Source organism: Tenebrio molitor, chromosome 7, assembly GCF_963966145.1.
Source record: "Tenebrio molitor chromosome 7, icTenMoli1.1, whole genome shotgun sequence".
Lineage (NCBI taxonomy): Eukaryota > Metazoa > Arthropoda > Insecta > Coleoptera > Tenebrionidae > Tenebrio > Tenebrio molitor.
Window position 1 is genome coordinate 18,567,437 of NC_091052.1, and position 72,089 is coordinate 18,639,525.

General features: G+C 34.8%; 3 protein-coding genes and 1 pseudogene across 4 annotated transcripts; 3 read left to right on the forward strand and 1 right to left on the reverse strand.

Moving 5' to 3' along the window:
• Positions 1-4,250: 4,250 nt before the first annotated feature.
• LOC138134771 (odorant receptor Or1-like) lies at positions 4,251-6,252 on the forward strand. The gene is made up of 6 exons (XM_069053257.1): positions 4,251-4,791; positions 4,841-5,066; positions 5,123-5,222; positions 5,270-5,374; positions 5,989-6,144; positions 6,202-6,252. Exons 1-6 carry the CDS (start codon positions 4,251-4,253, stop codon positions 6,250-6,252), a joined length of 1,179 nt encoding a protein of 392 aa, XP_068909358.1.
• Positions 6,253-30,240: 23,988 nt separating this feature from the next.
• On the forward strand, positions 30,241-41,308 carry LOC138134767 (serine protease snake-like). 2 transcript variants are annotated; one of them, XM_069053254.1, is made up of 7 exons: positions 30,241-30,419; positions 34,046-34,228; positions 34,285-34,439; positions 34,493-34,605; positions 36,812-37,122; positions 37,177-37,229; positions 41,034-41,308. In XM_069053254.1, exons 1-7 carry the CDS (start codon positions 30,338-30,340, stop codon positions 41,229-41,231), a joined length of 1,095 nt encoding a protein of 364 aa, XP_068909355.1. In that variant the 5' UTR covers positions 30,241-30,337; the 3' UTR covers positions 41,232-41,308. The 2 variants fall into 2 exon arrangements, with proteins under 2 accessions (XP_068909355.1, XP_068909354.1); XM_069053253.1 differs by having other exon boundaries at positions 30,246-30,419; positions 36,812-37,229.
• A 2,470-nt stretch (positions 41,309-43,778) lies between these two features.
• LOC138134768 (serine protease snake-like) lies at positions 43,779-57,961 on the forward strand. The gene is made up of 6 exons (XM_069053255.1): positions 43,779-43,979; positions 48,991-49,176; positions 49,234-49,388; positions 49,442-49,554; positions 56,189-56,615; positions 57,480-57,961. Exons 1-6 carry the CDS (start codon positions 43,907-43,909, stop codon positions 57,657-57,659), a joined length of 1,134 nt encoding a protein of 377 aa, XP_068909356.1. The 5' UTR covers positions 43,779-43,906; the 3' UTR covers positions 57,660-57,961.
• Positions 57,962-61,031: 3,070 nt separating this feature from the next.
• On the reverse strand, positions 61,032-62,636 carry LOC138135090 (odorant receptor 94b-like; annotated as a pseudogene).
• Positions 62,637-72,089: the final 9,453 nt, after the last annotated feature.

Below are 72,089 nucleotides of genomic sequence, written 5' to 3' on the forward strand. Positions count from 1 at the left end.
ACACATTGTTACGCCCATAAATTAAATTTAGTATTGCAAGATTCGTGTAAACAAATTAAGAATGTAGAATTTTTTTCTCAAACGTTTCGGGATTTTCTGCATTTTTTACAAAATCTACTAAACGTACCAACCTCTTGGATTCAATTTGTAAAAAAAGATTACCAAGTAACTCCGAGACAAGGTGGAACTTTAAATCTCGCGTTGTCAATACGTTATTCGATAAAAGAACAAATTTAATTGAAGTTTTTGATCACATAATTGAAAATTTAGACCAATGGGATGACATTTCGATACGGGAATCTATCGGTTTTAAAAAATTGTTGACCGACTTTGATTTCGTGTTTTTGTTACATACTTTTCATTTAATTTTCACTCATACAGAAACCGTTTTTTCCATAATCCAAAATAGGTTATCCGATATAACGTACTGTAATGAAAGAATAATTTCACTTGTAGCAACTCTAAAAAATTTTAGAAATGATAACTATTTTAATAATTTTAATTTGGAAATTAAAAAAATGCAGGATGTATTGCCTCCGTCCGCTAAGCGACACAAGACTGACTTAACAGATAACTTGTCTAAGAAACTATTATTTTTCGAAATTTTAGACTTACTTATAAATCAAATTGAAATACGGTTTAAAGACATTTCATCCCTTAATTTTTTGGAATTAATTGACAGCAATAAGTTTGATGTGTTCAGTCGTAATTTTCCCGAAAAACAACTTAATTCTTTAATTAATAATTATCGAGGTTTCTTTAATAATGAAAGATTAAAAAGGGAGTTGCAAGTTCTGTATTCGGATAAATTAATTTTTGGTAATTCACCTACCGTTAGAGAAATGATAGAATTCATTCATAAAAATGATATCATTACCGATGTTCCGGAAATATATAAATTGTTTTGTTTAATTGTATCTCTCCTGCCAACATCAGCATCGGTAGAAAGAAGTTTTTCGGCATTAAAACGTGTGAAATCCTACAGTAGAAATACAATGTCCCAATCCCGTTTAAATAATTTGTCGGTTTTAGCAATTGAACGAGGGTTGGTTAAAGAATTAATTAAAGACGAAAATTTTTATACAAAAATTCTTGATGATTTTGCAACGACAAAATCGCGTAAAATTGATTTAATATACAAATATGAATAGGTTTTTATTCAGAAAATTATTTAGTTGTTTTTGTAGTTTGTTTTATGTTTTCAGTTTATTTATTGTTTTTTTTTTAATTAGATTTAAGGGTTTTATTTTAATTTTGAGAAGTTTATTTTTGTTTTCAGAGTTTTATAATTTGTTATTCCAATTTTTAGAATTTATTTTGTTTTTTAATTTTTAGAATTTTTTTTTTGTGATCTACCCCCGAACCTGACCTTTTCCTACATCCTATTTTCCTATTTCCTTTCCTGGCAAGAATGCTCTAGACCTCCTCGTGGTTCTTGTCGTAAGATTTAATTTTTTGATTAATATGCAACTTGCACTTGTTAGTTTTACTATGTAACATTTTTTTAATTATGAACCTACATTTGTCACGCGGATGCCTATCAAAAAGTTAAATTGACTAATTAGAGCTTTACCGATCTACCCATGTTCGGCCGACCCATATTCGCGAAACACGAGCCGTCACTGAATCATACAGTGTCCTGTAGTATTTTTCTTGCGAAAATTACGATTTCTAACTGGAAAATTTCAGTTATTATAAATAATCAATAAATTAATTAAACAAACAATGAGCGGCAATTGTTATCCTATAAAGGTTTTAATATATTTTATTTATAATACATAAAAAAAATCTCGTTCAAATCCGAGCTCTTGCTACCGGTTTCGAAATAAAAATCTAACGTTACTCCACTAATTACTATTTTCACCACGATTTCAATTACTGTAGTATCATTTAATAATAAAAATTATATGTTTTTGTTGAAACATTTTGAATTATAACCTGCTAACTTGAAAGTTGTCAAGTAAATGTCAAAAATAATTAAAATAAATAATTTTATAGATAGCTTGTTAATTCCACGGCAACCCTGATCCAAAGACTTTTTGATCATACGATAGAAAAGTGTATGCAGGGTATTTTACAAGTGACAATGAGCCCGATTGAATTCCAAATGCAACCAACAATACACTCGCAAAGTTAACGTGGACATTTGTTTTTTGATTAAAAAAGCATGAAACATGGTTAGCTGTGCAGTTTCGTAAATTTTGATTTAAATGTCATTTGCTTGGTTAAATAAAATTGTGAAAAAACCAAGAGTTTTTGTGAAAATCTTTATTGTCTGCATAAACGTGCAACGACAAAAGCATTTATTGCTTTATGGCTTTATTCAAAAACGTTAAATTTAACCCATAATCCCATTTAAAAAAAAAAATGAAATGGCCTTGTATCTCAAAAACAAATGACGGTACAAAATTGAAAAAAATACGTTTAAATAGAATTTAAATCCTCCTAAGGGTATACCAAGTTTCACGGAGATCCTACAAAGGGCTTTTTAAAATAAACAGCTGTACCCATACTTAATAGCGACCCTGTACCTGTATGTACAGTGTGGAAAAAATGATTTACATCTAGTTACCTTTGCATTACCTTTGTAAAAATACGAAATGCCGCTCTACAAAAAAAAAAGAAAGCCTAATCTCAATATCGAAATTCCAAATGTGATTTATTGCGAAGCGATGATATGAATGCAAAGTTGAGATTGAAATTAAAAAGGAGCTAACAAAAGCAAGTCACAGCTAGTGTTGAAAGTGTCTACCAACGTTTGTTAATTCAATTTAGTAAATTGTACCAATTGTCCATTCGATTGATGACATTTATTGACAGAACTAATAGTTCGGCACTTCGCAAAAAAAAGTGGAGCGGTACGGGAAAATTTACATGTGCAAAAATTCCAAAGGTAACTACCTAGATGTAAATCATTTTATTCCACACTGTATTTGCATTTACGGGCGTAAAGGCTTGTCGAATTTAAATTTAAATTAATCGCGTACACCATTTAAATCAAGTATTATTGTAGGTTTTTGTGTCGTTTCAATACGGACTTTTTCTGTCATTTTGACAAAAGTTAGAAGACAGGTTATGTCTTGCTTTTTAATATTACATTAATATTTGGCCGCGGCGCCGTTTGCGTTTCTAACCACATTTAGTGATTTAGTCTACGTGGCACTGCACTAAATTCCCACTTTTCTTGTTCAGAAACTTTTGGTATTGGAATTTTTGAGTAACTTAAGTGTCACAGTATGACGTTAAAAGACGCCAGAACAACAACATTACGCAGGCAAATAATAGGTGTACGCATTTTTTTTTTAATACAACAGTATGTACATCTAATTTTGATGCAACATATTTTCCTTTGTTTCTCAAAAATTTTGTTATCAAGTTGTATTGTTTTTTTTAAGCCATTCCCATTACAATCAGAAAAAAAACTCTTGCAGAATATTTTAAAAAATTATAAGTTACTATTTGAAAAATAAAACTTGCCCATGATGGATGGTGTAAAAATTATACGCTTACTCAGGTTTGTAATGTTTTTAGTCATTTTGTTTTCTGTATAATTTTTTTCATTTGGGTCATCAATAGCAAAGTTATAGTGCTGGCCGTTTTTTAAAACAGCCTGTATATCCTTAATTCCTTAATTTACACTCGCACTGTATATTCATGGTTAGACGTTACTCACCACATTGTAAAAAAGTTCAAAACAACATTTTTATGGGCCGGTTGCACCAACGCCAGTTAAAGTTAACTGTAGGTTAAAATGCTTCGTTACGTTAGTTACTTATTGTTACTAACAATGTTTTCGTATATTTTAATTTGTAGTTAAATTTTACTCACGTTGATGCAACCGGCCCTATGTTATTAAATTATTATATTAATACATAATATCTAAGCACTCACTTCGAATAAGATAAGGTGCGGTTTAGGCAAAACTGAGACCCTTTGTGACTATAGAAATAAAAATACAAACAAACGAAATGAAATTAAAATTTTATATTCAGAAGTCCAGAAGTTTTAAAAAGAATTTTTATTTCATTGTATTCAATTAAAGTATCACGAAATTCGTGATTCTGGCCATCAAACTGTCTTACCTATAAATTCGATGCTCTTTGATGTAAAATTTATTTGATTTGATCTGTAATTAGAGAGAATTACATAAAGGTCTCGCAATAAAATAAGTTTTAAAAGCCGAAATTAAACAGTCAAAGTCAGTTGTCGTGATCTTGTTAGAGGCCAACAATTATACATATAAAAGAACCATGAATGATATAATTAAACAAAGTTTTAATATTAACATATTTGTTATGGAAACTCTCGGATTATACCCATGTGAGAAACACAGCAATTTCCGTCAAGTTCAAGCCTACGTTATGTACATTCTTTTCATAATCATTGTTCCATTTTTATCCATTTTAAATTTCATCGTGGAAGAAAATCTAGATATTTTGCAACTTAACAACACAGCTACATTTCTCTCGGAAACGATTTGCTGGATTATCAAGTTGTTGCCGTTTCTCGTAAACGGCCAAAGAATCAAGAACTGCATTAATTATTTTGGAGATACTTATTTTACGACACTCCTATGTGGAAACACCGACCGAAAAAATATTATCAACAATTGTATCCAAGTTTGCAGAAGAAACTCGCTAATATTTTTGACTGGTGTCATTGGAGGGCTTGCAAGTTTCATTATTAAACCACTCTTCTTGAACAGTCAAAGATTACCACTGAATATGTGGTTACCTTTCAGAACTTCAGAAAATTGGATTTACATCGCTGTTTATTTATTTCTTGCTATAGGTATTGTATAAATGTGTTAAATTTTTACAACAGAATTAACTTTTATTAGCAATTTCATATGCTGGACTTGCTGGAACTTTAATCGACCCGTTAATTGGAGGTTTAGCTTTCCACGCGACTGGTCAATTAAAAATTTTAAAAAACGATCTCCAACACCTCGGTGAACAGACAGAATTAGAAGTTACAAAAAACTACAATGCAGACGATTTAACAAAATGTAAAATTCTATATAAGAAAATTCAACAATGTATCGTCCATCATAACGCCATATTAGTGTAATAAGACCCATTCGCTTCATGTCGAATTTTCCGTAAACATTATATACTTTCAGTTTTGTAAAAGAGTTTGAAGAGTGCTTCTCTATAGTCGTTTTCAGTCAATTTGCTGGAAGTATGGTCGCAATTTGTTTCTGTTGTTTGCAACTGAGCATGGTAAACAATCTTATATCATATATAAATTTACTAATTCATGTTTTCAGGTGGAATTTGTTAGTTTCAGCGCTATGTCATATGTAGGTTACATCCTGATTATGTTGGGCCAATTATATTTTTACTGTTATTATGGAACAAAACTGTTTGAAGAAGTATGTATTATATTACATGACAAAAAGTTGATCCAGAAATCCAAATTTTCTTTAAAAGTGTACCTACTTATCATGGAAAATGCAACACCTAGAAATAGCATATTTTGATGAAACTTTGTACAATAATTGGGCCATAACTAAGATACTTAAAACGGTGAAAGTTTCAGTAACACTGGCCTTCAAATCAGGCACGACAACACCGTAACACAGTGGCCACATTTAGTTCCACATGATGAGCGATTGCCCTATAGGAAAGACCTGGTGCTCGTATTTCGATAATGCGGTCTCTTTCAAAATGAGTTACGTGCTGCTAGTGAGCTCGTCTTCGTACTGGAGGCATAGTATAGCATTAACACATTTTAAATGCTGCAATAAGTACTGATCGTCAAGAATAAAAAGAAATTCATATTCGGATAAGAATAACCTAAAAGATACGGGTATTTTCTTCAGGTATTTCTTTCAAATTATCATCATTTTATCTTTAGTTAACACCTAATTAATGTTTCATCGAAATATATTCACTATTTCTAGGTGTTGCATTTTCCATGATTGATAAGTAGTATGTTTTAATTTTACTCTATTTGAACAAGTCATTTAGACAATTTATTTTACAGAACAACAGCTTGACAAATGGTATATACATGGGACAATGGTACAATTATGATCTAAAATCACAAAAAGCGTTAATTACTTTAATGGAACGTTCCAAAACTCCAATGCTTATTACTGCTGGAAAGATACTACCTTTATCTTTAGAAACATTTACAATGGTGATTACTGTTGAAAGATTATCCTACAGTTTCTTTTACGAAAAAAAAAACTTTCAGGTCTTGAGGAGAACATATTCGTTAGTAGCAGTTTTGAAAAATTACCAATGAAATTTTAATAAATGAATCGTTAAATGCTACTACTCTACAACGTCAGCTACAAATATGCTTTGGAACTATGTAAGCCGATTTTGAGCACTTGATCACTAGTTGTTATTAATTAATTCTTATTGGTTACATCAATTTTGTCCATAGTATTATATCGAACATGAGAAGCGTATTTCATGTCCTTAATGCAAATATTTCTGTGTTAATAAATCTTTACAAATGTATTCCTAAATATAACCCAAAAAATGACTACTTATTTATAAGCCTAATGCATAACAAATTGCCAACTTACAACATTGTGATAATTGTCAATAAGAAAAAATAAACTATAATTTGACACAATAAAATTATAGAACCACACAATTCCACAGGACCCTTGATGTACGTTCTTTTAGAGACACTTTGTAAATACAATAATAGTATATTATGTTATGAGGAGCAAAAATGAAGTTTTATGTGCTGCGGCTGGTAGATTGGCTGCCGAACGCAGTGAGACAGACAAACCAGCCAAAGCACATAAAACCATTTTTGCTTCGAATAACATATACTATTTTTTCTTCAAACCTTTATAACAAATTATTTAAGACATGTTAAGAAACCAGGTAGGAATTTCAAATGATTTAGCTAGTTTACTTCACTGCCGCTCATCAGCGGAGATAATAACTTCACGCACGCCCTCAGCGGAGATAATAACTTTATCTGCCGCTCTCAGCGGAGATAATAACTTTATCTGCCGCTCGTCAGCTCGTTAGATGCCATGACAATGAAGCATTATCAATGCAGCAGGATAATGTCATAATTTACGGACGTTTGAAGAAAAAATTACTGTATTGTACCGAATTGTGGTAGCATATGCATATTGTATGCAGATTTTTGCAAACATCCCAGAACCACATGACATTTTCTTCAGATTACTTGAAATTCTTCCTCCATAATTACAAGATCCAGAAAAAAACATTCTCAAAACGAAAAGATTGTTTTTAGTCAATTGTACCATAAACTAGTATTTTTCGGTTTGAATATCTGGCCGAAGAAAACGTCATCTTTTCGTCAAAGCACTATTTTTTGTCCTAGGCCGAAATAGTATATTTCAAACCAAGGTAAGAAAGTGCTTTCTTGCACACCGCAGGCAAAGATTATAAACCGAGCCGTAGGCGAGGTTTGTAAGTGCCTAAGGTCTGTAAGGGCACTTTCTTAACAAGGTTTGAATACTATTTTTTCCCTACCGGCACAACTTCCTTGAAAAAAGTCAAAAAAAGATGGTTATATTCCTAATTAAAACGAAAATTTTGAGAATTGAATAGTAGGCTGGGTTATTTGTTTAATTTAAACTTGTCATCGCATTTGAAGATTTGGCGTTTGTTTTAAAATTTTATATAAACAGGGTAAAGTACCTACTTACCTAGCTTATCTGTTTATTTTCCAGATTATATGATTGATCTGTACCAAGTTGCTTTATTGAATTGGCTTTCATTTATCAATAACTTATTTCAATTTTGACACTTTTGACATTTGGTACAGTATTTTGGTACAGTTTTACCATAAACATTTCATGATTAACTTTCTTACCTTAGCGAGAAAATTGAATTTTCTCACCTCAAATGAGGTATCCACAGCCTACATTTCTAACCGGTAGGGAAAAAAATATTTTTCGTCCGCTATGTTGTTAAGCAATGAATAACGTTCAACAATCGACAACAGTTAAGGGTTGTTAATAAGGAAGTTTTTCACAGCCGGGAAAATTTGTTGATTTCTATGACATCGTAGCAAGCTTCTCCGTCCTTTAAATCTGCACTTGAGAAACGCCGATCTCATATTGAAGTAAAAACCAATACACTCTCGGATAGTTCTTTGGCCACCGATAGTACAGTTTATAATAATACTAATAATTCGAAAGCGGCTTGTGCGTCAGTCCTTTGTAAATATTTCTCAACCCAGTGGTACAGAAAAACTTCAAAATGCAAATTCACCCAATTTGGAGATTTGTCGTCCGAAAGAAGCGGGAAAAAACGCTGACATCACCAGGCAATTACAATCCATCTCTATCGACGCCTCTGTGATTACAACTAATTTGCCGAAATCGTACGCTCTTGCTGCCTCTTCCTCTGATTTTGTTGCTACAAACCAACAAAAAACATCTAATTCCTCCAACCAACATAAGACTACAGTTCCTTCTAGCATACCGGATGTCAGAAGCAACAAACGTTTTGTTTCAAAAAATTCTTCAACTCTAATAGGAGCTAAAGCTAAGCTTGTACCCCTACAGAAGTTTTGCTGGGACATACGTTTCCAACTTATCGGCTGATCAGAAAGTTGATGACATTTTAGCCGTGCTTAAAGAACTTGACCAAGATGCTTCGTTTGAAGTGGAGAAACCCGCTAACCTTAATAGAAAACCAACCTCCAGCGCTTTTATCGTTAAAGCTCCGGTTCACCTTCTACCTACAATCCGAGACCCCGACTTTTGACCTGCCAACACATACGTCAACAAGTACTACTTTCCAAAGAAAACTACTGAGAATTTTCTGCAGGTGGCAGTGGAACCAACTACAACATAAGGAAGGTTACTCTCCCCTCGGACTGTAAGACGTTTAACCCACTCTATCAAAATGTGCGAGGCCTACGTCCCAAGATCTGTGAATTCTACAACAACATCTATACCCTTGAGTATGACATTATTTCTGTAACTGAAACGTGGCTGTCCAACGATATTACTGATGATGAACTTTTTTGTAACTCATATACAGTATATAGAAATGACAGAAACTTCTCATCACTTGCTGTAAAAAACGGAGGTGGCGTTCTTATTGCTGTAAATAACAAATTTTCCAGTAATAGGCTAAACACTGCCGCGCTCTCCGACTCTATCCCATCCATCGATACAGTAGGAGTCAGTATCTCAATTAATGGTTCCTCCTCTATGATAATATTAGTTGTGTACATTCCACCTTACACCCGCTTTTTTGATTTTGAACATTATTTCGAGATACTTAGTAGCATGCATAAAATACACGAGAACAAAGTCATCGTTCTAGGTGATTTTAATACACCTACTTTTAGTACCAATGTTTACAACAGATCCGCTACAGTTCTGCGAAACTTCCAAAACTTTGTAAACTTTGGGCAATACAACAGTATACTGAACACCTCTCAGCGTATACTTGATCTCGTTTTTGCTAATTTCAATTGCGAAGTGCTCAAATCAAATTTTCAGCTGGTTGATGAGGATTCTTATCATCCGTTTCTGGATATATATTTTGTACATCAAACCCCAAAATTTATGAACTTCAGCGTAAATGAAGGAGCGTCATTTTTCAACTTCAAGAAAGCTGATTTTTCCAAACTATATGATACTCTATTGCAGACGGATTGGTCGTTTCTCAATAATTTGATTGATGTTGATGTTGCATGTTCTTCTTTTTATGCCAAGTTACATGAAATATTCAACCTGCATGTCCCTAAACGCCGTCTGATAAACCAAAGTCGAAAATATCCACCTTGGTTCGACAGGGAGATCATAAAGACAATTCAGATGAAGCACAGGCTTTTCCGTAAATACAAGAGATCCAAGGATCTTGGACATTACAATGAATTTAAAGGATATAGGTCTAAATGTAAACTTTTAATTTCTGCTTCCTACAAAAAATATATGTTGTCCATTGAATGTAAACTGTCGAAAGATCCGAAAAGATTTTGGGGTTACATTCACCAGAAAAAGGGCCGTTCTCGAATACCTGGCACGATGCATTTTGATCATCTAACGCTATCCTCACCTCAAGACATTGTTGATGCATTTTCCTCTTTTTTCAATCAAGTATATTTAGCATCCGATCCTGAATATACGAAGAGAGTTGTTGACACTAATCTATATATATATAAAAATGAATCGCCGTTCGTTAGTCTCGCTAAAACTCAAAAACGGCTCGACCGATTTGAATAATTATTTTTTTATTTTGTTCGCTTTACTTCAGGGGTGGTTTAAAAAGAAAAAAAAATCGGAAAAGTTGCTCGGAAAATTGGAAAATTCGGGAAAAACTGAAAGTGCTTTTTTCTGTGGGAACGGCTGGAACGATTTGGCAATTTTTTTTTTTTTTAATATTTGTAACAATCCGTATGAGGTTTTTATGTAAAGAAAAACTGGAAAAGTTGCCCGGAAAATTGGAAAATTCGGGAAAAACTGAAAGTGCTTTTTTGTGATGGATATGCATTATTTTTTTTTTGTTTTGTTCGTTATAGTCGTGAAAAAGTTTTCAGGAAAAAAAAATTGGGACAATTACATAGGAAAGTCGAAAAATTCGGGCAAACAGCAAAAAATATAATTTATGTAGGTATGCATTCTCGATCATAATAATGTAACTGACGATAAGAACGACATATTTCATTAATTCTTTTTTTTTGTTCTATATGCCCAGGGATGGAAATAACTCAATTGAATGTTTTCAATAGAAAAAAAATCTGGAAGATTTGTAGAAAAATTTGGAAAAACTAAATTAAAAAAATTCGGGGAAAACTGAAAGTGCTTTTTTGTATGAACTCAAGACCATAACTCAGGATTCGAACGATGACTATGCTTAAATCTTTTTTTGTTTGCTAGGGTTTTCGATAAGTTTTCGGAAAAAAAATTCGGGACAATTACAAAGGAAAATCGGAAAATTCGGACAAATTTCAAAAATTATAATTTTTGTATGCACTCTTGATCATAACTGACAATAGGAGCTACATATTTGCGTGATGCTTTTTTTTTTGTTTTCAATTTTAAAAAAATCTGGAAGATTTAAAGAAAAATCTGGAAAAACGCAATCCAGTAAAACAAAATAAAATTACATTTGTATTGTTTCGCGATCTGTCCAACAAATGTAGTATGTAGTTGTTTTATTTCTATTCCAATTTATTTGCCTAGATGCATAAATGTCATTTGACAGCTGATTGTGAAATTGAGAATCAAACCAATCGGATTGTTTACTTTAACATCAATCTTTGCAATCGAAATCGTAATGTGGGTGATTCAAAATAATTGTGGATAAATCTGGCAACTATGTACGAAAATGTATGTGGCAACTGTGTGGGTAGGATAGAGTTGACATTTCTTTGACAGTTCATAGTCGCGCAATTTTGAAAGTTGTCAAATCAATGTGTAATGGAATTAAAAAAATCAAATGCACGCTGATGAAATGTCATACAAATGTCAACTCTATCCCACTCACACAGTTGCCACATAAATTTTCGTACATAGTTGCAATACTTATTCACAATCATTTTGAATCACCCAATAAAACTGCTTGAGATTCATTGTGATTTCAAATTTAATGGAAGAAAATAAATCATTTGTTTGGACATGAAATTCTAACTTAATTAAATGGTGACTTAAATTCTGGAACAAAACCGCATGGTTCCAACTCACATCACAATCACATTCCAGGCACATCACACATTTCCTGCATTTCAGCAGTGTAGAATAGAATTCATCTCACATGTAAAATTCTTCATTTTTACATTGTTTACACATTTCCAATAGCTTTTCCCAAATTCACAAAACGATCACAAACAAATTTAGGTATGAAATTTAGACAAGACAACGTCTGTCGGGTCAGTTCTTCGCGATGTTAAAATATTGGGTTACCCTCCGGATCGACCACTCTTCTTCTAATTTGGAAAGAATGATACCACGTAAACGTCAAATTCGCCTGTCAATTCTGTCAAAGCTGACAACCGGAAATGCGTTTAGATTACAGTGGTACCAATTGTATTTATATTTCATCAAAACATTAAATTCATTGGAATTGTAAACAAGTTTCATTTAATAACCAAACGAAATTCAAACCGTATAAAATATAGCCAGTACGATTGATCTCGATGAATTGAAGTTGGAAGGTTGATTAGGATTGATTATGGCCAATCAAAATGTTACAAAAAAAATATATTCAAATCGGTGAAGCCGTTTTTGAGTTTTAACGAGACTAACGAACAGCGATTGTAGGTGATACGAAGTTCACCGGGTCAGCTAGTTTGCATAATATAATTTCAATTACACAAATTTCCGAAGACGAAATAATATCTTCACTAAAATCTTTTAAAACCTCCATGACTGCTGGGCTTGACGAGATTCCAAGTTTCCTTCTTCGGGATTGTGCTCAAATATTTGTAACACCACTGTTTTCGATATTCAACTTGATAATTAAATCTTCAACTTTTCCCACAGTTTGGAAGCAAGCACGGGTCTCACCGATTTTTAGAAAAGGAGATTTGTCAAACATCGAACACTTTAGACCCATTTCTATAATATGTAATTTTTCAAAGATCTTAGAATCTATATTATATAAACGCATTTATGCAGGCGTAAAGAACTATATTTCACCTCATCAACACGGATTTGTAGAAAGAAGATCAACACTTACCAACCTCGCTTATTTTTCGCAATACGTTTCAGAGGCAATTGACTCTAAATATCAAGTGGACGTTCTATATACAGATTTTCAGAAAGCGTTTGACCAAATCGATCATTTCATTCTACTCAGAAAACTTGAATTGTTTGGTTTTGATAATTCTTTACTTGCCTTATTTCGGTCATAGGTATCTGCTAGATAGGCGCCACTATGTCACCTACCAAAACTTTGTATCCAAGTCCTTTACACCGACCTCAGGCGTTCCGCAAGGCTCAAACCTTAGACCTCTTCTATTCCTACTTTTCATAAACGATATGGTCAATGTTATTACCTGTGAAAAGTTGCTTTTCGCTGATGATCTTAAATTGTTTATTAGAATCGAATCTGATAGTGATTTTAATTTACTACAAAATAACTTAGACGCTGTTGTTGAATGGTCCTCTCAAAATCGGCTCTCTTTGAATACTGCTAAATGTTTTGTATCCTCATATTCCCGGATTCGTTCTGTCAAGGAACATACGTATATAATTGACCAACATCGTTTAGAACGAGTCTACAAATTCAAAGATTTGGGTGTCACTTTCGATACGGAATTAAATTTTAATAATCATCTTAACAATATTGTTAGCAAAGCTTTAAAAACGTATGGATTTGTATTTAGAAATTGTAAAGACTTCAGCAATCCAAAAACTCTATTGCTACTGTACACATCATTGATTAGATCTCAACTGGAATATTGTTCACCTATATGGTATCCGATATACATAACAAATAAACTAGGCAAAAATGAATAGGGAATTTTTCCATTTTTGAATTTTTTATAAATACAGTTTAAAATTTGTAATGAAATGTGGTAAAAATATATTAATATACACATTAAATGTAATGTTTCAAGTACTTGTAACATTTTAAATTTATCTTGTGTTTAAGAATACGTGGGAGGATTGGGGCAATTATTTTGCTTTCCAAGAAAAATTGTGTAATTCCCTATTCATTTTTGCCTAGTTTATAAATGAACTCGAGAAATTCCAACGAAAATTTTTGAAGTTTTTAAGTTTTCAACTTGACGGTGTTTACCCTGTAAGAAATTATGATAACAACATGTTATTAGGTAGGTTTCAGCTTAAGTCTTTGTATACTCGCAAAGTAAATGCTGTTGTGTCATTTCTGTATAAGCTTGTACATCACAAAATTGATTGTTCATTTCTTTTACGCAAAATTAACTTTCATGTTCCTCGCATGAATAGTCGAAACTACACTACGTTTTATATTCCTATTTACAGAACAAATGTATTGCTTAAGTCGCCGATTATTTTAATGTGTAACAACTTTAATCAGTTCGCTACAAGGTGTGACATTCACTTTGACTCTCTGAAAACAATTCTTGACGCTGTTGTCTTTAAAGAGTTGAGATCATTATTATGACTTATCAGCTTGTAATCTAGTTGTATGTACCGTGCTCTCAGCACATTATTTCCTGTAATTGGGTGCTTCCTGTAGGAAATATATTAATTTATTAAAAAAAATAATTTTTTTTTAAATTTATTATTATTATTATTATTAAATTTAAAGTGTCTTTCACAACATTATTCACAGTGTTTGAACCCTGCAGCACTTTATTAGCAATGGTTGTCTTGTTCTCAATCGAATCTTCAAGATAACTTTCTGCGACGGCTGTCGAACGCGACCCCTCGTGACGCTTAATGGTACCTAGTAATTTCTTTTTAAGAAAGCGGCTATTTTTGAAAATTTGGTAATGTCAACATTGTCGTAGATACTCATACAAGCCTTGATCATTGAATACTGCGCCCATAAAGTCGAAGATTTAAACGTTTTGGCCTTACCAAAGAATACTAGTACAACGTTCTCTTTGATGGTTTCTACATTCTTCTCCATGCACCACTTTTTGACATTTGTGTACGTCATGTCATTATAACGTTTCCGATTTTGATGGCAACAAATTGCCAACAACAGCAGCAGCTCCTTCAATAATTTCTTCTGGTTCTACTACCTCCATCTCACCCAGAATCTTGCAATTATCAGTAGCACAAATACAAAAGCAGAGTCAGACGAAAAACTAAATTTTGTTTACATAAATTTTTACTTTTCAATAGTGGTTAAGGCATTGAAATTCAGAAACTACTTACTAAAATTTTAAATCTTAAAATTAAAATGTTAAGAAAACAAGGGATTTTTTTTAAATCTTACTTGGGCTGTGAAAAAAATAGTATACCTATACACCTCAGGAGAGAATGCTATTTTTTCCTCGGTGCTTTGTAACTCTCGGGCTTCGCCCTCTGGCTACAAACTGCACCTTAGGAAAAATCATGCATTTCTCTCCCTCGATGTATAATCTACTATTTTAACAGCCAGCATTTTGTCAAAATGTTTATGGATCAAACGTCATTTTGACAACGGGATGAAAATTTTTACGAGTGTTTTTATTGCAATCGAACATAAAATTATGTATGATGCACGGACGAAAATCATATTTCGGACTCATTGTTGTTACTGGGCTCGGCGTTGCCTCGTTCAGCAATTTCCAGCAAATCGTCCGAAATATGTATTTCATTTTTCGTCCTCATAACATAGGATAATATTCTGTGATACATTCATTAAGAATTGGGTTTTACATTTTATTCGGGGAGAACAATTATTATACTGTATTCTTCTAAAACAATTTAAAGTATGTACCACGTCAAACTGCCCTAGGTAACCTCTAAAATTTTATATCAAAAGTAATTTTGTATTTAAACTTTCACATTGTTGAAAACAGCTAGTAATGAATAAGATCTTCGTAATATCTGTAATAAAATACAGTTGTGTATCTTTGTTAATTACTTTTCTAATTCTACAGTCATACCATTGTAAATGTTGCTAACGATAAATTAAGTATTTTTCCAACGGTAATAGTAATAGGATTTTTTGAACGTTCCATTAAGGTTATTAGAGCTTTTCTGGATTTTATGTCGTACTCATACCAACTACCCATATAGACAGCAGTAATCAAATCGTTGCTCTGAAAGTATAATTTTTGTAATGAGACATTAATAATACAAATACCTAACAAGATTGGAGACCTCTTCGGAAAGTGTTGTTCCATAATAACAGTAAAAATATATCTGGACAAAGAATTAGTGCCAAATAGTTCAGTGTAGTAATAAAATCAAAACTGAAGGGTTTTAGCTGCAACATTTGATATTAATATGTTATGGCGAAAATGATAACAAATTTACAATTATTAATTGCAGACAACAGAAGCATATTACAAAAATGCTTCCGATAAATTGGCTAAATGCCACATGTGAGAAGCATTCTTCATATTCTTTAATAAATCTGAAATGTAACGTTTAGATTTTATTAAAAAAAAAAAATAAAGAACTTACTGTAAAATAGAATTATGATGTTCAACACACTGTTGAATTTTTTCAAACATTACTTTAAACTCTGAAGGTACAGTTGGATGGGGTAAATTAACAGTTTCCTCTTCAGCATATTGTTTAAGATGTTGCAGATTATCTTTCAAGATTTTCAACTGACCTGCCGCTAGAAAAGCAAGACCGGCAAGTAACGGATCAACTACAGCAGTAGCCACTGCGGGATAAGCAACTCCTAAATAAATAAGAACGACGGATAAATGTTATTTGTACTACATCTAAAATTATTCTGACCTAAGAATGTATAAATGTACAGGCAATAAAATATCTTGGGATTGTTTATTGCCCGGGTCGGGAACCAAACATCCACTGGCAGTCTCTTGTCTTCGAGAAAGAATGGTTTCATAACCCACACAATTAAACTGCTTGAAATGCATGTTAAATAGATTATAGAGTTTCTCCTACAAATGTTGGCATTTTTATCAATGATTTCTTTATGATTTACTCGAAGCGGAATAAATATGGGTGATTCCAAATAATGAATGCACTTCTTAATTTTTTCTTTCTTGGTCACGAAAGGAAGTAACTTTGCAAAGAAACAGATTATCTGGGCAACAGTAAAGGCGCTATCACCCAAGTTGTGTATGTCGACATCTTCGAGTAGAAAATATAGTGTTCCTAATATTGGAACATGAAGTGTGAAGAGAATGTATGTAATGTGTGATAGCACTTTGTTAAATCGAGTCACTTTGGTGGGTGTATATAAGTTAAGAATTCTTAACACACTTAAATTTATTCCGAAGCTTTTGTTTATTATACTCGCCATAACGTTTACTTTCAACACTTAATTATGATTTGTTCAAGCAGATGCTCCATTTTAACTTATATAGCCTGTATCTCTTTTATGACTGTTAACCTAGTAATTACCATTTTCTGTTCAAAGTTAAATGAATTTTACATCAAAGGGTAATGGCTCGCTTTAACTTTATTACGAAAGACATCGAACATTAAAACTTTTGATAAAACCGCACGAAAAGAATTATTTTATAAAGTAATCCCTCCCTAACTTTTTAAAAATTTATAGGCGTTCATAACTGTTTGAATGTCAAATGTGATTAAAATTACTTGCAAGTTTGGAATGAAATTTGATGTGTTTGGTCTATGAATGTAAATAAAAACGATGAAGATTAAACTGTGGTATATTTAACAACATGTTTAAACAATAATTCTCGTGTTCTCCCTTTTAGATTTTCACAGAGATGCCACCATCTGTTACAATCTAAGCAATTTGTTTTTGATAATTTAAGAAATGTCTGTGACTACACTGATAATTGTGAAATGATATGAAGAAAACAAAAAAAATGGCGGAGACAATTATTTTTAAATAAGGTTTGATTATTAAAAATATGTCAATTTTCAAAATAAATTATTACGAAGCTATTTATTTTATAAAATTGTAGCAACCTGTATTCCATAAAACATGCGATAAAACATGTTTAGGAAGTCAAGTGCTAATGTTTCTATAAACAAGCGTGCAGCAAACAACAGACCAAGAACCTGCCGAAAAATTTAAACAGTTTCTACGTAAATATTTAACACCTTGATTTTAACAATTAATAGTAGTTTATTTGACGAGTTTGTGTGTAAATTGGGCCTTTTTTGGCACGCGTCGCACGAGTGCCAAAAAAGGCCCAATTTACACACGAACGAGTTGAATACAACGTTTTTTTGTTCGACGATCCTCTCAAAGGCTCCAAATCGCTTAAAACCTTTAAAATTAGCTTTCGTTTCGTTTTGACAAGTTGTGACATTTATCAAAATCCGTTCACATAGGAGAAAATTCTCAAATTCTGACAGTGTCGAATAAAAAAATTAATTATTCGTTCTCAAACTTCGTACTATTGGGGACAAATTACTTTGGTCGTCAAAGTCAGTTGATTGACATAAAGTTGTAAAGCAAGCATTAGGACGGTTAACCTTATTTTGTACTACTGTCAACCACTGTCACTGTCAAACTCATCATTGCGAAATGTTAAATACCAAAAAATGGACCACTGAATGAGAAATTCCAAGGAAAAATTGAAAAGGTTTCCACAAGGCAATTTGGCCCATGGACAATCCCTCAGAAGCAGGGAGACGATTCTAAATTTTTGAATGGTGGAAGGTCCCATATTTTTGACAAGAGAAAAGTCAATAATTTGAAATTGTCATCAATGTTGACTTGATGTTAATGCTTGGTTTACATTAATTTGTTTTGAAGTTACAGAAAAATGACGACCAAAGTATTTTATCCCCAATAGTAGTTTCCGTCATTACTTTTTTTTAAATATGTATTTCTGAACATTATCAGTCATTCTGTTTATTAAGATATTTCAGGTGAGAAGTTAAAATAGAATAAAATGACAGAATAAAAGAAGATTTAACAGTGTTTGTGTTGCAAATAATTTATTTACATAAAGGTAAACAAAGTTAACAAGGTTTGCGGTGAAACTCTTGAGGGAGCTCGGATGATTAAGTGAATAATAATGAATTAATTGTCCATGCGTGCATCCCTTTTATAGCCTGACTGGAGATGGTCCCGCACGCTCCGTCAGCGCGCAGCTGATGGGATGGTAGGGGCCCAGCGAGTTGATTCTCGCTGGCGACGGTAGCGCTTCGAAAGGGGTACTACCTCCGTGATTTATGCTACATCCTCCCCCTCAGGTCTAATAGAATCGGCCCGATTATTGGATCTGATTCTTTCGGGGTCTGCCGCGCTTCTTGATGGGGTCAATCGGTTTGGGGCGCGGCGTCCTCAGATTCCAGATACGGGGTGAGTTGCGAGACGTGGTAGGTACCAAGGGGCTCTGCTGGTTTGTCTCGGGCAGCTAGGACATAGCTTGTAGGGCCGTTCTGCTGGAGAACGATGTAGGGGCCGTCTCGTCGAGGGGCGAGTTTGCTACTGAATCCACGTGCTGCTTTGCTCAGTGCATGGAGGTCGGCGTACACAACGTCACCGGGCTGGAACGGGGTTGTAGGCCGGCGCTTGGAGTCGGCGTACTGTTTACGGCGATCTTGTTCTTTCTCGTGGGTTTCTCGAGCTTCCTTCCAGCTTTCATGGAGTCGTAGAAGTCGGGGTGTGGCTTCAGCAACGAAATTTTCAGAAAGAACCACACCGCGGAGGTCGTTGGTGACGTCGTCAATGGAACGAATTTCGCTCACGAATAATAGAAAAGCAGGGGTCTTCCCGGTGCTTTGGGAACGGGCTGTGTTCATTGCGAATCGAATACTTGATAGTTGTCGAGGCCAGTCGGAGTGGGGTTTGTCTCTGATTTGAATGGCCAATTGGGTCTTCAGATCCCGGTTTCGGCGTTCGACTGGATTTGCCTCGGGATGATAGACCGGAGTAAAGGCTTGGGAGATCCCTAGACAGAAGCAGATTTTTTGCATAATGGCGCTTATAAACATTGTCCGAGATTAGTTTCCGGGGGATCCCGTAGCGGAGGCAAACCTCGTTGACGTAGGTCCAGGCGCAGCGGTCGGCGGTAGCGTCCACAAGGGCGAATAACTCGATCCAACGGGTGGCGTAGTCCTCGATTATCAGAATCCATCGTTCGCCAGTGCTGGCGGGAGGTAATGGTCCGAACAAGTCGATGGCGATGATCTCCATCCGTTGTTGGAGAACGGGTGTCTGTAACAGGCCTGCGGGTTTAAGATTGTGGGGTTTGTATCGCTGACATTCGTGACAAGTTTTGAGGTAGTCGGCGATATATCTTCTCATCCCAGGCCAGTAGTAGCGTTGTTGGATACGATGATACGTGCGTTCTATGCCATAATGGCCGGCCGTTGGAGAGTCGTGATATTGTTTTAGGACTCGCGTTCGCTCATGATCGGGAACGAGAAGTTGGGCGGCTTCTTCATCGTTATCTTGGGAGTAGCGATACAACACACCGCTGTTCAGGAGGTATCCTCGGTTGAGCCAGGGCTGCGCTACTTCATGGGTTGCATTCGTTAGGGCATCTATGATCTTCTTCAGATCGGGGTCTTTTAAATGCTCGGTGCGGATTTCCAGCTCGTTTCTACGAGGTAACTCGATCTCAAGAGAACGGAGGGCGCTGGATAATTCGGCATTCTCTTCTGGCATGGCAGGGCAGGATAGCATGTCGGCTAATGCGTTGGCACGTCCTGGGGTATACTCTATAGCAAGATTGTAGGGCTGTAACTGAGGAGCCCATCGTGCGAGGCGGCCCGTGGGTGATTTCAGGGTCATTAACCAACGTAATGGCTGGTGGTCGGTGATGACGACAACGCTGGTCTCTTCGATGTAGCCTCGGAATTTATTGATTGCCCAGACAATGGCCAATGCTTCTCTTTCTGTGGTGGAATAGTTCTTCTCCGCCTCGGTGAGAAGACGGCTAGCGTACTCGATGGGGCGCTCTTCGGACGCCTCCCACTGGAGTAAGGCTGCACCAAGAGCGTAGGCGCTGCTATCGGTACGTAAAATAAATGGCTGGGTAGGATCTGCTGTCCGGAGGACAGGGGTACTAGTGAGTTGCCTCTTTAAAGTTTGGAAGGCTTCTTCCTGAGCGGGGTCCCAGTTCCAAGACTGGTCTTTCTTTAACAGTATACTTAGGGGTCGAGAGGTGATGGCAAAATGCTCGATGAATCGTCGGAACCAGGAGCAAGTTTGGAGAAAGGACTGTAGCTCCTTTGAATTCCTTGGGACCGGCATCTGGGTTACAGCTAGCACCTTGTCGGGGTTGACGGCGATTCCGTCGGGGGTGATCCGATGTCCAAGGTATTTGACTTCTGTGCACCCGAATGAGCATTTGGCGCGGTTCATTCGCAATTGGAACTTGCGCATCTGCGCTAGAACAGAGCGTAAATCTTCGAGGTGCTTGCTCGGGTTCGGGGAGAACACGATGAGATCATCTAAGTAGGCCAGTAGGATCACGTCGGGTAGTTCGGTCTTGAATCGGTCGATCAACCGCTGGAATGAGGCGGGCGCGTTGCGTAATCCAAACGGCATACGTAGAAATCTGTACAGGCCAAAAGGACAGACAAGGGCTGTCTTGTCTCGGTCCTCGGGTCGTATTTGGATCTGCCAGTAACCGGCCTGGAGATCGAGGGTGTTGATACAACCTATGGAGCCGATGGCATTGAGCAGGTCATCCATTCGGGGCAAGGGATACATGTCAGGCTTCGTGATTGCGTTGAGTCGTCGGTAGTCTACGCATACTCGGATAGATCCGTCCGGTTTGGGCACGAGGACAGCTGGTGAGGCCCATGCATTTTCGCACTCCTCGATAATACCGGCTTCTAACATTGCGTTGATTTCTACCTGGAGAATCAGTCTCTTACCCGGAGTGAGTCGATACGGCTGAGAAGCTATCGGCGTGCTGTCTCCGGTGTCGATCTGGTGCTCTGCGAAGGGGGTCGGAGGTCCAGTTTTCGCAAATAACTCGACGTGCTGGTCCAGCAGGGCGTTGAGTCGTTCTTTTTCGATCTCTGGGGGCGAGGCTCCTTCCACAGGGCGAAGATGCAAAGTGTCCAGGTGGATTCTTATCGGGCTGTCGTTCCCGGAACTAGATTCCATCTCATAATCCATCAGAGCATCCGCGGCGATGTAGTCACTACTACCTTGAGTCTGGTACACATTCCAGACACCTCGTCCGTTGTGTATAGCTGGTTGCGTGATTCCACTTGTTGGAGGCTGATAGTCTCTAGCGTCATTGTCGACAAGGGGTTCTATCAGACTCGGCATCTTCATCTCCTGCAAAATAGCGTTGATCTTATCCATACCTGGACCGGGCGTCGTACTCGGATGGAACGGGTACCAACTTCCTGGTGCGTAGTTGAATCCGTACTTTCGACGACTCAAGTCGAGTACAAGTTTGGAGTCTTCGATAAAATCCGCGCCTAACAAGGTACGCGTGGAGTCGCTCTCGGACAGGACGACGAAGGTGGTGCGAATCTTGTGATCCGCGAGCTTGACAATGGCTTGGATGTATTTCCGTCGGCGAAGGTGACCGCCACGACTACCTTTTTCGTTGAGTGGCCGGTTGCTAAGAGATGCTTGTAGAGACCGGCGCTGGCAACGCTGTTGCAGGCGGCAGTGTCTATGATGGCGGACTCTTGTACACCGGATATAGATACCGAGACTGTGGAGCTTCGTCGTGATACCATGGGATTCACGTTCAGGACGCAGAACCCATTGAGCGCGCTGGTTCCGGAGTCGGTTACGTTGCAGGTTGGACAATTTTTCCGGTGGATACCAGGACGTTGGCATCCGTAGCAACAAACCTGTGTTGCACAAGCGGCGATCGGCGTCGTCGTCGCTCCAAGTCCCAGTCCAAGTCGAGTCATCCACTGCTGGAACATTTGGATGGCCATGACGTCGTTCAGTCGCGGACTGCGACGTTACAAAGGGACGGGCTTTTGGTGGCGATCGTTTTTGGATTGGTAGAGTAAGACCAGTTGGACCGTCGTCAGTGCCTTTCAGTGCTTAAACTCTGTGTTGAGTCGTGGACTTTGGAATTTTTAGAGTAAGACCGTGCTCAGTGCTTGAACTATGTTGGTGGGTCGTGGATTTTTGGTCCGAAGTTGGGTGTCACTTGTAACACCGGGCCCCACGTTGTGGAGACACTTTTAACATTGTTTGTGTTGCAAATAATTTATTTACATAAAGGTAAACAAAGTTAACAAGGTTTGCGGTGAGACTCTTGAGGGAGCTCGGATGATTAAGTGAATAATAATGAATTAATTGAAAAAAAAAAAAAAAAAAAAAAAAAAAAAACACTGGACTCAGTTATGACTTGAGAGCTTTTCGGACTTGAATGACCTTTATCGTCGCGCCCATATAACCCCTGTCCGACCGTCGGTAGAGACCCCTCGTTATGAGAAGTCTCCCGCCGGTGGGACACTGTCAAAGTCGAGTGCTTTCAGAGGAAGCGGTCACTGTAGTAGCATTCGCTACCTGTGTATGAGTCCACAGGTCTAGATAAGGGAAAACCTCTGAAAAAAAGCCTCATCCAACTACAGCCGGCCAGGGATTTGAACCCCGAACCTCCCGAATTTGAACCGGACGCGCTTATCTACGCATCCACGGTGCTCAGTTGAATTAATTGTCCATGCGTGCACCCCTTTTATAGCCTGACTGGAGATGGTCCCGCACGCTCCGTCAGCGCGCAGGATGGTAGGGGCCCAGCGAGTTGATCCTCGCTGGCGACGGTAGCGCTTTGAAAGGGGTAGTACGGGGCGCTTTGGTACTACCTCCGTGATTTATGCTACAAAGAGATATTTTCTCTTAATCATCATTCACTATTCCGCTTAAAGAAAAAATCAAGACAATGGAAAAATTACGCTATTAAAAAATTGTTTATTGAAAAAGCCAAAGAGAAATATTTGGAAATGATTTCAGGGCATGGGTCACTTGAGCGCCGCGGTCAGAAAAATCTACGGGTGAGCTTAATCCTACAGGACAGTTGCGCGCCAAGTAGTAATAGGCTTTTGGTCATTAGCGCACGGCGGTCAGTTTACCTGCGAATCGTGCCTAGATAACAGATTTATATAAAACACTGAAATGTTAGGGGAAATATTTATATTATTTCTTCCTAAATTGGTTACATATTTGTAACGCTTCCTATATATATTTCGAATTTTATTTATTGTATTTATCCACCCCCTGAAGATTTTCTCAAATTTCAGAATTCCACAAAACAACCCGACTTTAACTACAGATTTTACTAAGAATAGCAAAATGAAAAGAAACATGTGCAATGCAAAGGGCAATAAGTAGTCCTACCTGTTTAACGGTATAGCTGTATTTTATTATCTTAATCCCTCATTTGCGCGCAAGTGTCCTGTACCTTTTGGGGCCATCAAACTTCTAGCAAAGGGTAAACTGACCGCGGCGCGCTACTGACCAACACCCTGATTTCATGGAATAGAATAGGAACAATCATTTAACATTAAATCATTGCTTTCCGTTCTATTATAAATTTTTTAATTTAAGATAAATTATGTTATTTGTTATATTTATTTACATTTTGTAGGGCAAGGAAATATTGAACACATTTTTTTTTCTGTTTTTCGTCTTTTGTCTATGTCTCAGTCAGGTCCAAAGATTAGATGGATTTATAGACTTGTTCTGTCAAAAGGACCTTCAGGAATTTCGATAAATAGTTGGAGTTAAACAAAACAGCACGGAGAGACACTTTATTTACAACAAATCTGTCAATGTCAGACCATGAGATCCATTTTGTGACTATTGGGTACTGTTACGTTTTAAAAAATTCCTGATCACACCAAATTGAATAGTCCGCGCAAACCCAAGCATTTCCCCCGACAACTCTTTACGGAAAGCGCTCGCGCGTTCGAAAAGGCAAATTTTTTTGCCGGATTAAAGAGGTACGCGAGTTTCGTCGAGCAAGCCGAGAAGCCGTGAGTAAAGAGGGTGAAGGTTGATGCGGTCAAATAGGGGTGTCGTTTCCGGTGCCGTTCCAGTCAGGTAAGAACCACCCTGCTCGTCACGGACGGATAAAAGAGACCGCGCCGCCAAGAGGTTCCCTTGTGGGCTGCGGATAGAAATCACTCTCCCCTTTCGGCCTGGTAAGAAATTTGGCTCAACATTTTCTCCCCTTTCGGGTGCAAGCGGTACCTCAGATTAAAACGCACGTGTACGCGTACAGGTCGACGGAAAACGATCGGTGGCAGCTCCACCCCCACGATGAATCTCCACCAGGTCGCCAGAAAACACGAGATTAACCAACTACGTGGTCCTCTTGCCGATTCAAGTCCTCCCTCATCGTCGGAGCAGAACCTGTACGAGGGAGGTTACTCTGTCGGAGAGACCTACTCTGGAGCAACCCCGTCCTGTTGTCCTCGCCACCTCCAGAGGGACAGCATTCGACAACAGAGAACCAGCCATTTTTTTCCACGGTCTTATCTCGGCGAGGTCTCGGCCCGCGATAAGACCGATCAGTCGGATTTCTTTTGCCATCTTTCGCCATTTTTTTTATTGTTTGTTTAAGATTTAATTACATTTTAGTTTGAAAACTTTATCATTACTATTAATTAATGTTTTCAATTATATAACGTAACAGTACTTATTATTAGGGTATTTAAAGGGCGGACCAAGCCACTCGAAGGCGAACTGTGACAGAGTGCAGAGTAAAAGATTAATTATAGTTTGTTATTAAAGTTTGTGCAGAAGTGAGTTTGTGTAAGGTGTGTTTAATTTACACAAGGTGAGTGTATCACCGAGTAACCTGTTTCTGTTGGTGTTGTGGTGAGTCTACCTATTCTGATAATAATTGAATGTTTTATAATTAATTGATAATTCGGAGTCGCTGACTGGGATCAGGACTGCTCGTGAGTTATAATTAATTGAGATAATGTTGTTTTCACCATTGAGGTTGATCATGTTGTTGATTTGATTAGGATTAGAATGAAGTTACTAATTTTGATATAGTTGAGCCCCGACAGGTCGAGCTAATTAATTAGACTGTTCAATCTTCCCTGTTTCCCTGAGGTGTGATTGATGATCGGGAGTCCTTGACTGGGATCAGAGCGCCTTGTTTGATTGCAGCTGTAAAGTGTAGTGTGTGAACCCTATTCTTTCCCTACCCTAAACAAATTCAATTAATTGATATTAATTGATAACGACCAAAAGCATTAATATATAAGTAAAGTTGACTCTAGAGAACCATAGTTGAGAGTTCTTCAACGCCAATTTTGAGGAGAAATTTAAATGAACACCCGATATATATTTTTTTCCAGACCCTTCCAAACCAGGAGACATTAGTTTAATAGTCAATGAGCAAAACGTTCGAGAAGCTATCAATTCATTTCCTGCCGGTTCTTCACCAGGTTTAGATGGCATGAGACCACAATACTTGAAAGATATCATATCTTTGTCAGCGGGTGAAGCAGGTCAGAAGGCACTAAGAGCTTTAACCAAACTGTGCAATTTTTTATTATCTGGGCAACTTCCTTCAGAAATCTGCCATTTATTGTATGGTGCGTCTTTATGTGCCCTTAACAAGAAAGATGGAGGACTTAGACCGATCGCTATCGGAAACTGTTTGCGAAGATTGACCTCAAAGCTAGCCTGTTTTCAAAGTCGAAATATTGTAAATTCGTATTTATCTCCACACCAACTTGGAGTTGCAACTAAACTAGGATGCGAAGCAGCAATTCATACCACACGAACCTTTGTTAATAACGATCAAAACCGTGGGAAAAGTTCTTCTTAAATTAGATTTCAAAAATGCCTTTAACACAGTCGAACGGGATTGTATTCTGAAAGAAGTCCAATGTCATACCCCACTTCTGTACCCTTATCTTTATCAATGCTATAGAAATCCTTCAATTTTATTTTTCGGTAATCATTTAATTTCTTCTTCTGTTGGAGCCCAGCAAGGAGATCCCTGCGGTCCCATGATTTTTAGTCTTGCCATTCAACCAATTATTTTATCTTTGGATTCTCAAATGAATATATGGTATTTAGATTATGGAACCTTAGCTGATTACGCAGAAGTAGTTTTATCCGACTTTAAGAAAGTTATAAATTTATCTCAGGAAATTGGCCTTGAATTAAACTTTAACAAATGCGAGATCTTTTGCTGTTCTGGAGACACAGATTTAAAAGTCATAAAGGAATTTCAAAATTTAGCACCAGGCATTAAAATCTGTGACCGGGAAAGTTTATCTCTTTTAGGCTCTCCAATCTTTGACCAAGGTTTCAAAAACACCGTCGAAAAAACTATAATTACAGTTGAAAATCTTTTAAACAAAGCTGAACTCCTTAACAGACACGTGGCTTATACTTTAATCAAAAACTGTCTTTTCATACCAAAATTTAATTTTTTTATTAAGAACAACTCCATTTTGGCAATTTTCTAATTATGTTAATTCAATTGATTCTTCTTTAAAGTCTTGTTTAGAGAGAATACTTAATTTACGTTTAACTGATTTACAATGGCGTCGTCCACTTTACCGATTAGATTTGGTGGTCTGGGAATTCGTCGCATTTCCGATATTTGCCTCCCTGCTTTCCTATCTTCAATTAATGGGGTTAAAAAGCTTGTTTCTTTATTACTAAACTCAAAGGATAATGAGCTTAATATTCACCATTATGATGAAGCTTTAGCAGTCTGGGGTGTAGCAAATAAGAACGAAATACCAACAATTCCACAATTTCAGAAGAATTGGGATAATATTAATATCAAAGGAATAATTGCCAATGACTTAATCTTTAATTCACCTAGAGACCTGGCTCGTTTTAAAGCTTTGCAATGCAGAGAATCAGGATCTTGGTTACATGCAATACCTTCTCCTAATATTGGTACTCTTTTAGATAACACTTCCTTCCAAGTTTGTATTGGTTTAAGATTGGGTTGTAATCTTTGTACACCTCATATTTGCAAATGCAATGCGAAAGTTGACGAAATTGGCACCCACGGTCTAAGTTGTTTCAAAAGCAGTGGTAGATTTTCAAGACACACTGAAATTAATTCCATTATCAACCGGTCTTTAACTTCAATTCATGTGAATTCAACTTTAGAACCAAACGGACTGTCTCGGGATGACGGAAAACGCCCAGATGGGATGACTTTAGTACCGTGGATTAAAGGTCAACCTTTGGTTTGGGACGTTACTGTTGTAGATACACTTGCAGACAGTTACGTTTTGAAATCATCTGAAGTCTCAGGTTCTGCCGCTGAAATGGCTTGCAAACGCAAACATAGCAAATATAGTTCAATCATTTCGTCAAACTACGTGTTTAAAGGTTTAGCATTTGAAACCTTAGGCCCTTGGTGCAAAGAAGCCATCGATTTCATTAATGTCATCGGAAACCGACTTATCGCGGAATCAGGCGATTCAAAATCAAAGAAATTCCTTTTCGAAAGGATTTCCCTTGCCATTCAACGTGGAAACGCTGCAAGCATTCGGGGCACTATTCCAGATTCCGCAATATTATCGGAAATTTTTGTATTGTAAAACAAAAATGTTTATGTAATTATGTTATTAATTGATAATATATATTATTATTTTAGATAGATCTTTTATGAATTCTCTATATTCCTGGTTTTCCTTGTACATTTCCCTCATATTATCTCTAATGCTCTTGCAGTATTCCAGTATTCTATTATCTCATTCATTCTTTTTGTGTAAGTCGCATTAGGCGTCATGTTCCCGGGCCACCCGTCGTAGAAGTAGACCTACCAACTCTCATTTATGTAAGACTTGGTTTTTGTCCAAGCGCCTTATCCACTCAATATTGAACATTAATAGATCCGGCTCGTCGGTACACGTTAAATCTCAGCTGCAGTACGATACAATCGGCCTCACCTCCACTTCATTCTGTCATTCAAATGGCAAAGCACAGGTCCGGTCTTGGGTAGGCTGAATTGGGTCATGTACACGAAACACCTGACACATCTGTCACAAATCAAGGACATACAGTGACTCACCAGGGGGTTTCCTCCCCCCCTAACTCGATTATGACGAGGGGCTCCAACCATGGACATTGCCTTCGGAGCGCTACATTGCGGGGTTGCATTGCATGTTCTGGTAGCATCTGTAATAGCCCCAGGGTGCAGTTTGGGATACACATTACACAGCCCGCCCGCAGCCTCCGCAGCAACGTATTATGCATGAAATTAGGCAAATCACACCGGAAATCTTACAAAACGTAAGGGATGCATGTTACTATCGATTTGCAATTTTCCAAAAAAGAAACGGTGTCCATTTTGAACACTTGTTGCATTAAATAGTCTTCAACTTATAAAACTGATTTTTATTTTTTAGCGTAGGTTTTGAAAATATTCAGGAAACAAATAATAGTGGGTTGTATTCCTTGCGAAGTGGGCTTTCAAACGAGGTGCCACTTGACATACCCTTCCGTTTGAAAAAAAAAATGGGGTGGTTGCGCACATCCGGGAGGAGATATGCAAAAACCATATGCGCCAAAATGTGGGCAAGGAAAAACAAAAAGCGACCTGTTTCGGGATTTTTCACAAAAATCGCCAATGTCCAAGTTATGAATTTTATTCCAGTTAAAGTTTCCACACTGTAGATATATGTTAAGTACTATTGCGAGCAAAAAAAGTGGAACATAAACATCACTGTCTTGACTTTTACTGTGAAATGACCCTTATCTGTTTCTAACCCTACTTTGAATTGATTGACGTTATCGTTAAGTATTGTAGGTTGTAGGGAATGATTGTAAGTAAGCACGTAGTGAATATTTATTTAATGCAAAGTCTCAATCAAAATTTACCTTTATCAAAAGAAGAGGGCATTTGAAAAAGAAAAATATGAGTATAAGATAAATTTTTACACTGTGAGCTAGAATAGTGTCAAATTTCTATGACAATAATCAAAGGCAAAATAACAATAAAGCTTGAACTACATCGAATTTTTCAAAACTGACACAAGTTTGATGTCCCACTTTTTTTGCTCGCAATAATATCTACAGCGTGATCAACAATGACTGAGTCTGTTGGCAATGAAACAATTGAAAATACTGGTGATTTTTGTCTAGTAATTGGCACTGACCACGCACTGACCGGATTTTTTAACTTGAGATGACATTAAAAACATTCTTGGTTATGCAGGTTACGTTTATACTATTACAAAAATGAACCTTCGTTGGTAAATTTTAAATTTGTCAAATTTCATTGTTACCAACAGACTCAGTTATTCTTGATCACCCCGTACTATAAGTGCTAACTGAGGTGACGTCACGATTTCCTTCCTCGCTTTCTCTTTATTGAAAAGACAGAAACAGAAAAAAAAAGGCACGTTTATTTATTGATGGTCAATTTGACAATTTTTAATTTCTTTCACTTATTACATTGATTACAAACATAACCTTTCGAAGCAATTGTCAACAAATTTGAAACATTATATATAGTTATTTATTATCAATTCCAATTTGTTTCTGATCCTAGCTCAAACATGCGTGAAGTTACTAGATAATGACGTCATCGCAAAAGGGTAAAAATTGGACTATATGTATGTATTCGGGGTAGTCTCGCTCTACAAATAAATAGCACCGATGTTCTCATATAACACCACGTGTCCGAGGCTGTCATCCGATTCGCGGCAATCTTAACACAATCCACATAAATAAATAGTCGCATTTAAAGGAGTTGTTTATCTTTCTAAATGGTGACATGACTGACATGGGTTAATTAGAACTTGAATCTTTGAAGTGTATCATAAACAGTTTCATTTTTATTTAACCTGTGATAACTTCTGAACCGAAGATTAACAGAAATATTTGTGCAAAATCGAGTTTGGGATTTGTCGCTTGTGTTGAGTTTGTCTTTTTTCCTTCAAATGACAGCAATGTTAAATTTAAACTACTTCGCTTGTTGTGTGATTGTGTTAATACAACTAGTATCCACCCAGCGATTTGTTGGTAAATCTTGTTATTTAAATTTCATTAAATATTACGGAGTTATACACATAAATATTTAATAAATGAAAAAGTAATTTAAGTTATTAAAATGTTTTTGAAGTACGTATATAATAGTTATTTACACAATTAGTGGGATAAAAGCAATATTACAGGATTCGAGTGTGAATATTGCAGATAACGAGGGCGTTAGCCCGAGTTCATCTGTAATCACACGAGTTTCCTGTAATATGCTTTAGCCCACGTGTTATGTACAAAATTTTATCTAAGACCGCCCCGAATTAAAAAAAAAGATAAATCTTATTTATTTCCGCCAGTTTCATTACACCACTCAGTGGAATAATAACTTACTTATCCCACTGAGTGGGGTAATGATGGTTACTTATCCCACTGAGTGGAGTAATGAAATGCGTCCGGTAATAAGTTCCTTATTCCACTCAAATGAGTGGGATAATTGTCATTTATCCCACGGGATTAGATAAACTAACATCAAAGTTGAAAAATAAAACGTTTGATAAACAATGCACAAAGTTATGTTGTTCGGCGCATCTAGTTAATAACAATTGTCTTGTTTTAATTCATTTAAATTATTCAACAGCTTGTAACGTTGCAATACGAAAATATTTACAGAAAACCTTTATCTGCATATTTGGTAACACGTTTAATAATTTTTTATCGATGGATATTTGATTTATGGAGATATTGAATAACATACAATGTATTTAGAAAATATCTGTAGAAATATTGGAGACATAAAAAAGTGAGGAATCATTTTATTTAGTGTAGGGGCTATGATGTGCGAGAGAGATAGCTCTGCAGAGAGAAACAGCACACAAAAATAATAATAAAATACCTAATACTGGTACTAATTAAATTCTTAATTAACATAACGCATCAAACTTGAGGCAGTGTCAGGATGTCGTAATTTGGTAATCAATAATAACTAAAATAATTCGGTGAACATTACGTTAACAATGGTGTCATGGCGGCTTGTGTCGTGGATCGAGGTGATCGTGGTCTGCACATCCTTACCTCTTGTAAAATAATAAAATGGGGTAGTGAGCAACCAATTCGCTGAAAGTGTTGTACGAGCACAACTCACACATATTTGCAATAATAAATCAAAAACATCTCAAATATGGTACCACCATAGAGTCAACTTCAACTATAAATACATTTGTAATTAAGAATTACTGTTAACTCATTGAGTTTTATCCAGGGTTGTTAGGGAAAGAATAGGGCTCCCACAGAATTCACACAGTGTCTTGTCAGCGACTCTCAACCTACAATCAATTACAAACCATTAGCAACTCCACGGCCTCTGCTAGCGTACAGTTGCCGAAAACAAGAAACGTTGGACACTGGACAGTCTAATTAATTGCTCGACATACCAAAATTAGCTACTTCATCAAACTGTTATTATGACTCTAATCAAATCAACAATATGATTAGTGATTACCATCAATGGTGAAAATAACATGATCTCAATTAATTATTATGTGTAATTCACGAGCAGCCCTAATCCCAGTCAGCGACTCTCAATTAAATTATCAACCACGAGTAGTCCTGATCTCAGTCAGCGAGAAGTTCAATTATAAATTATTGATTATAAATCACTGGCAGTCCTGATTCCAGTCAGCGACTCTCAATTAATTATCATTTATCAATCAGGAACAGTCCTGATCCCAGTCAGCGGTCTAGCGTCTAGCCTCTCGCACTATCGGTGGTGTGCAAGAGGGTTGTATTGTAAATATAAATCTCAGTACTACTTTGTTTAACTCCAACTATTTATCGAAATTCCTGAAGATCCGTTTGATAAAAAAAAGTCTATATAGATTCAGCTACTCTTTGGACATGACTTAGACGTATCCAAAAGCCGAAAGACAAGGAAAAAAACGTGTTTAATATTTCGTTGTCTTACACTTGTAAAGCATTAACATTTCTATAAGGCAAGTTGGGGTATTTTGCCGTCGTTTAACACGTACTACCCCAGGTTAAAATATCTGCACAACTTTCAAAATCAGACTGTATAATTAATATTATATTTTTTTCTGTAATAAGAACATACAAAGTTGCAAGTTGATAGTTGTGTAGACTTTAAAATGTACATAGTTAGTTTAAAATTTTGCAACCAAGTTTTCTATACCAGTAAAAAACTATTTACTGTAATGTTTTTGTCTTAGTATTTCCTCAGCTATGGCACTTACCACGATTTTACAAATAACTTCTAATTAAATAAAATTGTCGAAATTTTTCACATTTACCTGGGTATTGATAAGGTACATTTCATAATTTTTTGATAATTTTTCACTTACAAACAAAGACAAAAAAAAATAAAAAGTAAATTTTACCAAAAAGTCAAATTCTGATATTTCCTATAATTATTTACGAAATCAGCGGAAAAAACACCAATTAGATTTTGAATTAAACGCAATTTTACATTTTAACTTTGAAAATCGTACGACACTCATGAATGACTAATAGAAAAAATTGTTCACGACCCATAACCAAGACAACAAAAATATTTCTTGGAAATTTTTTGTAGGTAGACCAACCTACGAGTAACTGTGATTAATAAGTGGAAATTTTTTGCTGTGAAAGTTGTCAAATTTTATAAAATTACACAATTTAAAAATGGGTTTCTTCTTTTCAGTGTTTGTGTCGTTACGATTTTCTTACCGAATCTGCATTCGAGCATTAATTCATATCCGGAAATTATTTTTCGTGCATTCCAACCACGTCCTAATTTGCCCTCAGGCAAATTAATACGACGTCGCGTCGTTGGAACGCACTCAAAAAAAATTCCGGAAAGAATTAATGTTCTTATGAGATTATGAGTGAAAATCATTTTTATTTATGACCTGCTACTTGTGCTATTGTAAATTTAGGTGACAATGGGAATTGTCAATTTTATGGCAAAGCTGTAAATAAGAGGCTCAAAACGGTCGGCTGATAGCGAATGATTCTTTTGTTGGCAAATTATACCATTGGGGCCATAAATCACGCGTCTGGATTACGTTTAAGTAAAAAAAAGCGAATTATTTAGCTAACCAAGTGAAAATTTGTAATTGTGTCACCAGGGTTTGATGCGCTAGCAGGTACAGATTCATTTAGTGCAAAAACTTTATAGGTAAATTAACAGTTAATATCAGAAAACTAACAAAACTGTTACGGCCTTATTTATTAATAACAAAAAAAAGGTAGAAAAATTCTCAAATATACCTTATCAATAATAATTAGTTAGGTATATAAAATTTGGACAAGTCCGACTCTGTACGAGTATACCAATATTTATACAACTTTTACATTTATGATAGATAATATTCTAGACAATACAAAATATTGCTCATAGCTGGTAAAAATAGCTTTTCTTTTGTTCATTCGGAATCTTGTGACTCAATTAACTGCACTGCATTCTGCTATAAGAAAAATTATGTCGAAGTACATTGTCGTCTCTTATTAAAATGATAAATGATAATCAATAATCATGAACCGTCGCTTGGTGAATGGGCAGCTAGCTAATGACAACGCTTTAGTTAGTCTAAATTAACTACTTAATAATAATTAATTGAAATATTTTAACTTGAACTTGAACGTGAATTTGGTAAGTAATACAAATGTGTTGTTAGGTGATTCTTGTACCTTAAAGTCAGGATCTCCAGGTGTCTGCAAATTATTTAAAGAATGTAAACAGGCCCGTGATGACTTACGAAAACATCAGATTTTTCCTCAACGATGTGGATTTCAAAGAGATGAATCAATAGTCTGTTGCGTGAAGTCCAAAAGAAAACCAGGTGAAATAAGTCTAAAAAGCAAGTAAAAGAAAAAAAAGTAAAAGACATTGTCCTTATATTTTGGATTTTCTTAGAATGTAAAGAATATTCTCGATTAGTTTATGAAGTTACACGATCACCAATTTTATTAGTTAATCGACCACCGATTACAAAAAATGAGTGTGGACATAAAGTTATCAAACTAATCGTTGGTGGAACAAATGCTACTAGAAAGGAATTTCCTCATATGGTAAGAAATGACAAGTTACTTTCTCGTTATTTTACAATAAAACTTATTTACAGGCACTGGTAGGGTTTGAACCTCAACCTGGGGATATAAATTGGCTTTGTGGGGGAACTATTATAAGTAAAGATTACATTTTAACAGCTGCACACTGCTTGAGTCATTATATGTAGTATGTAGAAAATTATTGTCGTTGATTACTTTATTATGAGATAAAAATCCATTGTAACTTAGAAGCTGAAATATGTACTTTAACTAATGACTTGGTGGCAAATCAATTTTCTGTGCGTGTAGGTACATGTACGAGTATATGGAGATATTCAAAGTAGTTGATTTGAATCTATTATTCAACGGTGATTTTTATATATGCGTGCAAGAAATAAAGAAAATAGTAAATTTTATCACTAAGAGCAAAAGTGAGACTTTTTGTGCTAAGCCCGGAGATTGAAGACCGAGACCGGACAACTGGACGAAGCACAAAAAGACTTTCTACTCTGAATGATACGAGTAAGTATATACTATTTTATCTTCAAGCGGATCACAAAAAAAAATCGGACATGAGCTTATTTATTTTCTTTTGCTACAGTTACAATTTTCAAACTTACAGTTTTTAAATTTTAAGGCACCAGTAATCCGAGTTCTCTTGTTGTAATATTATTAGTACCTTAAGGTTCAATAATATTAGTAAAGTGTTTTTTCTTCTTCCTACTAAAGTCTAAATTTTACTTTATAACATTGAACGACCATCCGTGCAACTGGGCGACTCGTGTTAGACCACAGTAACACCTATAATTTCGATATTTCGCACTTTTAGAGGCTTTTTTTTCATAGGGATAATTTAATTATTAAATATTTTGTCTAATAAAAAAAAACAAAAAAAAAACTATCCCACCTCCACCCGGCGGAACGGCAATTTTGCCGGAGTACATACACTATTACGGATATTACTATCAAGTAATAGTGCAGTGCTTATCAACATAATTACCGGCGTCTCGCCTCCGCATTTTCACTTTGTTGTGTATTATGTTCTGTGTCAATGTTAAGGAACTTCCTCACGATTATTATTGATAAATAAATCGTGAGATATGCTTCAAATGACCTTACATTTGACTCGGTCGAGCCGCCTGTGGTCATTTCAACTCCTAAGATTTGAAGTTTAGTATTTCAAGTCCGGTTACAAAAAAAGCCACTTCAACCGTTTCTACAGAGATGCGCAAAGGCGCAATTTCCGACCGCTTGAAGATAAAAATAATTTTGCATATTTAAATTCTATAATTAAAAAGTTGGACATTTAAGAAAACAGAACATTTTTAATATTGTCTATCTTTTGGATTGCTTCGACAGTTTTTTGCCTAAAACAATGATCAGCTTCTAAAGTACATATATCCCAGAAGTGGCAATCTCTCGGATGTCGGGAAATCTAGTGAAAATAAGATTACTATTTCCTATAAAAAAATTTCTCCATGGGAACATTGTTTAAAACATTTTTGGTTCAGTGTCATATTATTTGAAGTCATTTTAGACAGTGTATTCATATCTTGAAAAAGGCTCTTGATGGCTTTTTATTCGTAATCATTATTGTCAATTTTTATTATTTTGTGATTTTAAATGGGACATGTTGTCAGACGAATAGAGAAACACACGTTCAAATTTCCAACCGAATAATAGCAACATGTTTTGTTCAATTTACCAAACATAACCTCAAAAAAAAACTATTCAATGCAATGCCTACTTGAAAATTTCTTTTTCTAATTAGGTCTCGAAAACTCTTAGATTTCCACATTCATTTCGGTTAGGAAAAGTACTACTTTTCCTAGCTAGTCAGGAAAAGTGAAACAAATGAAAATCAGCAATTGTATTATTTATTATAAATATGTACTACTTACAACATTATTGGATCCTTTGAACAAACATTCTGGAGCCACTTTATCGGACTGATTTATATTGATCATCTGTTCTTTTCCTCATATTTTTGAAGACACTTCCAACTTGTTTTGTATAGAATCCTCTATACCTATATCCTATATCCTTTGACTTTTCTTGATTTTTGGTCAAAATAGGCCAGTAGAAGTTCTTCAGTAATATCACGCACTCGTTTTTCACGGCACCAATCCTCAAACTGTTGGTAAGCTTTATCATATTTTCTCTAATTTGAAAATTTGTGTTTACATTGATTCCATTGCGACTAAAATGAGCTACTCGATTTTTCGAATTTTTATCCAAAATTTTCAATAAGTCCTCAAGAAGTAAGAGTTTTCCCTACTTCATTAGAAAAAGTTATGTGTGCAACTTCTTTTCATTAAATCTACCCAAATTTGAAAGATTGCTCACCCTTTTTAGCATAAGTGCTCTGTGTACATCTTAAACACTGATTTTAGTGGTCGAGCCAAATATGTAAGAATTGGTGTAACGGATTTGGAGGATACCAACCACAGACAACAACTAGAAGTTGAGGAACGCATACCATACCCAGAGTATAAATTAAGTTCTCATTACCACGACATTGGACTGTTGAGACTGAAAAGATCAGCCAAATTAGACTCTTTTACTGTACCAGCATGTCTTTACAGAAATCATGACATAGAAGCAGAAAAAGCCATTGCTACTGGTTGGGGTGATACCACTTCAGAAGGTTCAGGTTCTAATAATTTACTCAAAGTCACATTAGATCTTTTCGATCATGCAACATGTAATCAATCGTACAAGAATTATTCTGGAAAGAGACTTAAAACAGGAATTATAGATGACATACAAGTTTGCGCCGGTTCACTTAACGAGAAAAAAGACACCTGTCGGGTAAGCATGCATCTTAGCGATGAATGTGAATTTGACTTACTAGTAAATACAGGGTGTCTCAAAAATTGCGCCCAATCTCCTAAGTGTCTTAAAGAATAGAAGTCTGGGAAGGTAAATCCCAATACAAAATTTGATCGGAGCAACAGATTTTGTATAACTTGCTCTTAAATATGGTAATTTCAAAGAGATGTATCTCCTTTATTACCAAATTTTACAGCTGAATTGTAAATTACTTTACAATGTTACTTTTTCCAAGACCCCTTTAGGTAGTGGAACAACACCAAAGTAATTCTTTTTAGAGTAATGACCTACCAAAATACGCTAAAATAACAGTGGCAACATTGACCTCAAAGGAGAATTGGTTTAGTTGATTGTGCATACCAACCGATGTTGCCAAATTTGCTTATTTTAAAATGTGTATAACTTAGAAAATGGTCAAAGGAAAAAAAAATCACAACGAAATTGAACTCAATTCTTCAAATAGTTTAAACCCTCAAGAGATTGGGCGCCATTTTTTAGACACCCTGTATACAGGGTTACTAAAAATGTTTGTAGTCCAAGTAGGCGTAAAAACTGAATGTAAAATTTATGGTTGACGCTCCATATAAAAAACATCAAAATTATGTGAATAAGTGAGTACACACCGTTCACACACGGGAGTTAAATTGGGTACAAAACAACTCAATATTTTTAGAATTGGTTGCAAAACAACTCAATATTTTTGGATTTAATCGTTAATTAAAAAAAAAAAAAATTCTTTATCACCGCACTTTTCACTTAAAAAATGACAGTGATAGTGACAAAAATTGACAGTTCACATGAAAGCGGCAAAAATTTCATAACATGGGCATGGCCTGCTTCGACTACAATAATTTATAATAAGCCTGTATGTAGGTATATCAAAGTTGAGAACACATTTTTATAGCCCATCTGTTTTAAACTGAAATAGGAGTGCGAGGCTATAAAAGTCTTCCTAACCGCGGTCTATACTACAAGCACATTGATTTCTGTTATTTAATAATTTTTATATTGATAATAAAGTAAAAAATTGTACAGGATCATTATAAATGATTGTACCATCGCAGTTGGCGTTGAAAACCTACACACATTTTGAATGTGCCGCCAGCCTCGCAACGTTAGACAAACTAGTAGACAGATTTCCACTACCGCCTGTAGCGCCACCTATCGGCGATACTAGTCTCACTGAAGTTATGAGGCTTGCGGCACATTCAACTACGCGACCAACGCCTACTGCTATGGGACAATAATTTATAATGTTTTATACTGTTTGTTTGGACACGTTTTGCCTCGAAGGATTTAATTTTACTCGAAGGACCGGTTCCCATAATTTGGGACAATCAAAATGTACTGAGTACTTTTTGTGTTTAGGTCCTTTGTATCTAATATCTAATAAATTGTATTACTTGTATCAGGTGTTTATTTAAATTTCCGGTCAAAGTTGGCTTTGAAGAGTCGATTGTGAACACCACCACCATTCGTGTAAAAACACAAAAAACGCAAAAACTGAGGTAAGATTTAAACAGCTGATACGTTCACAATTGACTCTTCAACGTCAACTTTGACCGGAAATTTAAATGAACACCCGATACTTGTTACAGACTCTTAGTTACTGACTTACATATTCGGTGCTTGCTTGTTCTGACTTGGTACTGACTTAAGCCAAAACTCTCAATCCCTCGAGAGGGTGGATAGCGGTACCGTACGACTACTGCTCTTATGCTTAAAAACACAGAAGAAAGTAAACTTTGCACTGTTCCAGAAATTGGCATTTATTATTTACTAGTAGGAGATAATAGTATATTATACACCAGGGTAGAGCAGTTTTAATTATATCCAGAGCGCCAAGTTCAGATCCCGAAGCGTGCCGAGGGATGTAAGGCGCGAAGGCTATAAGGGACTTCTCCACCGTGGTGTATATACAATTTTTTTCACTACTAGATACGATAAAACCCTTTCTAATAATTATTAATTAAATTATTTTGTTCGATGCGACGTTCCCAGTTCTCATTTTTCAACGATTGCTATGGAAATTGAAAATCGTCTGTCTACGTTAACCAATGAAATCAACGAAAATCTTTCGTTGCTAGGTGACGGCTGTTAATTATTAACCAGGAGGAGAGAAACTCTACTTCTGGGTTCAGTTCGAGACTCAATAATGACGCCTTCTAAGACTAGTAGTGAAAAAAGAAAATAAAAGTCCTGTGATACCTACTGATAATAAAGTTCAAGTTTACGAAACAAAACTTGATAAAATATAAATATGAAAATAAAAATTTCATTTAAAATGCAAATTGCCAACTTATAATAATTACGATAACAAAAACTGGTGCATCACATGATAGTGTATCAAGGCCAAAAAGTGCATCTTTTTCGTCCGAGTCTGTGTTTTCTAGTCGAGGCGTAGCCGAGTATTATTATGTATCTAATTTTTTCAAATAGATCCATTTATTAATAGATACATATTAACAATTTTTTAGAGTATTTAGAAATTGACTACATACTCGTATTTGCAATACAATTACTTATTTACATAATTTTTGGTGACAGGACAATTATTGTGATTATTATTAGAAATAAAACTGGAACAAAAATGACAATCACATAAGTCAAAATTTACAAATTTGCATCGTTTAATTACGGCTTTATCACAAATAGGTTAACTTTGGTATGACATATTGTATAGATACTGACAAATATATTGGGAATTCAATGGTCTGATTTACATAGATTAAATTTTAAGTGTCCCAGTTTTATTTGTCCACCGACCGTATAATTGCAGTCATCCAAAAGTGAACGTTGTTTTTTTTAATAGTTTGATTTTTACTTTAAATCATAGGCGTCCTAAAATGTCACAGTTTGACACTAGCGTTAAAAAAATTATAGAATAGTTATTTATGATGTAAGTGTTAAAAGTGAGATTTTATTTTGTAAGTGGGGTAGATTGGGAAACGAGCGCAGCGAGTTGACCAACCCCACGAACAAAATAAAATCACTTTTAACACGTCCATCATACATCTATTTTTATACAACTGGTTTGCATTGCATTAAAAAACGCAGTCATATTTTTGATGTTTATTTTAATTTCTGCGGCAAAAATCAGGTAGCTAGTCTTGTATTGACATTTGTTTATTAGAAACGTCAAAAAAGTTTTCATTACGTTTTGTAAAACACTTTCAATTCCACATTATTGCATTCGTAAACATGGAATGCAAAGAAAACGACGTTAACGATGCCGATATCGACGACAGATTTCCCGCAGATATTGAAAAAGCGGCAAATAGAGCCACTTTAACATTTATAAATAAATAAAAAATAACTAGTGTTAAAAGTTTTTTTTTACTAGTGTTAAAAATACTTTTAACACGGTAAATTATAAAGAGCAATTTTTAATCAAATTAGCTTCCACTAAAAACGTCACTTTTAATGTTGTATAAAAAGTATTTTTAAAAAGTATTTTTTAAAATGCCACGGCAGCTAGGGCTATTGCAAAGCTAGAAGAAAACTGGTCGTTGGCTGCTGTGGCGAGAGAATTACATTGCAGTAAGAATAGCATCTTCCTGCGGCACGAACGCCAATGAATACAGCCTAATTTAATCATAACGAAAAATACGGAAATTTTTGTAAGCTATCGTTCACTTTTGGAGGGCCGCCGTTGTACATCTAAAATAATTTTAATTGTGTTTTTTTCCGTTTGCCATCGACAAAAGTATATGTACCTAAGTACCTATTTTATTTAGCGAGTGTATTTACATCGAACAAATAACTAAAATCCTGAAATCTTAGGGAGATTCTGGAGGGCCGTTGCAAATCTTTCATAACGGTAATGATATCAAGTGTATGTACGACATCATAGGGGTTACATCCTTTGGAAAACCTTGTGGTTTAACAAATCCAGGTGTATACGTCCGAGTTTCGCAATATATTGGATGGATAGAAGATATTGTTTGGCCTGAAAATTCTGAAAATTTCCTTAATAAATAATATAATTAATGACTGAAATATTGTGTTGAATATTTTATAAATAATTATTTATAAATAAATCATTTATTTACCGAAAATGTTGTCATGTGAGTTGATAACAATAAATTAATGGATCAGTGATTTTAACCTTTTTAAATCTTCTTCCTGACAATTTAACAAAATATTTTCAACATTTTGTATTCGGGAAAAACCCACTAAGTAACCTACTTTAACCTCAGAATTTCCAAGTTTTTGTTAACCATATCATTTTTATCAGAATTACTTGTATTACTTTGAAATAATTATGGTCTGATAAACAAAAAATTTCTTTGCATGTTGCAATTAATAGTATATTATATACCAAGGTGGAGAAGTTCATGATTATAGCCAGAGCGCCAAGATTAGATTCCGAGGCTCGCCGAGGGATGTAAGGCGCGAAGCCTATAAGGGACTTCTTCACCGTGGTTTATATACTATTTTTTTCACTACTAGATACGTTAAAACCATTTCTGATAATAATTATTAATCAAATTATTTTGTCTGATGCGACGATCAGAGTTCTCATTTTTCAACGGTTGCTATGAAAATCGTCTACGTTAACCAATGAAATCAACGAAAATCTTTCGTTGCTAAGTGACGGCTGTTCATTATTGACCTTGGTTAATAATGAAAATTATTATTAACCTTGGGCACTCGTGCCAAAAAACCCCAGTTTACACAAGAACTCGTCAAATAAACTACTACACTCAATTTCGTATAAATGTGCATCTTAGCAAGCCATGAAAATCTGATTTTCTGTTGATATTAAAGCCAAAGCTAGTGACTTTGACTTTCCAAGTTGCTTGCCCGATTTGACTAATTTTTCAGTTTTGTCCGTTTTACCATTGCTAATTTCAAAAGCAATGTTACCTACGTCTTTTTACTGATTAAATTAAAGTAATTCTTATTTGTTTCTGTCTTTGTATTTTTACCAAGTAAAGATTTATTGGACATGACCTTCATAAATGCGACTTTTGCAATGTAACTAAATTAAAGGTGCTCTTACACATGCACAGCTCACTTGAGGAACATTTATATGAAATCGACTATACATATTATGAATTTTCTATACTTCGGGTTCTCTCTACACATTTCCCTCATATCGTGTCTAATGCTCTTGCAGTGAATACTGCAATAATGACAAGGTAATACAGTAGAATTACCTCGCCATGTTCCCTTTCCACCCGTCGGAGAAATAGATCTACCAACTCTTCCGAGTACTTTTGTCCCTAATTGCGTATTCTGTCGCTCTCTTTTATGTTTGTTGTTTGTTTATTCCTTTTACAATTTTTCTGGTTTCGTCTCTGTGTATTTTCAATATTTATACTTGATAAATAAATGAACCCTATTGTCTCTTATCGCTTTTTTGTCGGATTTATTTTAGTTTATAATTTTACCAATAAATCTTCTCTATTTATAGTTTGCCTTAAGGTCACTACTACGTGTGTTGATCTAGTTTAATTTTATTTTATATCATATCTGGTGTGTCAAAACGCAAGGGCGTTTTAGTAGCATAACATAGACCTCAATTTTCTACCAAAAACTACTCTGTAACTTTCATTTAAAGAAAAAAACTCTCAGAAAGTGAAAATGAAAATGGCAGCAACACAATAGGTAAGTATAAACTACCATAAATGTAGTTGTCATGGTTTATTCAAACAAAATCCTACACAACATACAGCTCTAAAATAAAAATTTGTCTATTTCTTTCGACAACAAAATTTTTACGTATGGCCCAAATCGGGTGCTGATTCCTTCGCCGCGCTAAAGAAAGAAAAACAACGAAATGAAAATAACTTCAAGAACAACTTTAAAAAAGGGAGACCGAAAGTGAAGTCCGAGACCGTCCTCGGCGCTACCCTTTTCACGCCGCCCACGATTGGCGGGGCCGTTTCCCCAGGCTTCGCCTTTGAATAAAAATTGAAATAAAACAATTGCTTGATAAAAAAGAAGAATATTTTCTTCAAAAAATAGAAATTACGCCAAAACGGCTAGGAATAGGCATACACAATGTTAATAAAAGTGGCCTAAAAATTAACTTTTACATTTACATCTATTGTCAGAAATTAATGTTAGTTGCTATTTAAAAAAATGAGGTTTCGACATTTTTTGATTATCAATTTTGAAAATTTCCAGTAGGCGTATGAAACATAAAAAAAATTCACTAATGGTGCAACAGATCGGCTAAGCCTTTAGGAATTCAATCTAAAAAAGTAAATTATTTATTTCCAATGGTTCAGGAGTTGTAATTTTTTTAATGAAGCCCTGCAACCGCTCTTTTTTTGCGAAAAAAATGACAGGTCAAAAATGATGACAGATAAGTGTTGACAAAAGAACGTCATAAACTAAAAATTTACGTAGAATCGAAATACGAAGTCAAAATAGGCCCCATTTAAAAAATTAAAGATGGCGTCGATTTCCGGCATTTCCGGAAGTGTTGCCATTTTGAAAATAATTTATTTGAACTTGGAGCAGTGGATCATGGTCCTCTACCAATTTTCATATTAATACGATTTTGAGAAATCCGAAAGTCTCTAACGAACGGGCTACGTGAATCAGCCTGTATAGTTTCATTTTTATTTAACCTGTGATAACTTCTGAACTAGAGGGTCACAGAAATATTTGTGCATATTCGAGTTTTCGTTCAAAAGACAGCAATGTTCAGTTTAAACTACTTTGCTTGTTTTGTGATTGTGTTAATACAACTAGTATCCAGTCAGCTCTTTGTTGGTAAATTTTAAATTTCATTAAATATTACGGAGTCATACATAAAAATGCTTAATAAATGAAAAAGTCATTTAAGTTATTAATATGTTTTTGAAGTACGAGTATATCGAGTGGAACAAAAGTATCAAATAATCGCTGTAACTTTTTAATTTGAAAAATTATGAAAAATGTTTAATAGAAAAATTGTTTGGTTTATTATCATGCATGACGTTTAACAAAAATTGTCAACATTCTTGATATTGCATTTTATTACTTAGTAAGTTAATTTTATCACCTTTGTTTTTTTTTAAATTTTATTCTTTTTCCCCATGGCAATGGCAAAACTGTATTTATGAATACAGAAAGATACGCTTGCTTGAAAATCACACAAAAAATGTATAAAAAATGTTGGTTGCCATAGCAGCGGAACAAGAGAAGATAGGAACAAACTAGAAAGACCAGATGATGCAGGATAATACACCAATCAACTTTTATATTAACATTTTTTCATAAATTGTCAAATTAAAAAGTTACAGCCAATATTTGATACTGTAATGATTTGAATACATTACTTTTTCCGCCAAATATTCGAACCTGCGCAAAACGGTAACAAATGTGGTCGTGATCGTCATCGAATCGGAGGAGCCCTACGTTGTGATTTTATTTTGGCGGAAAAAGGTTCGGAATGCAAACGATGAGGGTTCCAGTTGGAAGAGTGCCGCAAATAAAACACACATGTGAGGGACGCAAAATACCTTTTATTAAAAATGCCTGTAATAACTTTGATGAAAAAGAAATTGAAACGAATACAAAGGACAGAAATTAAGTTTAACGAGGTACAAGAAATTAACTAGTTGAGTACCTCACAAAGATAAATGACAAGATGAATGCAACAATATTTAAAATAACAGAAAAACGGGCACATGACAGACAAAATGACAGTTAAAGCTTGCAAGACAAGTAAACAAATTATGGTGCAGTTATTACAGACAGGGACGGATGAAAAACCCTCTTCAAAAACCGTATCCCAGGTATTACTCATATTTCACAATTAGATTAATGACAAAAACAATGGTTATTTGAAACTACGCGGTCAAGGTACGCCAACGGGAGCTTAGAGCTGGAGGTAACAAACTTTCGGCCGCGAGGGGACTCAGAAGAATAATCTGAGTCATCTTGAAATCAAGCGACGTTTATAGATATTCGGGGTATTAATGAACGTCAGACTATTTCGCCGACCAAGCAAGAGTGACAGAGCGCCTCGGGGTCGTACGATTAGTATCACTAAACAGCATAAGCGAATATTTAGCTCCACCGTCCCCAACCAACCGTTTCCCGACAAACCCCCGAAATCTCTATAACCTCGACGGAAGCTTCACGAAAACATCCCGCCGCCGCATAAGCGAAGACTCAGGTCCGCCCCCGCTAACGGTTTTAAATAACCGTAGCTTCCACAGAAATTTACTAAACTACCCCACGACTTCCTGATTGTCACCTAGCTCCCACAGGGGCGCACTTACAACATTTTACTTTAACTTTTCCGAAATCTAGCAACAACACGAAGGAAAAAAAAACCGAGTTTAACTCTATCGAACAAAGCGTAACATTAAACGATGAGAAAATCCAACAAACAAAGCGCAACATCAAACAATGATAAAATAAGCAAAACAAACGCAACATTAAACCAGGATAACATAAGCAAAACAAAACGCAACATTAAACAATGAGGAAATAAAAGAGAACAAAGCGCGAAGTTAAATAACGATAAAATAAAAAACACTTTAAACAGGAATACAATACTCGCTGGCAATACTAAACAAAAATATGGCGGGTCGAGTGCCATTAAACAATGTTAGTGAAAGAAAAACAAAATGGACGCACGCGGTCCGGACGACGGCTACTAATTTCCGAAATTACAAGATTGCAAAAAAAATGAACCTCCCGGGGGAAACTTAGGGATAACGCTTATAATTAACAAATGGGCGCTTCTTAAAGAAACAGCATGCAACAAAATGAAATCTACAACATACCCTTACCACGGGGTCCTGGTCTCAAAAACAAAAACAACGGACAACGAGCGTGAGATAAATAATTACCCGTGTGGAATCAAAAAAGAAACTGCCGGATTCTTCACGGGGACACAAAATATCTACTCGGGACGGTAGTGTAATTGGTTCGGATTTAACTTACAAATTTGAGAAACTTGGATCGCTCTTCGCAAGGTGTGTTCGTTTCGAAAAACTAAACAAAAGTGACCTACCCCCTTCAACCGCCCGCGCGAGCCCGTTTCATCCCCCCTATCTTTCCGCTTTTCAACAGCGTCCACAACTCGCCAAGAGTACCAACCCCATCCCTTAGTTCCTAGTCAAGCCGCTAGTACCTTCCCATTTGGCGCGCTCTCGTGGCGGTACCGGGAATTAAAAATTTTAAATTTTAAACTGGGTCACTACAATACTTTTGTTCCACCCTGTATATGTACATACAGGGTGTCCCAAAAATGGCGTACTAACAGTGCCCTACGGTGTAGAAGAGATTACCGTAAACGTCAGAAAAATGTTGAAAAAATTCTATTGACCTTATTTGTTGATTTGGCGGTCTTTGAAAGTGGCACTTAACAGGTCAATTATTTTGAAATATATGTATGAAATTGTCATGATAGCTACGTCTAATCGTACATATTATCTCAAAGTACAAGATCACTCACTACCAATATCTAATTCTGCATAATAGAGAATTTAGAAGCTTTGTAAATAGAAAAAATTATTTTAAATCCTCTACGGTAACATTGCAAGGTAATGATGTACGAATATATCTTTGTTTACATTGTATTATCGTTAATAATAATAATAAAAATAATTGATTTTTTTGTCGGAAACATTTTTTCCATATTTTTTTCATGTACATTTAAACATCCTCGATAAGGTAGTAAGTAGTTTGTGCGCCAATTTTGGGACACCTATATATTATAAACTAATATTAATCTTGTAAAACGTTTGAAAAACAATGAACAAAGTTTTGAACAGTTTGTGGATCATTTTTCCCCAGAAACTTGGAATTTGTGGCGTGCTCGGCTCGCGTTATGTTCGTTACATTAGTTTTTTGCATATCGTATGGAAAGCAGCATTTTTTTAAACGAAAAATCATAGTATAAGTAGTACTTTTTTTAATCATTTTATTCCATCTCCTTGGAGGTTTTTTTTAATAGTTTGATTTTTACTTTAAATCATAAGCGTCCTAAAATGTCAAAGTTTGACACTAGCGTTAAAAAAATTATTGAAACTATTTTTTTTAAATGCCACATCTCACTCCAATTCAGACAGCTAGGGCTATTGCAAAGCTAGAAGAAAATTGGTTGTTGGCGGCTGTGGCGAGAGAATTACATTCCAGTAAGACTTGCATCTTCAATATAAAGAGGCGTTGGCAAGAAAACAGGCTTGAGAGGCCAATACGAATAGGTGTTGGAAAGGTTTCTTTACTAACGTTTACTTTCATTTTAATAATGTATTAATTACTTCTCAGCCCCATTTTTATTAAACATTATTTATTACAACTTTTTATTATTAAAATAGTAACGCCTGCTGCACGAACGCCAATGAATACAGGCTGATTTAATCTAACGAAAAATACGGAAATTTTCGCAAGCTATCGTTCACTTTTGGATGGCCGCGATTGTACATACTTTTTTTTTAATTTTTCATAAATTCTTTTAAGCCAAATTTTTCAACTTACAACGATATGCAAAAAAATAGTGTCTACAACATGTTATAAAAGTCTCTTTTTTTCACTCGTTTGCTTGATTAACTCGGGGTACGCCCTCGTTAATCAAACTGCAAATTCATGAAAAAAAGTATGACTTTCATAATCATAACTAGTTGTACAAATAACTATCTCCGACGAGCATCTTATATTACAGATTACAGGCTCAGCTAATAATATTTATAAGTAGGCATTAAGCCGTCTTGTATATAATCAAAAATAAAAATTCCATTTAGTTAATTTTGTTTGGTCATACCGGCCGTGAATGGATAATACACTCACCGGCAAAAAAAACGGAACACTAATTATTCCCATAATACCTATTTTGATGTATTTTGACCAGGAGGCAATGATAGCAAACATAACCTTGAGCATTAGATTATTTTATTAGCAATTTCGCATAAAAACAATTTTTTTGCTTAAAAACCTTCTTTTCTTAAATTTACCATTTTTATAATAATCAAGCAACCTGGTTAGATTTTTATAACTTTTGTAATTTTTTATTGTTGTTAACTTCGAATTTAAGTGCAGAACGTAAAAAATGCCTCTAGCTGGTGTAAATATTGCCAGAGAAGTAGCTTTGGTTGAAGACTGTTGTTGTTTCCGTTATACAGCTAATGCTATTGAGGCTCCTCTTACTAGTCGTCACAGAGCTGTTAGAAGGTTTCAAGAGACTGATTGAAAAAGAGCAACCACATAACGCGACGATAGATTTTTAAATAATAATGGTGTTCCGCTTTTTCTGCCGGTGAGTGTAGTTTCAGAAATATGTATTGCAGTAATTTATAAAGACAATTTTGTGTTTAAAACAAATCCAGTTAAAATTATTGATTTCTGTGGAGGCCCAGTACTAGTACTAGTTAAGTAATATTAATTAGCTAAATTAAACATTGTAACTTGAATTTTAACTCGAAATTGAACTTTAACTTCAACTTCAACTTCAGCTACAGCTTCAGCTTCAGCTCCAGCTCCAACTCAAACTCAAACTCCAACTCCAACTCCCACTCCAACTCCCACTCCAACTCCAACTCCAACTCCAACTCCTACTCCCACTCCAACTCCAACTAAAACTCCAACTCCAACTCCAAATAAAATTCCAACTCCAACTCCAACTCCAACTCCAGCTTCAACTCCAACTCCAACTCCAACTCCAACTCCAACTCCAACATCAACATCAACACCAACACCAACACCAACTCCAACACCAACACCAAATCCAACTTTAACTTTATCTTGAACATGAGCTTGAATTTGGTAAGTAACACAAATGTGTTTTTAGGTGATCTTTGTAGCTTAAAATCATCTGGATCTCCAGGTGTCTGCAAATTATTTAAAGAATGTAAACAAGCCCGTGATGATTTACGGAAACATCAGATTTTTCCTCAACGATGTGGATTTCAAAGAGATGAATCAATAGTCTGTTGCGTGAAGTCCAAAAGAAAGCCAGGTGAAATAAGTTTAAAAAGCAAGTAAAAGAAAAAAAAAGTAAAAGACATTGTCCTTATATTTTGTATTTTCTTAGAATGTAAAGAATATTCTCGATTAGTTTATGAAGTTACACGACCACCAATTTTATTAGTTAATCGACCACCGATTACAAGAAATGAGTGTGGACATAGAGTTATCAGACTAATCGTTGGTGGAACAAATGTTACTAGAAAGGAATTTCCTCATATGGTAAGAAATGACAAGTTACTTTCTGGTTATTTTAGAATAAAGCTTTTTTACAGGCACTGATTGGATTTGAACCACAATCTCGGGATATAAAATGGCTTTGTGGAGGAACTATTATAAGCAACGAATACATTTTAACAGCTGCACATTGCTTGAGTCATCATGAACAGTATGTAGAAAATTATTGTTATTTGAGCTTAGTCCGAATCAAGAAGTCGACATGACCTGCGTCAGCTTTTAACATTTGACAATAGTGCATCGTGCTACCAATATTTGAAAATTTATGTTGGCAATTTGAGACAGATGTCATTACAAATATCAATTTTTGAAATTTTGAGTTGTGTTTCTTCGTGCTTTCTTGGTTTTTCTGCAAATTCATTCCTCCGTATTCATTTTGTTTTTCAAAAAACAGTCCTTGTCAGAACTCTGCAGAATTCCAATATTATTTTTGCTATTACAAATTCAACCAAGATACGAAAACTCTGACACTGTCAAAGTCATAGCCGCCCCTTATCTAAGTAATTGTTGATCGCGCGGTATTATCAGAAAGCAGAACATTTAAGAAAAGAGAACATTTTTAATATTGTCTATCTTTTGCACAGCTTCGACAATTTTTTGCCTAAATCAATGATCAGCTTCTAGACGATATCCCTGAAATGGCAATCTCTAGGATTTCTGAAAATTTAGTGAAAATAACTTTTCCTGTGAAAATATTGCTAAAATATATATTCACTCTTTTCACTTCAATGTTGAAATTATTTATTGTTTAGTCGATTTTGATAATAATGTTTGGGTCTGTGTCATATCATTTGACAGCGTATTCATATCTTGTAAAAGGCTCTTGATGGCTTAGGGGCAAAGCTCCTTTCAGTGATTATTTTCCTTGAAGTTATACTTGTTTTGGAGATAAACGCACTTAACGATAAAGGTTCTAATTTTTGTTCGCACAGTTAACAGTAACGTTCTCTAATATCTACAATAAACACAAGCTGTTTCTGTACCACTGAAAAGATTATGCTTACAAAAACAAGCAATTTGAAACACAATAAGAAAGAAAGTGAAGAAAACTAATTTCAAACATGCAAGGATAAAGACTTATAAAGAAATTTTGTAATGAATGCTCAATATTAACACCTCCTTATACAGCCTGTCCCAGAAAACAGGCATGTGCCGACAGCAAAAGACAATCCAAGATGACTAGAATAAAATTTCCTGTAGCTCACATAACCGAGTTATAAAGTGTTTCAATTTCATTAATCGCAGGAGCTCGTCCTCAGGTATTATTAAAAAATCGGACAGGTTGTTTGTTATACAACAAAAATTATTATTGATATCGCAACAAAATTCGTAATTCCTAATTCCTAATTCCCGGCAACTTAAAATTGCTCTCATCTTACCTTGATGGTGCTCAACTCTGATGGATGTCTTTTCTCGATTATCGCATGAGATAGAACCCTTTTTCTTTAAAATTAAGATTATCACATTTACCTGAGACACCTATACATATAATGCATGCTCGCTCATGACCTAATGAGGATTGCGCCCATAACACTCCTTGATTTTCTATAAATGCAATTGAATGTTATATAATTATTTTATTTAGTCTTCTCTAGCTTCTGCTTGCGTCATATAACCGAGATTCTTTAAATAATCAAGCCCGAACAAATTTTTTAAGCTTAGTAGTCTCCTCACAAACTCCCAAGAGTTTTATCGAAGATTTGAATACACAGTCCTTAATGATTTCAAATGAAAATCGATCGAACATTAAAAAATTATAGTGACTCCTATTCCATTCACCTGTCATTTGTTAAAAATGGACCAATAAAAACACAATTTTACACATTTGTTACCATGGTTTCAAAGAATTCGACCGAATATTCCACTCGTGGAAATTATATTTGTAATACCACTAGTGATCCCAGCGAATATTTTTAACAAATGAATGCAGCTTTGAATGAATTTATGGATTGCTTTCAAACAGACTCACCTGTCTTTTTTGTGTTATTGGAAACATTTTTTTCGATTTCTGCGTTAATTTCTTCTTCCGATTTGCAGCCAAATTCAAAGAGTTTGTAATGATTTGAATACATTACTTTTTCCGCCAAATATTTGAACCTGCGCAAAACGGTAACAAATGTGGTCGTGATCGTCATCGAAGCGGAGGAGCCCTACGTTGTGATTTGCTTTTGGCGGAAAAAAGGTTCGGAATGCAAACGATGAGGGTTCCAGTTGGAAGAGTGCCGCAAATAAAACACACATGTGAGGGACGCAAAATACCTTTTATTAAAAATGCCTGTAATAACTTTGATGAAAAAGAAATTGAAACGAATACAAAGGACAGAAATTATGTTTAACGAAGTACGAGAAATTAATTAGTTGAGAACATCACAAAGATAAACGACAAGATGAATGCAACAATATTTAAAATAACAAAAAAACGGGCACATGACAGACAAAATGACAGTTAAAGCTTGCAAAACAAGTAAACAAATTATAAGGCAGTTATTACAGACAGGGACGGATGAAAAACCCTCTTCAAAAACCGTATCCCAGGTATTACTCATATTTCATAATTAGATTAATGACAAAAACAATGGTTATTTGAAACTACGCGGTCAAGGTACGCCAACGGGAGCTTAGAGCTGGAGGTAACAAACTTTCGGCCGCGGGGGGGACTCAGAAGAATAATCTGAATCATCTTGAAATCAAGCGACGTTTATAGATATTCGGGGTATTAATGAGCGTCAGACTATTTCACCGACCAAGCAAGATTGACAGAGCGTTTCGGGGTCGTACGATTAGCATTCCTAGACCGCAACCGCAAAGACCTAGGTCCGCCGTCCCCAACCAACCGTTTCCGGACAAAACCCTGAAGTCTCTATAACCGTCGACGGAAGCTTCACGAAAACATCCCGACGCCGCTCCCGCAAAGACTAAGGTCCGTCCCCGCTAACGGCTCTAAATAACCGTAGCTTCCACAGAAATTTACTAAAAAAACCCCACGACTTCCTGATTGTCACCTAGCTCCCACAGGGGCGCACTTACAACATTTTACTTTAACTTTTCCGAAATCTAGCAACAACACGAAGGAAAAAAAAACCGAGTTTAACTCTATCGAACAAAGCGTAACATTAAACGGTGAAAAAATCCAACAAAACAAAGCGCAACATTAAACAAGGATCAAATAAACAAAACAAAACGCAACATTAAACAAGGATAACATAAGCAAAACAAACCGCAACATCAAACAATGAGGAAATAATAGAGAACAAAACGTGAAGTTAAATAACGATAAAATAAAACCACTTTAAATGGCACAAATATAAGTAAACAACATAAATCACGAATACAATAATCGCTGGTAATGTTAAACAAAAGAAAATGGCGGGTCGAGTGCCGTTAGAAAATGTTCGTGAAGAAAAAAAAACAAAATGGACGCACGCGGTTTGGACGACGGCTCCGAATTTTCGAAATTACGAGATTGTTAAAAAAAATGAACCTCCCAGAAGAAAGATAACGCTTAAAATTAACAAATGGACGCTTCTTAAAGCAACGGCATGCAACAAAATGAAAACTACAACATACCCTTACCACGTGGTCCTGGTCCCAAAAACAAAACACAAAAAAAAGGCAACGAAAGTGGGATAAATTACCCAGGTGAATTAAAAACGTGGAATTCTTTACGGGGACGCAAAATATCTACTCAGAACGGTAGTGTAATCGGTTCAGATGTAACTTACAGATTTTTGGAATATTGGATCGCTCTTCGCAAGGTCTGTTCGTTTCGAAAAACCAAACCAAAGTGACCTACCCCCTTCAACCGCCCGCGCGAGCCCGTTTCATCCCCCCTATCTTTCCGCTTTTCAACAGCGTCCACAACTCGCCAAAAGTACCAACCCCATCCCTTAGTTCCTAGTCTAGCCGCTAGTACCTTCCCATTTGGCGCGCTCTCGTGGCGGTACCGGGAATTAAAAATTTTAAATTTTAAACTGGGTCACTACAAGTTGGTTCATGGAATAGTCCTCCGAATACAACTCGTAGTCCAAATTATGTAGATTATTTTTCAAACTGGTTTCACTCATTCAATTGTGCTTGCAAATCTCACTCGTGCTAACGCACTCGTGTATTCATTCCCAAGCACAATTGATAATTCGTGACCAGTCTGAAAAATAATAATCGACATAATTTGGACTACTCGTGGTATTATACAACGTGTAACAGAAATAAGTACATTAATTTTAACTGGCAATAGAACTCGTCAAAAGGAACAACTTTTCTATCTACCATTTTGCCGAAAAACGATGTTTAATTCCAAAAAAAAATTGGAGAGATTTTTCACTAAAATAACCTTACGCCACTAACCCCCAATTTCATAATCAGCTTAAAGTTACTTTAATATTAAAGTTTACCATTTACCATAGAAACATATTGTTGCAACAATCCATTAAAGTCACTTTAAGATAAAGTCGACTTTAAATTTATTATGAAACTGGCCCTTAATACTGCAATGGCTAATTGAGATCAGCGCTAATATGAAAAAAACATCCATTTTCATCCAGAAAACGTGTTTTAACGCCGAAATCGAAATTCAAATAAATCTACCCGTATAGCAAAAAATCCACTTCGTAAAAATCTGGTTGTTTCACGTTTTTAGGTAGCTTAGTTTTGGAGATATGAACGGTTTTAGGAAAGTCTTTCCTATTTTTTTACGCCACTACGCAACGTTTTTCGCCAAAATGGCAGAGAGAAAAGTTGTTCCTTTTGATGAGTTCTATTACCAGTTAAAATTAATGTACTTATTTCATAAACATCTGTATATGAAAAACTTATTTTTTGGTACACGCTCTCCAAAATTGCCATTCATTCATTTGAATCCGTAAAATGAGTCTTTTCTGGATTCATTCCCGAAAAATTACAATGACAATAAAATAGTATGTATACAGGGGTACTCACGAGTGATAATGAGCCCCACAGAATAAAAAAAATGCAACCCACAATACATTTTCAAAAAAAAGCCGGACATTTTAATTTCAGTAGCCAGCTTTTTTCGGAAATGTATTGTGGGTTGGATTTTTTATTCTGTCGGGCCCATTATTACTTGTAAATAACCCTGTATTTTTTCTACATGTGCAAGTAAAGAAGGTTTTAGTCTCAAAGTATTTAAAAATTACTTACTTTTTCGCAACAACAACACAAACTTGTTACTATGGCTAAGCTGCAAGTTTTTATTTACGGTTGCTCTTTTTTGAACAACTTTACCGCGATCGCAATAGAAATTTCGTAATGAAAAGTCATATGAAAGGTTTGGAAAGCTATTATTTTGTTTGTCACACGTACTATTCCGGACACGGAATCTTGGCTAACATTTTTTAGATTTCTAAAAAAAAATGATGTAAACCAACCATTAGTGTCATTAATAAATGACAATTATTAAAAATCACTTTGAAGTTTTTCTTGTGACATCAAAAAGGCATGGAAATGGCATTATCGAGTCAAAAGTTGGGTTATATTTAATAAAGACCAGTTTACACATATTTGTCAGTTAAATGTCAGTTGTGGCCAAGATTCCGTGTCCGGAATAGTACATAAAACGTTTTTGCGGACTCATCTGCTATTCCGACTCGGCTGTCGCCTCGTCCGGAAACAGCAACGATTCGTCCACAAAAACAATGTTTTAGATACTTGTAACAAAAATAACTATTTTAACGTCTGTCAAAAAAAGTGCAAGTTTTTTCATTCATTTGCGTTCATAAAATATATGATTTTTGAATCTGTCAAGAAGCGTTAAGAAAAGTGCCATAGCGGTTCATTTTTTAACGCAATTATAAAATTTGTCATTCATAAATTATTAGTTTTTTTAACGAGTGGGCCAATTTAAAACGCGAGGTCTACGGGTTCACATAGGAGAAAATTTTCAAATTTTGAGTGTCGAAAAATTTGTTATCTAAACTTACGGCCCCAAAAAATTTTTTTTTTAAATTTCATCAAAAAAAGTTGACTATTTTTCATTGATTTTAGTGTTAGAAGTATCACTTTTTTTCACTTAGTGAAAAAAAGTTATGACGTAAGCAATTTTTTTTAACTGCTTGGTTTTAATCCATGAATGAACGATATACCTACGTATTCTACAGAGAAGTGATTTATCAAAATGAAAATTGAAATAACGATTAGAACAATTAGTAACATTAAACCCACCTTTCTTTAGTCCACTAGTAATTTCAGGATCTTCATCTGAATCACTCATTTTGACTTTTATTGAGACTGACATAAAACTGACAAATTAATTTTACAACAATAAACATATAATATTTCCTTGGTTACCACAACCGGCCACCGCACTTGACCAAAATGGAAGCACAAATTACAGTTAAATTAGGTTTTGATTTATGAAATTTTAAAAAATTTTATGGACAACTCGTGTTAGCGTGCTTTTTTTTCATGCGTGTGGATTATTTAACTCGTCTACGACTCGTTTAATAAACTTCCACACTTATGAAAAAAAGTTGCACTTCTAACACTCGTTGTCCAAATAACTAGTATGCAACTCGTTAGTAAAGTATCTTTTTTTTACTCGGCGGATTTTCCTTCTCGTAAAAAAAAAAGTATTGCTTTACTTACTTCTTGCATAAATAACTATTTCAAAACTCAACTTTAAGAATTTATTTAAAGAGTATCTTTGTAGAGTTACCTCGAAGAATATTTTCCTAAAGGAACTTGCGACTTATTTTCATTAAATCTTCCCAAATTTGAAGATTGCCCACCCTCTCTGGCACACTGGTATACATCTTAAGTACTGATTTTAGTGGTCGAGCCAAATATGTAAGAATTGGTGTAACGAATTTAGAAGATACCAACCACAGACAACAACTAGAAGTTGAGGAAATCATACCACACCCAGAGTATAGATCAAGTTCTCACTACCATGACATTGGATTGTTGAGACTAAAAAGATCAGCCAAATTAAATTCTTTTACTGTACCAGCATGTCTCTATAGCAATCATGACATAGAATCAGAAAAAGCCATAGCTACTGGTTGGGGTAGTACCACTTACGAAGGTTCTGGTACAAATAATTTACTCAAAGTCACATTAGATCTTTGGGATCATGCATTATGTAATCAATCGTACAAGAATGAAGTAATTTTAATGAGACGACTTAAAAAAGGAATTATAGATGACATACAAGTTTGTGCCGGTTCACTTGACAACGACGAAAAAGACACTTGTCAGGTAAGCTTATATTTTAGGGATGAATGTGAAATTGACATAACAGTAATTATACCGGTGACTGACGAAAAACCTTACTTATTCTTTACCCACACAATGATTGCTACATTTCTGAATTTTAAGGGTTTTTATTTTCTGTAGTTTGCAAGTTGAATCACCTTATGTGATATGTGATATAGATTATTACAAAAATATCAGCCAGTGCAATATAGTAATTTATACGAGTATCTCATTATAGTGTAAGTAATTTGACATATTACATAAAAACTTGATAATATCTATCAAATAATTTAAAAAATGTCATTTAATTTTGGCGATAATTCTAACCTGTCTCTCGTAAGAAGGTTTCACACTATGGAAAAATTGTAAAATGTGTCAATTTTATTCAGTTCCTGTTTCATTTGCAACCAACTGTACTATCGCTGGCCAAAAAAAAAACTCGTACACAGATCCAAAATTAAAATTTTGAGTTGTGTAAACATCGCTTTTTTAATCAAGGTTATGTATGCATAGGTTTGATTTTTTGTTTGGTCAATAAAACGGTACCTTTATCAACACCAACCTCAGCAGCATTGCCCGTATCGAAATCTCGTCTATTAAACGTGGCGCTATAGTCTGTTTTTGAATTTCAGTTAAACTCATTTTTTCGCATTGACTTGGACACTGACAATAACGTTTGACGTTGTAGACTTTGTAATTTACAATACTAAAATTTTGGCTGTACGAGTTTTTTTTTGGCCAGCGATAAACATCTAAAATATTTCTATTTGTGTTTTTTTCCGTTTGCCACCAACAAAAAAATATGTACCTACTTTATTTAGCGAGTGTAATTACATCGAACAAATAACTAAAACTCTGAAATCTTAGGGAGATTCTGGAGGACCGTTGCAAATCTTTCATAAGGGTAATGATATCAAATGTATGTACGACATCATAGGGGTTACATCTTTTGGAAAATCTTGTGGTGTTAAAAATCCAGGTGTATACGTCCGAGTCTCGAAATATATTGGATGGATAGAAGATATTGTTTGGCCTGAAAATGCTTAATTTTTAGAATAAAATTGTATTTATTTAGGAAGTTTCGAAACAGAAAAAGAGAAAGTTATTGTATTTTTTTAATTTCATTATTAAATAATTATATTTAATGACTGAAATATTGTACTGAATATTTTAAATTTTTGTATTATAAAACAAAAATGTTTATGTAATTATGTTTTTAAATAATTATTTATAAATTAATCATTGGTTTACCGAAAATTTTAAATATTGTCAAGTAAGTTCTAAGTTGTTTTTGTAACAATGTAATTAATTATGGATATAAATAAATACATGAGTGATTTTAACATGAATCGGGAAAAACACGGTAAGTAAACTATCTCAGAATTTCCAAGTTTTTTTTTAAATCTTATCGGTCTACGTCATTTTTACCAGAATTACAGGGTCATTAATTATAAACGACTGTCCCATCGCAGTAGGCGTTGGTGACGTAGTTGAATGTGCGACACAACATGCGTGAGACTAGTATCGCCGATAGGTGACGCTACCGGCGGTAGTAGTAAGTAGTACACACCATATAGTTGCGCAGTAAACCAACGTTGGTTCGCTCGTGCCCTACTCTGCTAAATCAATCAGCTGTTCGTACATTCAGTGGCGTCCTGTTTTTCTGTTGTGGTAGCCGAGCTTAATAATTTGTGTTGTGTTGTATTGTATTGAAGATTGTGTTGTAATAAACTTTCTCTGTAAGAAAAAAATGGAATAGAACGAGGTTTTAATTGATTAATTAATATAAAATAAATTGAAATAATTTGGTTACGCCACTGCTCATAACTATGACGTCAGCTTCGCGCAGGTTGTTGGCTCCGCCTTTGTACTTCTTACAAAAACAACTTCTACTAGTTTGTCTAACGTTGCGAGGCTGACGGCACATCCAAAATTTGTGCGATGGGACAATCATTTATAATGACCCTCTACTTGTATTGCTTAGAAATCATTATTTAAGTATTGCTTGTTGCGTAAATAACCCTGCAACAATAATGATGAACATTTATAAATATTCTCGCTAGAGACAACCTAAATTGGAAATTATTCAGTAATTTTCCAAAGTCGGAAAATTTTCAGTTCCAAGCAAATTTGATACCAAAAGACAAGAAATAAAGACGATAACGACACTAAAATTACAACTGAACATATTCATCAGCGCAACGACCTTTACATCAAAAAAAAGGCTGACATCACTGATCTCTACATATAGTGTACCACAGACATCAGTGGCTGACATACAATTGATATTTTACGTTGCCAACCTAATAACCATCAAATAACTAGTGGCTCGTACAAACATAATAACAGTTTGACAATTTTTTTAAAGAAAAAATGAACTTTATATACTTTTTTTGATAACTAATAGCTGATTTATAATAGGTACATACCAAATTTGTGTATTCACTTGATAATTAATTGTATTTTTTTTCTGTTTTGAGTGCGAAACAAATAACAAATGAATATTCAGTATTTATAAAACTAAAAACCTCTACTATTCATGAAGCTTTTTTTACTTAGTATCCTCGTAGTAAGATTCTGCCTGGGGATTTTTTTTAAGATATCAGTATGTTAACTGACATGAAATTTATAGATTTCAATAAGTCAACCGTAAAAGAGCAACTTACTAAAACCAACAACAATATTTATGTGCGTTCTGAGTCTTACACATTGCGAGTATGAAATAAGGAATAAAACTCCCTAAATTTATGTATTAGAAAGACAATTTCGGAGCTAGCTCTTCGAAAAATTCCATTCCGTTTCAATTTTTGCGACGAATGGGAGAGAGAAATGTTCTGGAGAAAGTAAATACAGGGTATTTCACGAGTGATAATGAGCCCGGCGAAATTGAAAATTCAACCTACACTTTATTTCCGAAAAAAGCTGGCTATTGAAATTAAAATATCCAATTTCCATTTTCACTCCGTCGGGCTCATTAAGTCATTATCACTCGTGAAATATCCTGTGTACAAAGGGACTTTGAAGATTGTGCAGATATTTTAACCTGTGATAGAATTTAGAATCCCACAAGAGGTAACGATTGAGCCAATAATGCCTTATAAAATACAAATATATTTTTCGAGAAAAAGGGGTTAAAATGTTTTCAAAAAAAGTTTGAGAGCCACTGAATTTTATGAAAAAATGGGCCAAAAAAAACAGAAGACTTTTTTTGTTGACATTTAATTCAAAATTTAGTCACTTTGACAAGAACATCAATCTTAAATCCCTGTTTCAGGGAGATTCTTTTTTTTATTCTGTATTCTTCTGCCTCTTTCTATTGAGCTGAGGGATGCCAAAGGATTTCTGACTGGACCGCTTAACAGCAGGAACATCAAAGTCACCCATCTATTTTAAATGGATGCATTTGGTCTTGTAGAGCCATTTCTACCTTGATGGCCTGCAGTATTCAAAATTTAATAATTCTCAATTTTCTCCACCTTCTGTGGCTTGTGGATGATCGTTAACACAGGCAAAACAGAACGAAGCTGTTCCAGAGGCACGTTAGCGGGGGCTAGGGCCCAGGTTGTGGCCCTAGTAGAGGTAGTTTGGTAAATCAGGCTTGTCTAAGCCGGTGATAGAGGTACCTATATAGATAACTGGGTGATGGCAGGTCTGGGCAACCAGGGCTATAAAATCAGTTGCATCAATAAGTAAAACATCGGTCATATATCATGGTATAGACCTGAGTATCGGACGAGGTAAGGTGGGATACTTTTGGTTCATGACATAGTGGAAATTGCCGTTGATCGGGCGCGTCCGTCGGGATGGCTGGTGGTGGCAGCCAAATGCACAGATCATGCGTTTGGGGGTGAAAAATTTATTATGTTCTCATAGTTCCCGAGCGTTGAGGGACAATTTGTAACGTAAGGACGACTGTCGCGCTCACACGTTGGCATCGGCGGTTTTCTTCTGAGGAAATTTCGGGCGTGCTGTGCATCCTAAACTGCACACTGGGGCTGTTATACAGGTGTTACCAGGACATGCAGAGCAACATCGGAATGGTTGGAACCCGGCGTCATGATTGGGTTAGGAGGAGAAGAAATCCCCTATTCCCCTGGTGTGAGTGGCTATAAGCACTGATACCCGAGTCCGTGTTATATAAAGACTAATGTAAAATTCGCCAAAACTGTAGATACTGAGCTATTGAAAATCTTCTAATGGATTAATATACAAAAAAAAATTGTTATACATATAATTATTAATTATTATTAATCAATTATTTAATTTTTAAAAGATAATACATATTTAAATGCATATTTCTGATATTTCTGATGCATATTTTAAAGTACATAATTATCCTAAGCCTAGTCATAAATTACCGGTTTTTATTGTACCTACTATTGTATTTTTATTGTTATTATTTCAAACACACTCTGTATGTTAGAAAGTAATTCTTATATCTAAAGTTTTAAATTGTTTAATACAGCCAGTAATGAATAAGATCTTCTCAATATCTGTAATGAGATTAATTTGTTAGTATATCAATAAAATATTTTCTACGTTTTTACCAAGGTAAATGTTGCTAACGATAATTCAACTACTTTTCCAACAGTAATAACAATAGGTTTTTTAGAACGTTCCATTAAAATTATTAAAGCTTTTCTAGACTTTATGTCGTACTCATACCATCTGCCCATATAAACAGCAGTTATCAAACCATTACTCTGAAAGTGGAATATTTGTAGTGATGGATTTATAATTAAAATATCTAAATATCTAAGAAAATATGAAACCTCTTCAGAGAGTGTTGTTCCATAATAACAGTAAAAATATATCTGGACCAGAAGAATAATTAAAACGTTTACTGTAAGAAGGAAGTCAAAACTGAAGGGCTCCAACTGGAACATTTGACATTAATATTTTATGTGGACAAATGTAACAAATTTACAAATGTCAGTTGCAAACAACAAAAACATATTACAAAAATGCTTCCAATGAACTGGCTAAATGCAACTTGTGAGAAACATTCTTCATACTCTTTAATAAATCTGGAATACAAAAGTGAATTTTAAATTCTAAAAACATAAAATACTTACTCTAAAATAGAATTATGATGTTTAGCACATTGTTGAATTTTTTGAAAGATAATTTTAAATTTCGACGAAGGTACTTGATAGTTTGAACAGGCAGTGTCTTCTTGAGTGTATTCATCAAGATGTTGTAAATTATCTTTCAGAATTTTTAGTTGACCTGCACCTAGACAAGCAAGACCGCTAAGTAATGGATCAATTACTGCAGTAGCCATTCCAGGATATGCCATTCCTTAATAAGAAAAGAAAAACAAATAAATCAAAATGGTGTAACAGCCATAAAACATTTACCCAATATTACATAAATATAGAGGCACCAAAATCCTTTTGAATTTTTAGTTAATTCAAACGGAAACCAAATATCAACTGGCAGTTTGTATTGCTCTATAAACAATGGTTTAATAGTCAAAATAAACAAACTGCATCCCACAGATGTTAAGTAGACTGTAGAATTTCTCGTGCAAATGTTGGAATTTTTGTCAATGATGTTCTTATGCTTATCTCTGAGCGGCTCGAATATCGATGATTGCAAATGGTGAATGCACTTTGTAATTTGATCCTTCTTGGTGATGAAAGGAACTAATTTCCCTAAGAAACAGCTTAATTGAGCGACAATAAACGTACTATCTCCCAATTTTTGCATATCAATGTTTTCTTCAAGTAAGTAGTATAATATTCCCAATATTGGAATATGAAGGCAGAAGAGAATGTACATAGTCCATGAAAGCAATTTGTCGCATCGTGTGGATTCTGTAGTTTTGTACGAGTATAAGCTAAGAACTCTTAACACAGTTAAATTTATCCCAAAACTTTTTTTAATTATGTTAGACATAACTTCAACTTTCGGCACTTAATAATCATTTGTAAAGAAAAGGTTGCGTTCCAATTTATATACCGATTCTCCTTTTTATGATTCCTAAAGTTAAATTAATTACAATTTCTTATACAAAGCTAAATTAATTTTACATCAAAGGACGCTTTAAGTTTATTAAGACAGGCACCGAATATAAAAAGTTTTGTAAAGACGACACGAAGGGAACTGGTTTAAAAAATTATCCCTCTGAGACTTTTTAAAAATTTATGCTCTTTCCCAACTGTTTGAATACTAAATATTAGTAAAGGTTACTTCAAAGATTAGAGTGAACTTTAATGTAGTCAGCTTATTAGTCCATATAAAAACGTTGTATTGCTAAACAAATGGTCAGTAAAATGCAAAATATGCAAAATAGCATAATTGGAATTAATTATATATTATAAGTTAGAAATACAAATCCGTTTTGAAGATAATACTTTTGTTAGTTACGTAAGTTTTTTTTCAAATAAAAATAAAATTATTCTCGTGTTTTCAATGAATTGTAATTTTTTAGATTTTGATGGAAATGGATGCAGCACCTGATATGTTCAATTTGTTTATCTCCGGGACACTTAAGTCAGTTTTAGTTGACTTAAGCCTACCTAAACGAAGAGCTTTGTTCGATTTTCCCCGTGATCCACAATTCGTTAAATCAAAATTGACTTACCTTTTAATGAGGACTGCAAAGAGACCATGGACCGATTGGATTGGGCGGAATTCAACGATAATTTTGGACTTCACTTCAATTAAGTGGATGTCACGACACGAGACGATGATTACGAAACTAGGTGGTTTCACTACGACGGTCAAATTCGAATTCTCTCTTTCTTCCAAAAATGTCCCTCACCGGCGGGGTAGGTTTCGTCAACCCTAATTTTGCACAAAATTGTGAATCGATTAACGCGCAATAACCAATGAAAGAGGGTGCAACTATGTTTGAATTGAATTTTAAAAACTAACTTAAACTACGCGCTAAACTAAACCGAACAAAACCAAACAAAAATGAAACAACTGAAATTAACTATTTACAAAACCCAACACAATTGTTTAATGAAAAGTTAGTTTTAACTATTATAGTTTAAGGAGTTTGATTTTAAGGACATACAGGTATGTAGATTATTACTTTTACTGATTTTCACACGAGTATAACGCAAAGTGATGCTCAGAAATCAATATGATAAATAATATACTTAATAATAATTTACTAACAATAACTTTTTTTAATGCTTTGGTTTCAGCGGATAAAGGTTACACACCTTTAAATTTAAGTGATAATGTAATTTCAGATATTGTTGAGCCAAATATACCTGACACTATAGCAAATATAAAACAAAAGTCTTTACATGGGAGATATTTTAAAGAGCTAGAACAGCCAGAAATTAATATTCAAGCTTCTCATGCATGGCTTAAAAAATCAAATATTCATCCTGAGACTGAGGGTTTTATATTTGCAATACAAGATCGTGTTATAAATACAAGAAATTATAAAAAACACATATGCGGTTTACAATCGATCATCGATAAATGTAGGATTTGCGGAACTGAAGGGGAAACCATTGAACACATCATTTCTTCTTGCACCGTTTTGGCTCAAAGCGAATATAAAAAACGTCATGATATATTCGCAAAAATTATACACATGAATTTAGCAGTTAAATTCAATTTATTAAAGGATACACAACCACATTACATTTATAAACCAGAAAGTTGTTTAGAAAATGACAATTACAAATTATATTTTGATCGCACAGTTTTAACTGACATTCACATTCAGCATAACAGACCAGACATTATTATTTTAAATAAACAACAAAAGCAAGCATATCTTTTAGATATAGCTGTTCCAAATTCACACAATATAACACAGACATATAATACAAAAATTAATAAATATTTAGAACTCTCCGTTGCTATGAGAAATCTTTGGTGTTTAGAAAAAATTTCGATTTTACCATTTATAATTTCAGCAACAGGAATAGTACCACAATCTCTTTTTAAAAATTTAAAAATTTTGGACTTAGAGAAAACATTAGTGGTTGAAATTCAAAAAGGTATATTATTATACTCATGTCATATCGTGAGGAAATTCCTTAACATTGACACAGAACATAATACACAACAAAGTCAAAATGCGGAGGCGAGACGCCGGTAATTATATTGATAAGCACTGCACTATTACTTGATAGTATTATCCGTAATAGTGTATGTACTCCGGCAAAATTGCCGTGCCGCCGGGTGGAGGTGGGATAGTCGAATTTCGTTATCTACGGCTCACAGATTGTACTTACACTTTAATACTAGTTAAGTACATAGTGTAATGTTAGGTAAAGCTTAATTAGGTAATTTTTTATCCTATTCTATAATTTTAACTTGGAACTTTAATAGTTGTTTGTATATCAAGGCCACGAAATCGTTCTTTAACGTATCGAGAGAAAAATTGTCGCCGACGCCGCTTGCGGCCGAGCCAGGACAATCTCGAGGATGTTAAAAGATTTCGCGGCCACAACATTTTTTGTGCAACCGAAAATTTGTAATAATTATAAAATGAACAAGTAAAATTTCCTTCACTGTCAATAAATATAAAGTCGGCTTACATGTCGACATGTTGCTATAGAAATGACATAAATAAACAATTAATTTAAAAAAAAGTAGTAAAAATTGCGGAAGAAAATTAGTATTAGTTCCGTGTACTCCTCCAGAGTTAAAATATTGTGGGGTATCTAATTTAATACATGGAAAATTTAGAGAGTGGTGTCACAAAAAGAAACGTGAAAACGGTATCGGGAAATGTTGTATCGGCTTATTTACTGGAAAAATAAAAAATATTGAAAAATTCAAGTTTATGGAGCACGTATTCAATGTTGAAGCTCATACTTTACCTTTTTTTGAAAAACAAGTCAGTTGAATATCAGGCGAAAAAGTTTAAGGTTTTTTTTAGAAAAAACTAATGACATTTTTTTATTGTGGAAGGTGAATGTTAAGTGCTGTTATGTTAAGTTGTATTATCTGTCCCTTTTTAGGTTATTTTCATCACAGGAATATCAGGGGCCTTGCGAAGAGACGAATTAACCAAAATGTCTATTGATGACTTTTAGGGTGGAAATTTTGTACTAATAGTGATCGCTTCTGACACAATAACTGGCATAAAACGAACTTTCACTGTCACCAACCCAGATTTTGTAAGATCATACTGCAAATATGCTGATAAGTTGTAAGTGTGATAATAAATGATTTCTAAAAGTTCATCCTACAGTGTTTATTGTATTTATTTAAAGCTCAAAACAAAACAAAACATGGAAGCTCTGATTTGTATCAAATATTAAAATGACTTTTATTTTAAAGGCCGTCGGTAAGAGCAACGGCCACGAAATTGGATTTCGTGGCCTGTTTTGGGTACGCGAAATGCTCGTTTTGCGTACAGATGCACATAAAATCTTTTGTGATGTTCAAAGCTTTAGATGCAGGTGTTCCAAAAGTACCGCCTTTGACTGAAGGTGCGTCATCTAGAAGTGTCATGGAGTACTGAAAAATATTTAAAAAAATTCAATATCTTTAATTTTTGAAGACATGAGACTGTAAAGACTTCACAATCAAGGTGAAAATTTAGAAGTAAACGAGCTACCTAAATATTTATTTTGGATGTACAATTCATCGCTTTAAATAGTTTGAGATAGAAAGAATTAAAAAAGTACTGTCATTGGGGTTCAAAATCATTAATAAAATCTTCACTTCAACAATTGGGACTAGACGACAAAATAGCCAGTGCATCTAATTGATGTTACAATGACTGATTGTTTCTCCATGGTTACTAAAAAAAAAACTGACAACTGTTGTTTTGAATTAAGTGTCAGAGTCAAGCTACGATGTATACTAGCAATAAAGATGCCGACATGTATTTGATTTTGGGTGAATGTCGGGAATGCAACTGAAGCAGCTCGCGAATACTCCCTACGTTATCCTCATCGGCACCATCCAAACAATAAGGTTTTTTTGCGGCTGAACCAGAGAGTACAGTTACGGCCACGGAATTTCGTCAGTTATTTTACTGTCAATTGGAAGAAACTTGTGTAGCCTAAGCTTTATTGTCATTATGAGTAACATTCAAAATTTTTGTGACAGAAATTCTGTCACGCACAATAAAAATCAAAATGCCATCATGCTCATGTCAGTTGAATGACAACCACTGACGAAATTGGGTGGCCGTGACTGTACTATTGGGGACAAATTACTTTAGTCGTCAAAGTCATTTGAGTGACATAAAGTTGTAAATCAAGCATTAGGATGGTTAACCTTATTTTTTACTACTGTCAGCAATTTTCACTGACTGTCACTGTCAGACTCATTATTGTAAAATGTTAAATACCGAAAAATGGACCACTGAATGAGAAATTCCAAGATATCTACAAGGCAATTTGGCTCATGGACAATTCCTCAGAAGCGAGGGAGACAATTCTAAATTTTTGAACGGTGGAAGGTGCCACAGAAAAGTCAATAATTTGAAATTGTCGTCAATGTTGACTTGACGTTAATGCTTGGTTTACATTTTTTTTTTTTGAAGAGACCAAGGTATTTTGTCCCCAATAGTCCGAGATACTGGACGTCTAGTTGATACTCATAAAGTTGGAAAACCAAGAACGACCAGAACACCTGCATTGGAGAAAGCCGTTTTTTAAGTAGTGGAGAATAAACCTCATGAAAGTGTACGCCAAATTGCAAAAGAACTAGGTGTAGGGAAGAGTGTTGTTCACAAAATTTTAAAATCCGAAGCGTACCACCCCTACCATTACACAAAATTGTAAGCTCTTCAAGAAGGCGACTTTCTCCGTCGAGTGAATTTTTGCAACTGGCTTCTCCACCAGGTGAATGAAAATCAAAACTTCACAAAGCACGTGTTGTGGACTTGTGGAGCGATGAGGCGATGTTCACAACCAGAGTGAGTCTGTTGGTAACAATGAAAATTTAAATGAAACTACTGTAATCCACACGCTCCACACGCATTTCGGGTTCTCAATTTTGACAGTGTTAACAGGCAAAATTGAAATTTACCATAAAAGGTTTATTTTTGTAGTCTATTTTTTTAAATCAGCTGTTAAAGTGTTGTCACGTTGGTATGAGGAATTGAAAATAGCATAGGTTGGCAGCGTCGAGCCGGTCAAGGTCATCGGCGCTGTCATTGCGCATACCTGTCATTTGCGTTTGCCTTGAAAAATTAACGCACAAAATTTGTTAGTGGAAACACAAATTGCAAGAAAAAGAGAGACTGCAGAGCTGGCTTGACGTTGATGGAATGCTCCCGCGAATGCGTGACAATGAGGGTAAAAACTGCAGAAAAACCCCCTGTCGGAGCCGAAGAAGAAATGGGGGAAACGCCCGAGAGAATAAATATAAAAGAAACTATAAAAATTAACCCGATTTGATTACACTTTACCTGGTCATTTGAACTGGAGATGGTCCTGGTGTGTGATCTGAAACATACTCGGGAGAGTTTAATTAATAATTTGTTTTCAAAAAACTACTCTAAATTTTATTTTATGTCGTGTCATGTTAAAACATCCGGCCAGTGACAATCACGAGAAAAAAAAAAACACAAATATTTTACAATTGTTTCATTGCCAACAGACTCAGCCATTGTCTATCACACTTTCATTCTTGATTAAAAACTGGACTTTTTAATTAAATTAAATTAGACAACATTGTTCAAATTTGAATGTCGGAACAGTCATATTATATTTATAACAGGAAAAATATTAAAGTGGGTCACTTGATCCAACATAATAAAAATAAATCACAGCCACATTCATGGCAATATTACTGATAACTCTGTTTTTGGTGGATGCGCCGGGTGAATGTTGGTAACGAATGAAACAATGAAAGCATTATATGTAGGTAGGTAGCAATTATGAATTATAAATCAAAAAAGTTTAAACATTTATTAACCACTTGAAGGTGATTTTGTGCAACATGTTTTAATATTTGTGCAAATTCGTGTACAAACTTTTGTGATTAGGATTTAGTTGTTAGTTTGATCAATAGTAATTTTTTAAAACAGCAAGAAGTGAATATGATCTTCTCAATATCTAAAAACATAAGTATTACAATAAAATAAGCTGTTTTAAAGCAGCATCACCATTGTGAATGTTACCAGTGATATTTCTAACAATTTACCAGCTGTTACAATTATAGGCTTTTTGGCACCTTCCATTAAAATAATTAGTGATTTTCGTGCATTTGGGTCATAATCATACCAATCACCCATGTAGATAGCGTGTATCAATGTGTTACTCTAAAATGAAAGTGGTGTAGTAACACACTATAAATTAAAATTGACACAAGCAGACCTCTTCGTACAATATTGTACCATAATAACAATAAAAATATAATTCAACCATATAAACACTGACGTAACTTATCATCGAAAAGAAATTGAAAGTCATCGGTTCCATCTGAATCAAATTAATTATCTTGTGCATTACAAAATAAATATAACATACTTTACTTAGCTGCAAACAGCAGAAACATATGACAAACACACTTCCAACAAACTGTCCGAAAACAGCCGAGGAGAAACATTCTTTGTATTCATGAATGAAACTAGAACACAAAATTGAATCACAATAAAATTAACAATTTTTTTCTTTACCGCAAAATTTTATTGTGATGTTTGATGCAATAACGTATTCTGTTCTTGATTGTGTCGGATTTTTCTGCAACATTATCAGTATTATCATCTGTGTTTTTTATATCGTCCCTCTCATTGAGATTTTCCAAGTTATCTTTAAGAATCTGAAACTGACTTGATGCCTGAAAAGCGAGCCCCGCAATCAAAGGGTCAATAGCTGCACATGCAATCGAGACATATGCCACTGCTGATGATTACAAAATTACAACTCTGCGTAAACCACATTTAAGAGAATTACCTATAACAAGTAGTGTGAAAGTTGGATAATAAACTAAAGCTCCAGAATTTGGATTGTACGGCAACCACAGATCTACGGGTAATCTGTATTCTTCTTCCAAAAATGGTTTGGCAGCCCATATAATATTTATGGAAACAACAGAGCACAGATATATTCTTGAATTTCTGACACAAATGTTGATACATTCCTCCAAAATTTTCACTTGTCTCTCTTTGAACACTGCAAAAATTGATGCTTCGAAGTAATGAATGCAGTTTCTGATGCGATCTGCGTTATTGATAAATGGAAATAATTTCGTAAATTGACATGTTATTTCGGCTATTAAAAATGCATTATCATTTAGTCGCATCATGTCGAAATTCTCATTGACGAGAAGATACAAAGTACCAAAAACAGGCACCGGCAACATAAGAAAAATGTACATTAAGTAGGACATCACTTTGTACAAATGAGTTGCTTCTTGAGGCGAATACAAGCCAAAAGCTCGCATTACTATTAAGTTAATACCAAAACTTTGTTTCGAAACACTTGCCATTTGATAATGTTTCAGCTTTCTTTGACTTGTATTAAATGGTTGAAAAATAGATAGGTCCAGTTTTATATACCCTAATTCTATTTTTTAATTTTTATTATTGAAATTTAGACCCTTTAATTAGTATGAGGTTAAATTAATTTTACATCAAAGGACCGGATTACGCGATACCTGGAACGTTGTTATTGGATGGAGAAAACGATGTCTAAAAACACTTACACCACCATTAATAAAAGATATTTCATTTGTAATACTATTCATCTAATGTCCCCTTTATTATACTCGTAAGAAGTATGTAAATTATTTTGTTGTTTTAATTTTACATTGGTTTTTATTTATGAACCCATCTCTAAAATATTAGCTGTCGCCGCTGTGGGTTGTGATTAAACGAATTTTTATAAAAAGTTTTAAGTGCAGTTTAAAAAAGTGGTTTTGTAAGTAGAATAATTTATTTATTTTTATTTTACTTATAACTAGTTGTCACAACCATTTTTGAAATTGTACGTAATTCTTTATTTAAATTATTTTTATACTTTTTATGCTTGTGTCAACAAATTTTCAGGATAGTAAAATTACTATAGATGCAGTAGAAGCCTTTGTTAATTATCGGAAAAAATACTTTTTACCATGACTGAAATAATAATTCTCAAATATAATATTAAACAAAAATATAAAAAATGGAATTATAAAGGAAAAATAATTTCAATTGTACAATTTGGAAAAATATACAACTAATAAACGCGTAAGGCCCATTGCTGAAAAATTAATTGTACATACTCGTACCACACCCTGAAATGAAAAAAACTGGAATATCTTACATTCCTGCCAAAAGTCCTTCATTTACATTTAATTAATTGTTAGAAAAACTGCTTTAATGTTTATAATTAAATTCTTAAAAGTCTTCTAGTGAGTTCTTAATCTTGTACATGAATGACATCCATTTGTTATGCTTACAGTATTTGTTGGCTTTTCAGGAAAAACACTATCTTAATCCTAAGTGAGTGAAAAAATTCAATTACAAAATTCTAAACAAACAAATTTTTTAAAACACAGTTTATTCATGTTTATTTAATGCATTTCACATTTTTAGATATAATAAACATAAATTATATAGGGTTATTCACGTAAGATGACCAGTCTGACCAGGTAAAAGGCAACCCAAAATACATTTTATAAAGCATTCATTGTGTTTTGATATTTAAAAATTAAATTAGGAATCCAAGTAGGTAATTTGCAAGATTGAAAGGTATATCTGTCATTTTATTTTTCGTTCTTATTTAGTATGTTTTCAAACGATGACAGAACCTACATGATTATATTTACCCATTACTTTTGTTATTTTAATTACTTATTATTGTTATCATACTTTGTTGAGAGAGGTATTTTTCTGTCAGAACTTGACATTCATTAGGCTGATGTTAAAAGCTATCTATAGTATAATTCAGAATAAGTGGCATCGCGGTAGGTGTTGATTCTCTAAAGTGAGCTTTATGTTATGTCAAAAAATTTTGCAAACATGTAAAACCGTCATTACTTTATTCTGAGGTTATGCGTTACATAATTTTGACATGGTTTTCGCCCACAGCAGAGATACCCCCAGAAAAATAATACACTTTTCATAAATGAAAGAAGGAAATTCCAAATATTATAACAAGCAAATAAACATAAAACGATTCCATTGACAATATCAAGACCAAATTAAAAGCGAAGGTTACCAACAGCATTGAAAGTAAGATATTATTAGCAAGGGTCTTGCTGCCAACGTAAATTTGAATTTCCAACGCCTACCGCGATGCCACTTATTCTGAATTATAATATATGTTTTATGTCCATCATGATAATGTAATAGGGATCGAGATAGTTTTATAAATTGTATTTGGGGTTGCATTTTTACCGGCTCAGGCTCGTCATCTTACGTGAATAACCCTGTGTTGAGAGATATTGATAAATTTTACTTATTGTTGCATTTATATTTTTTGTTATTTAACTGAACTAATTGATTTGTTGGTATTTTGTTTAAGAACTGTAATTTCAATTGTGTATTTCATATAAAGCAAACTATTTATATTTTGACCATTTTTAACAAAACGTGACAACAATATATTT

Bases quoted from the DNA above. Each gene is read 5' to 3' on its own strand.
- LOC138134771 (XM_069053257.1), top strand. From the start codon at position 4,251: ATGAATGATATAATTAAACAAAGTTTTAATATTAACATATTTGTTATG. The intron at 5,067-5,122 runs GTAATAAGACCC...ATATACTTTCAG, and splicing joins CATCATAACGCCATATTAGT to TTTTGTAAAAGAGTTTGAAG. The intron at 6,145-6,201 runs GTGATTACTGTT...AAAAACTTTCAG, and splicing joins CTTTAGAAACATTTACAATG to GTCTTGAGGAGAACATATTC.
- LOC138134767 (XM_069053253.1), top strand. From the start codon at position 30,338: ATGACAGCAATGTTAAATTTAAACTACTTCGCTTGTTGTGTGATTGTG. The intron at 34,440-34,492 runs GTAAGAAATGAC...ACTTATTTACAG, and splicing joins GAAAGGAATTTCCTCATATG to GCACTGGTAGGGTTTGAACC. The intron at 34,606-36,811 runs GTATGTAGAAAA...CACTGATTTTAG, and splicing joins TGCTTGAGTCATTATATGTA to TGGTCGAGCCAAATATGTAA.
- LOC138134768 (XM_069053255.1), top strand. From the start codon at position 43,907: ATGTTCAGTTTAAACTACTTTGCTTGTTTTGTGATTGTGTTAATACAA. The intron at 49,177-49,233 runs GCAAGTAAAAGA...GTATTTTCTTAG, and splicing joins AGGTGAAATAAGTTTAAAAA to AATGTAAAGAATATTCTCGA. The intron at 49,389-49,441 runs GTAAGAAATGAC...GCTTTTTTACAG, and splicing joins GAAAGGAATTTCCTCATATG to GCACTGATTGGATTTGAACC.